The 72,089-nt window shown below is 43.6% G+C and overlaps 1 protein-coding gene across 1 annotated transcript; it reads left to right on the top strand.

The window, feature by feature from the left end:
* Positions 1–29,101: 29,101 nt before the first annotated feature.
* On the top strand, positions 29,102–30,795 carry LOC136516979 (UDP-glycosyltransferase 88B1-like). Its single transcript, XM_066510493.1, has one exon. It carries the CDS (start codon positions 29,182–29,184, stop codon positions 30,619–30,621), a length of 1,440 nt encoding a protein of 479 aa, XP_066366590.1. The 5' UTR covers positions 29,102–29,181; the 3' UTR covers positions 30,622–30,795.
* The last annotated feature ends 41,294 nt before the right edge of the window (positions 30,796–72,089 follow it).

Here is a 72,089-nt window from a genome sequence, read left to right as displayed (position 1 = left end):
CACTTGTAACTGTGCAAGGGGGTGATAGATGAATTAATAAAACCATAGCTTTCCGTGCCAGCTTCCTACACGCCCACCTGTCGTGGCTATCCCGAGCCTCCGCCCGAGGGCGACGCCTGGCGGGCGGAGGCCTCCGTCTTCCCCACGTTGTCGGAGACCGCTAGTCTCAACACTGGGACTTCAAATTGAAGCTGCAAGAGAAGTACCGCTTTGGCTATTCAAAGCTAGAAAACAACTTTAAAAGCGGGTATAAAATCTGTGTCAAACGCCCTGTTTGTTTACAGAAATGTGTTGGGCAGTTGCCATGGATACTGAAGCTAAACGAGTATGGTGATAGTATTAAGGAAGGAGGTGGAGCGATCCACGGATCGCCTCTAGTATAACTTAATGAAAATGAAGTGAAAATCGTCTAATTAGTTATTTTGAGTTGAGTTAGAGGAGAAGTGGCCAAGTGGGGAACCGTGGATATCCATTGGAGCACAATCCCCATTCTTAAGCAACAGGTTGTTAGCTGTTCATGTATATTTTTTTGTTTGTTTAGGAAGTATTTGCAGGCTTTTCCTAAAGAACGGGTGCATTGCAATGCCATTTAAGAATAGGGAGCAAATCAGGTCTTCCAAAGTTTATTTGGATGGATATCTATGGGTAGAATATAGCCATCCATAGACAGGTAATGTTAGTTCACGAGCGAGCTAGATATAGATATCCCTGGTAGGAGAATATTCTTTCAGATACGGGATATCCTTGCCATAAAAAATTACCAGACATGCTCATCAAAGTTTTCTAATCTCTGTCATTAATAAATAATAAATTAAAGATTATTAGTATGTTATATTATTACTTAGTAATTATGATGGTCAGATTTAATTTTAATAAGCGGTAATACGGTGATTAGTGTACGTCTAGTGTGCCAATTAGGTCGTGGTAGTGCTAAGTCACATATTTAATGTTTAAGTAGTGATTATTAGGATAAATTTAGAGTTAGTGCATATTTATTATATAATTAGTCAACTATTCTTATCTCATCCAATCACTCATCCATCCAACTAAACAAAAAATACCTCATCCAATCAAACAGGGAACATGTGTAATTCCACCCCAAATCCATGGATGTCGACTATGTGCTCGAGTCAGCGTCGAGGGATGTTGATGATGCATGTGGAGTGCTATCGTTATCGTGAACGCCACAACAGGAGACGATAGAAGGCCGAGAGCCGTGATGAGAGGTCGAATGCCAAAATGGAAGACGACGGTAGGTGGAGAGCCATGACGAGAGGTCAAGCACAATAGCAGCAAACGACGGCAGGTCGAGAACCACGATGAGAGATCGAGCGCCGCAGTGGAAGATGGTGACAGGTCAAGAGAGTCATGATGAGTAGTGCTCGAGTAGTCGTAGCAGGTGACGTCACCGGGGTGGGTTCCTCGTCTCAAGGAGGAAGCCCTACCTCGAAGGCAATGATGACGATGCAACCCCCATGAATTCCAAGCTTTCCACCTCCAAGACCGATGTGGATTGCACCACGACAGTCTCAACAGCATGCACCCACACCTACTGGGTGCAACTTCACTGGGCCTTGCTATGAATGCCATGGTGATGGTCACTATGCACATAACTGCCCATACAGGAAGATGCAAGGAGTGCAAAGGCTCCTCGCACCTGCACCACCACAACAATGCGGGAATCAAGTTCCCAAGAAAGGTCTCCTCAACTATGTAACTGCTAAAGAAGCCACCGTTGATGAGCAAGTGATAGTGGATAAGTTGAATATTAATTCTGAAGCATCTCAATATTCATTCATGAGAGTTTTGATCGGGAGAATGACTTTCCAATTAGAGAGGTGAATCAGTCTTTTCAAGTGGTTGTGTGGCAGAACCGCCCGAAATAACACACCTTTGGAGGCGCTTGTCTTCCACTAGACACTAAGCAGCCCGAAAGTAAGCTACACCAGGCGGTTCCGTCGAGCACGCCCCAAGGAAGAACTCAAACAATCCATGTTTTCATCCAGAATCCAATAATGAGAACGAGTTTACAATACTTAGTCCATTTCATTCAATAAGAGTTCTCGGAAATAATTATTACAATACCAAGTTCAGAGTGCGGAATTTAAACAGCGGAATTAAAATAAAACATCTAACGATAAGATACAAGGATCCGTCTGTGCCCACCAGAAGAATCATCCACACAACAGCCACTCCTCAAGCTGCACCTGCAACAGGGATAAATAAACCCTGAGTACACAATGTACTCGCAAGACTTACCCGACTAGTGGGAATAATTTCCTGACTCCAAAGGATATGATAAGCTTTATGATTTGTTGGGTTTCCTTTTTGCGAAAATCATTATTAGTAGTGAATCCTTATGTATGTGTTTCATTAGCAGTCATGATTAGTTCATTAGCTAACCATTCGATGTAAGCATCTGTTCTACTTTCAAGCAAAAGTTGTGCAATCAGATCCATTCATCCCCTTTCATCTTTTAGTTCTTATTACGGTGCTAGACTATAGCCAAGCCGTACCATATCACATGACGATTCGTGAACCAATGTATCCTAGCTGGGTACCCCGAAACACACGCCCCGCTTGTACCCTAGATACAAGCAAGACCAACCCACCACTCTCCTGTCAAGGGGTACAGGTCCCCATCCAAACTTAGACTACAAACCCCCACTCTAGAGTCCCAAACTCAGTGTGGTGCTCAGACCTCCACCATCCCTACCTCCAATCAGTCGGTCCAGAAAGAGCCGAAACCCACAATAAGAGAGCAATGAGCCTTCCCGCTCCCATAAGCAAGTGTGTGCTCAGGATAATAAGTCTGTGACCGGACTACCATCCACAACAACGGATGGTCCTTAACTGACACGGATAGGGAAAACAGTGTAACCAAGCTATGCCCCGTTGGCCGCGGGACACAACCTATTATACCCACCAATAGTCGTACCATATCCCTGCTCGGTCTCCATTTCCTTACCATTTTATCATGAGAGTAATAATAATAATCACCTATTGTGAGTAACGACATGTTACTCACGCTACCGATAGCCTAAGCATAGCAGCTACTCGACCTATGCTAGTAGGACTCATAGGTAGGTTTATCTATGCTTGTAGTTTAAATATAAATCTTGTAACATAAATGCACATCACACACACACACACACACACACACACACACACACATATATATATATATATATATATATATATATATATATATATATATATATAGTGATTATTCAAAATAAGGGTTATGCACCGGGGCTTGCCTTGGGTAAGCAGGGTGTCAGCTAAGTCAGTCACCGGTGGCTCCGAGGCTTCCTCCTATACGAGAACCTCCTCTTTGTACTCCTCGATCACCTCCTCGTACTCCTACTCTCCGGTGGTCATGAACTCCACCAACTCATTCTCTACATGCATGCAATGACGATGCAACCCTTAATATTAAGGCAACAACAATTCTTAAAATAAGAATACATCTACTAAGCCACTAAGCTAGCTCTAATGGCTAGGATACTAACTACCTATCATTTCCACCAAAACAGGTATGGATTCATCTAACGGGTATTAACTTAGCAATTAAAATGTGATCTTACTCTTATTAGCGATTTAACTTATATTACAACAAGGAGCACCTAACTAACCTAGCGCTTAGCCTATTCTAGGGCTTCAAAAATTATAGGAAGCACATAATAATACAATGAAGCTACTGTAAAATTTTCAAAGCTAAAGCTATCACTATTTTGCTACAAAAATTCCCACAATATTTAAACTAATAATATTAAGCATCCTTAATTAATTTAATGGCTCCTAAAGTCAACACATATTTGCACAAAATAAATACACCAACAGATAGAGAATAATTTTAGGAGTCTATTAAAATTTATTTCACAATTTTTGGAGACCTATATGAATTGTTGTTAATTATCAAAGTTCAGCTCAGAAACTAAAATATAAGGCTATTTCTATTTTCTAATAAAAGGAAAATGAATTCACCAGCGCGGCCCACAACCACGCGGACGCGGCCCGCAGGCGCGGCCTACGCACACAGGTTGGCCCGCGGTGGGGAGCCCGCGCGTGCTGGCGTTTTTGCAAAATAGACGTCGCACTTCTTCCGAATTATAACTAAGTACTAATACTATTTCCCCTCCTCTTAGAACTTCTCACTTAACCCCCTGGCCTTTCCCTAAATCACCCGCGTGCGCCCCCGACGACTCAGTGCACAGCGGTGCGGTGAGCGGCGACACTGAGCGCCTACGCCGGCCACCTAGGACCTGCGTGGGCCCACCTAATGGGTCAATCACCATCTCTAACCCAAGCGGCTATGCTAAGCGGCGGTGTAGGGTGACACGACTGGCTAGGGAAGGCTGCAGCGGTGCGCGGCCATCCACGACAGCGACGCCACTGTTCTGGTGAGCTGGGGCAGCTACAGACCTACTCAGTTAGTGCGTGAGCATCCAGAGGCTACCATGGACTAGTCCGAGGTGATAGTTGGGGCAGAAGGTGATGGAGGAAGGCTGGTCACATGCGGTTGAGCCGTGCGGCGGCGCACTGTGGTGGCACGGTGGCGTCAGCAACAAAAGGGAAGGCGGTAGCAGTTCAACTAAGGTGCGTAAGGTGGAGATGGAGTCAAGGCGATGCTAGGGGTGCTGGTGAATTGGCTTAAGAGGGACATTGGGGAGCTGCTCACACCCATGGCCAAACGTGGCCTTATCAGCATGGCAGCGGGGAAACTCCAAAATTGGAGCTCGACTGGGAGCCATTTAAGGTAGGTTGGGGCGGGTAGCTAGGCAGCTTGATGTCGGAGCCAACAATGCGACGAATTGACTTGAGGTGATCTCTCCTTGACGAATTTAATGGCATGGCTCGACGGTGGTAGCAGAGGGAGAAAGAGAGAAAGAGGGAGACGGGGCGCGACAGGTGGATCGGCTTGTCCGTGCCTTGGCGAGACGTGAGCGGCGCGATCAGGACACCCACACGCAGGAGCTATAGACAAGGCATGCGCACGTCCGACCGGCGTGGCCCACACGACCACAATGTCTTAAATGACAAGGTGACAGCGGCTCAGCCATGTGCGCGCGGCAGTGGCGGCCTTGAACTAGGCCAGCAATGGCGTAGAGGGTACAACTGATAGGCGTGGATGCGACGACGATGCGATGGCAGCGGCAGCATCGCGACATGAGGCAGCAGTGGGCGGGCACGACGGCAGTGCAGCACAGCCGTGGCGGTACCAATGGCGGCAGCGCGAGGCTGGGCAGTAGGGCGCAGGGCCAACGGCTCGCTGTAGCTGGCCTCTGCCAAGCCTAGGCGGCCCAATCGGCCAAGCACGGTGGCACGGGATGATCACGCGGGACGCGATCATGGTCGTGCGGTGCCACCATCCCGAGACATGTGACATACATGAATTTTAAAGCACCCATAAAAACTAAACCGTTGCTTCTAGACCTAAACCATCTTCACCATGCTCAATATGGCACATGAGACTACCAAATCGAGCTATAACACTACACCACCCTTTAACTCAATCTCTCAAAATAATTTGCTAAACATAGAAATGTCTAGCTATTGACAACTTAGAAACTTTCTATGTTTTTGAGTTGAACTTGATTTCAATTTGTGATTTCTAGGCTATTGAAAATATTACTAAGCAATATTATTTTTCAAAAGCAAGTTTTTCATTGTCATCTACAAAGTTTGTACTTCAAACTTTATTTAAGTATCACGCACATGTTCTATAGTATTTTTGCTTAATAAAAATTAGTTTTAAACCCTACTTGATATGCATGAACTATCGAATCAACTTTCATTTAGCATTTTTATTGATCATTTTGGGTTACAGAAATTGATCTACACACTTTATAACATGCATTAACACATAAACATGATGCTCATGACATATTTTAATAATTGATTTAGGGTGTAACACCGAGGGTGTTACAGGTTGCACCTGGAATCATGCATGAAACTAAGTGGGTAGTTAGTAAGGCCAAATTGGAAGTAGCTAGGTTGGAGTTTCACGCTGACCTGCTTATGTTGAAGTTGGGAGATCTAGATGCAATTCTAGGTTTGAATTGGATGTACCAACATCTAAGTATGTAGAGCTTCAACACATACTTATTAGGCCAAAAGGTTGTTCTTTATGCTTCCAAGAATCACTAGATTGCCTTGCATATATCTTGAAATTCAAAGCTAAGGCTTCTGTGGGAGTAGAATGTGTGCACGTGTGTTGGAGTTTCCCGATGTTTTTCTTGAAGAGCTTTTGGTAATGCCACCTGAGAGGGATATAGAATTTATTATCGAGTTGTTACCTGGCACAGCTCTAATTTCTAAACCACCATACAAGATGTCACCTAAGGAGTTAGAAAAGATGAAGAAGCAATTTGTTGGAACTGTCAGATAAGGGTCATATTCAACCTAGTTCTTCACCATGGGGATGTCCAGCCTTGTTTGTAACTAAGAAGGACAACAACTTAGGAATGGTTGTTTATTACCAACCTCTTAATATGGTCACTGTGAATTCGAACAAGTACCCCTTTCCTCGAATTGACATCGTATTTGATCAACTCAATGGGGCCAAATTCTTTTCAAAATTGACATGAGATTGAGTTATCACCAGATCCGTATTAGAAATGAGATATATCGAAGACAACCTTTTCCACTCGATGTGGCTCTTATGAGTACACAGTGATGCCTTTTGGGCTCATAAATGCCCTGGCATATTTTATGTATCTCATGAATTCCATATTCTTTGAAGAGTTAGATGTGTTTGTGTTCATCTTCCACGCCCTTCTGATTCAAGCCATGGAGCAACTCGGGTACCACTAGTACTATGTAGGTTCAACGCCTACCTACATGGATTTGCATGATCATGTGCATTTTTGTTTAGGAGAGTGCACTAATTCATGCATTGATATACTCAAATGATATGCTCAGATACACAACAGGGGATGTTCACTATATGGACTATGTCATGACACTTGGTGAACAGTAGTAGTAGATGTGCTCAGTAGTAGTTTGTAAAAAGAATATGTAAGACTATTAAGGTTGTAGTAGTTTGTAACATAAGACTTTAATTTGGTTTGTAATGACTTCGTTATATGTACCTATTAAGTTTAAGTTTTTTAGTTATATATGATATATTCTATCTTGTGAGAAATGTGATCGCAATGAGGATATTTAGGTGTGTTAATAGCACCGGTGAGTATTGAATCGATAGTGTGGCACTCAACAATTCACTGTCGGGTGTGCACTGATCCGACAATGGTGCCATGAGTGCCACTACCGATTCTTGTATGAACCCGACGGTGACACTCAAAATATCACTGTCAGGTCATGCGCTAACTCGGCAAGATACCACTGTCGACCGATGGTGTGCCTCAATAGTGATAGACTATTATCACTTCCGGGTCACTAAACCGGTAGTGATAGGCGACCCCTCACTGCCAATTGTCCTCTACTGTAGAGACAAAATTCCAGTGATGACGGGGTTCCGACCCGACATAGATTATAGTTATGGGCGTAGTGATCTACCAATGCACATATATAGTGTTGTTTAGTTCTAGGGTGTAAAGTTTTGGGGTGTCACATCAGGTGTCACATAGGGATGTCTCATGGGGTGTTTGGATACTAATAAAAAACAAATTACAGAATCCGTCACTAAACCACGAGACGAATTTACACTACTACAGAATAGCACTTCACTATCGGCCTCATCACTGCCAGAAATAGGAGAATCGGCAGTGTTGACCCTTCACTGCCGGTTCTTGGCTCTGAAAACCAGAAATTGATTTGGGATATGACTGAACCAGCAGTGATGACAACTATCACTACCAATTTGTGTCTCTAACCAGCAGTGGCTTGACGGCCACATATCGCTGTCGGTTCAAGCCAAGAGCTAACAGTGATTGGGCTCTATCACTGTCGGTTCTAGCTAAGAACCGACGATGATAAGCCTACAACACAAAAAGGCTGCAGCCGTCCTCTCCTTCCTCCTCTCTTCTATCCTGAGAACAGAGGCGTGTGTTGGGGCCCTTCCCTCCATTATTGCGGCTGCTCTTCACCATAAAGCTAGTGCTTGGATTTTGAAGAATGACTTGATCTTTTTGTTTTAAGGTTTGTAACAAACATCCACTCCTTTGATTTTGTTGCTTAATTAGCTTCGTTTTGATGGCTACATTGCTTGATTCTCATTATAGTTCTTTCTCTATTCTTGAGAGCACTTTTCTAATTGAACATTTGTGCAAGGCTCAAATTGTGGTGAATCCATCATCCAAATGGTTGGTGTCTATGAACACATTTAAATTCCTAGCTAATTATTCCATGGTGGTCAAGATCATCATTGTTAGTATGTGATGCTATAATTAGTTCTTAGAAGTAGAGTAGATTCTTTTACAATTTGTTGAGAAAATTAATCTATGTGTCACATAACAACGCATTGTTTGGAGCTATATTGTTGTTCATGTTCATGTCTCCAATTTTAGACTTTTTTTAAAATTAGTGTCTCCATTTTTACGTGGCATGGAGTAGAATAATTATTCTTCATTATTGTGCAATAATTTTTTATGGGGCTGCGTTTTTCAATTTATATGGGCATTGTTTGGAGCTACATTGTTGTTCATGATCATGTCTCCAATTTTAGTCATTTTTAAAATAAGTGTCTCCATTTTTATGTGGTATGGAGTAGAATAGTTGTTCTTCATTATTGTGCAATAATTGTTTTTTACTTTGATTTTCAATTTACAGGGCCAGGGCTACCAATTTTAATTTTCCAATAATTAGTGTACAATAATGTTTTCCAAAAATGGTACTTTTGAGCTACAATTGTTGTTCATGAAGCTCGATTTCTTATTAATTCTTTGTAATTACTGTCTCAATATTTTTTTGTGCAGAGATGGATCAAGAGTGGATGCATCTGTCCTGAACGGATAAGTGGTACATGCATGGAGTTAGCTAGTTTATCACCAACACCAAAGCCCATGCTGGGAATGGGAACCCTATCTTCTGCCCATGCAAAGATTGCAAGAATCAAAGGAACTTTCGTCAAATTGAGTCTATACGATCACACTTGATTACCAGGGGGTTCATGCCAAACTATACGATATGGACTATGCATGGCGAGGTTGGTGTGAATGTTCCATAGGAAACAATGATGATGTGGACACGCCTGACGTAGCCATCCACGATGCTGACGAGGAACCCAATGTCAACATGGAACCTATGGCCATCGTTAATAATGTGTTATGAACACGCTAGCTGACGACACCGAGAATAACGATGGCATTTCTCAGCTGCTACGTAATATAGAGACTAGATATCTTAGTGAAAGATAGCTGAGAAAGCTAGAGAAAATGAGACAAGATGGCAAAACACTATTGTATAAGAATTGTCCAATGAGCAAACTAGAAGCCGACATCATGCTGTTAGAGTTCAAATCGATAAACGGATTGAGCGATAAAGGTTTTGATTAGTTGTTAGGTATAATAAGGAAAATGCTCCAAAAAAAAATGAGTTGCCAGAAAAGACATACTTGGCTAAGCAAATGATATGCCCCATCGGCCTCGAGGTTGAAAAAATTCATGCGTGTTCCAATGATTGCATATTGTACCATGAAGTAAAATACAAAGACTTGGAAAAGTGCCCCAAGTGTGAAGCTCCATGGTACAAGGAAGGTCCATTAGATGAGGGTACCAAGACCAGAGGAGGTCCTATAAAGGTCATTTGGTATTTCCCTTTAGCTCCCCGGGTGCATAGGTTGTTTGCATGTGCAAAGTCAGCCAAGCTGTTGCGCTGGCATGACAAAGAGCATAAGAAAGATACAATGATGAGGCACCCCGCCGATGGGCATGACTAGAGGACTATCAATACAATTTTCTATAAGGACATCGGTGGAGAGGTAAGGCACCTTTGGTTTGCTTTGAGCACAGATGGGATGAATCCTTTCGACCAGGTTAGAAGCAATCATAGCACTTGTCCAGTGACGCTCTGTATATGCAACCTTCCACCTTGGGTCTGTATGAAGCGGTCGTATATCCAGATGCCACTTCTGATCTAAGGGCCAAGACAACCTAGGAATGACATCGATGTGTTTCTAGAACCAATGATCGATGAACTAGTGGAGATGTTTGAAAAGGGTATGCCGGATGTTTGGGATGAGTAAAAAAAGGAACATGTCATGATCAAGGAAGTACTTATCGCTACAATCACTGACCTGCCAGGTCGAGGTTTGTTGTTCAAAGAGAAGACAAAAGGCTATACTAGATGTGTCGAGTGCTTGGACGACACCAATGCGGTAAATTTGCCAAATAACTCAAAGATAGTTTATATGAGACACCATAGGTTCCTACCTAGGGATCACCCTTACCACAGGAACAAAAAAGATTTCAACGCAATTATTGAGAAACGCTTAGCTCAAAAATATCGAGACGGGCCTGCGATACTTCGAGAACTCAACAAACTAGAGGTTGTCCTTGGGAAAGGGGACAATGCAGCAGTAGTGCCTGATGGGAGCATTTGGAAGAAAAAATCAGTTTTCTAGAAACTACCTTACTGGCTATTTTTGAGTGTACGCCACTATCTTGATCCCATGCACATCACTAAAAACATGTGCGCTAACACGCTTAACACCTTGATGGACATCAGGGGACATCGAAGGATTCACTAGCCAGACGCCTGGACATGCAACACTTGGGAATCAGAAAGGAGCTGCATCTCGTGGAGCTTGAGAATGGCCATTTTGAACTTCTAGTTGTGTCATGGACATTGAAGAAGGAAGAAAAGCGTGCGCTTATTTCTTTCTTCAATGAACTCAAAGTCTCGATGGGCTACTATGTGAACCCGAAGAGGCCAGTGAACATGAGAGAACTCAAGTTCAACTATGGCCCTATGAAGGCCCATGACTGTCATGTCATTACAACTCAGCTGCTCCCTGTTGCCCTACGTGGTATCCTCCCCCCAAAGGTTTGCGCCCCAATCATAAAGTTGTGCTCATTCTTCAACGCGATCTCAAAAATGGTCATTGATGTGTCCATGCTAGAGCAGCTGCAGCGGGACATAGCCAAAACTCTCGTTAGACTTGAGATGCATTTCCCGTTGACTTACTTTGATATCTCATTGCACCTGCTCATTCATCTTATTGACCAAATTAGGGCCCTTGGCCCAATGTACCTGTATTAGATGTTCCCTTTCAAAATATTGATGAAAGTTTTCAGGAGGTATGTTAGAAACAGATTCAGGCCAGAAGGGGGCATGGTTGAAGGATGGTCAATGGTGGAGGCCATTGAGTTCTGCACATATTATCTAGGCATCAAAGGGTCGGAGTTCCAGAATCTCGTCATGAGGGAAGACTACGTGACAAAGGAACGATCAGGGAGAAATCTATTACAGTAGATGACCCTATTTCTTCCAGACAGGCATAGTTCGTTGTTCTCCAGCAAGCCGAGGGTGTGATGCCATACATTGACGAGCACAAGCAATCGCTGCAAACTCTATATCCGAGCAGGTCATAGGCTTGGCTGGATAAAAAAAACATAAGGAGGAATTTGTCAACTGGTTGCGATGCCGCTTGCTTGGAAGAAAGTTGGGTAATCAACTGGATGCCTTAGCCATGGGACCTTTGAGTACATATCTTAAGTACCAAGGGTATGAGATCAATGGATTCACATTTTACACAAAAAAGCAAGATGGAAAGAGCACATACCAAAATTATGGTGTTCGTTTTGATGCTCATGATGAAAATGGCAACGTGCAGGCGACATACTATGGTTTCATAGAGGAGATATGTGAGCTAGCCTATGGTCCGTTGAAGGCAGCTCTTTTTCACTGCCAGTGGGTCTGGCTTGAGGAAATCAACACTAACAGTGATGGGTTCACTACCGTTGATCTCACTAAGACCGCATACAGAGGTGACCCCTTCGTCCTTGCAAGAGATGTTATGCAAGTCTTCTATGCAAGGGACAACAAGACAAAAGGAAGGCTATAAGTAGTCCTAGAAGGGAAAAGGGATATTGTCTGTGTCGATAGAGTGATGGACGAAGAAGACTATAGGGGCTATTAGGAAATGCCTCCATTCGGGGTGAATGTACCCCTACCTATCCTTCAAGAGGGTGATGAACTTGCTTACGTATGGCTTGATCACAATGAGGCCCTCATTGTTGATGCACCTAAAGATAGTTATATTATTGTTAACTATGTAATCATTATTCAGACGTTGTTCACCAACTATGTAATCTAATTTATATTTTGTGCACTTCTCTAAAATTAAATAATTGACTATGTAATCAAATATTGAGCTGATGTTCAGAAACACTACTATTTGATAATTATAGATCATTAATTAATTATCATAGAATTAAATAATCGAGACACAAATATTTGTATTATTTTACAATAAATTATATGTATTTACATGCACTAAATGGATAAAAGGAAAATATAACCTAAACTAATGTAATCCCTAATGCTAGCGCAACGGTTAAGGCCCTATAATGTGGACCTCGAATCAATTAACTCCCGTTCAGAGGATAAAACAAAAAAGAAAACACACCTTGACGTACTCCCTATCATAGCGTAGTGGTAAAAGCCAGCTACTGTGAAGCCCGCGCCTTTGGTTTGAATCCTAGGTGCGGCAAACTTTTTTTATATTTTTACGGAATTAAATGAACCTCAACTTAAACTATAAAAATGATAACAAAACATTTCCTAACATAAATCCTCCTTTAACGCAGCGGTTAAGCCACTAATCCCTCTTTCTCGCTCCCTAGGTTCAAAACCCAGGCGGGACAAATTTTTTTAATTTTTTTATCTAGAGCCCACGACAGTGGCTCTGATTTCAAAAAAATATAAGCTGAGCGCCTACAGCAGTGACAGCTACTTTGCCAGGCCTATCACTATCGTTTTTTCATAAAAACCGATAGTGATACATGGAATCACTGCCGGTTCTAAAAATCGGCACTAATGAACCCTATCAGTGCTAGTTTTTATCAAAACTGACAGTGATAAGAATATTCCCTCCATAGGCCAACAGTGCTCCCGCTAATAACCACAGTAGGAGCACTACTCCCACCTACCACGACAGCTAGCCTATAAAATGGCGCCCTGCTAGGGAGCCTCTCCACGTCTTGTTGGTTTTAGCCAGGGCTTATCAGCCATGGTACAGTGTTTTCCTCTCACAACAAACCAGTACTCGTCGTTATGCATCGTAGTCCACCAAAATAGTGCACACAAGAGGTACTAGAAGAGTGCTACTAAAGATAGAGCAACGTCGAAGATTAGAGATGCAGCGAGGTTCACAGAGCCATCTGCTGCGGTGCGCTATGGACTGTATGTCCAGAGAGACATGTCATCCTCTGTGCTTGGCCTACCTAGTGTGCTCTAGGCAATTTCCTGTCCCAGAGCGATATTGGTTCATTGGTGAGGTGCCGAGCTTAATCTGGTGTGCTCTGCTCTGGACTATACCGAGAAAAAGGCCATGTACAATACAGGCATGGATTCATCGCTGCCACCTTGTGATCTCCAACCGGTATAGCTCGTAGACCACCTCGGTGCTGCTGTTTGACCCTAGTTGGTGCTAGAAGAATGCTACTGAGGTGGTACAATTATAATGTGTTGATACACATTGATTGTAACATTGACCTATATGCAAATAGGTCTTTATTATCGTATATGTAATTTTAGTGTAAGGTCTTTGTTATCGTATATGTAATTTATTTCTAATATTTTTGTTATTTTTTGATGTATTTCTTTACTCTATCTAAATAATTATATCATTGTTGTTAAAATTTCCCACGATTCTTTAAATATATACACCTTCACTGTTGGTTCTATTTAAAAACCAGTAGTGATATTCACTTTCACTGTCAGTTCTATTTAAAAATCAGCAGTGATATTCACTTTCACTATTGATTGTAACTAAAAACCGACAGTAATGTCCATGCCCCCTATATAAAACAAACCGCCAGCCACATAAATCGATCCCACCCACCCACGAGCTCTCACACTCTCATTTCTCACGTTTCACTCTCACTTCTCAAGAAATCCACTCTCTCTACGTGATTTGGTCATGGCGTCTGCATTTTTCATTGGTATTGATATGCTGTCTTCTCTAATATTCTATCTATATTCATTTGATCTATATTTATATTCATGTTTCTTTGCATTCTATATTTATATATATTCTTATTCCTTGCATTCGATCTATATTTAATTATGTTGCCACATTTTACTTGGAAGAATTTTTTGTGCATATATTTTATGTTCATATTTTTTTTGCATTTTATTGATCAGGTGGTATGAACAACGAACCTCCCCCACCACAAGAACTAGGTTTTCACCCTGGTGATGAGCCATTCGCTCCTAATGTGGCCATTCCGCGATTCCCTGTTCCAGCTATTGTATGAAATATTTTCCAACATCTTTTATTTTTTGATGCTAACAAATAAGTGTAATTAGTTTAATATCATTGTTGCATATATATATATGTTGCAGACTATATCCCCAATAGATTGGCTGTGAACAGCAACTAGATAGTTCTTTATCTCGGACATCGTCGAGAACACGGCATCTAATGCAAGTGGTCGGCTATGGATGTGTGAACTCAGTTTTTCCATCCCTTTGAGGGGTGCAAATCATCGAAACCTTATCCACGAGATGGGAAGACAGAGCTCGGACATGATAAGCGCCCAATTCAGTGTCATGCGCTTCTGTTTAGAGGCACTTCAACGTGTTTGCTATGCTGTGCCTGATTTCTTGCACTTCAAGACCTTACCTATGCTTCATGTGCAATGTGGGCCGTTCTAGACCAAGCTGCGGAGCAACTTGGGTACGATTGGGACTTCTTCAATGAAAACCTTGGCCAGCTCACTATAGAAGTGTAGGGGTCCATGATGCCTAAGAGGGGGGGTGAATTAGGCAACTTCAAATTCAACTTCTAAACTATGGCCACTTTTTTTAACCATAGCAAAAACCTATGCAAAAGATAAACTGTCTAAAAGTGCAACTATGGTTTTGCTAATGTGTTCCTATCTCTACCACAAAAGGAGTAAGCCAAACAATGTAAATGCAGAAGCTAAAGAGCAAAGGTAGAGATATGCAAACTCCTGTTGATGACTCTGGTATTTTTACCGAGGTATCGAGAAGCCCGCAAACTTCCCCCTAGTCCTCGTTGGAGCCCCTCTCAAGAAATCCCTCGCAAGGGCCAAGCTCCCGGTTGGGTAACTCCGTGGATAACCTCGGGCCTTCCCCACGCGCAAGTGGGTCTCCGATGTGCCTTTCGGCAAGCCTTTCTCGGATACTCCCCGCCGTCTTCACTATCAAGCTTCCGGCCAAAACGCCATGGGCCTTGTTCCCTCTGATACACGGTGGCAGCCACACCACAAATGCGGTTGGTGTGATCTCACAAGATTACAAGCCCCACGCGATGTACAATAGTGGTGCGTGCAAGCACCGAGTGGTAAGAGGTATCCAAACCTCACTAAGCACTAGGCCTAAACCTAGAGCAAGCGCATAAGTGGTGGTCTAATCAACCTAAGCACTTCGCAAAGCACCTACGCTAATCACCTAATGAATCACTAAGCACTATGCCAGTGGAGATCACTAAAATGGTGTATCAACACCCTAGATATGTTTCCTCAGCTCCTCTTTTTTATTTGGCCGGTTGGGGGTGTATTTATAAGCCCCACTGAGAAAGTAGCCGTTGGGGATGAATTCCCATTTTCTGCTACTGACTGGACACTGATCACATCCTGACTAGACGTGTCTAGTCGTCCTGACCGTTAGAGCCATGATCAACTGATCAGACGCTTCCAGCGTCTGGTCACATGCCACCGGACACGTCCGGTCGCAATTTCGCCGTTCTGGAACCTTTCTGTACTCGATCGGATGCTGCAGTCCTACGTCTAGTCGATTTGCCTCTAGCGTTCGGTCGCTGCTGCTAACGCCTTCTGTTGTCGAGCCTCTTGATCGGAGCGTCCAGTCGCTATACGCCAGTGTCTGGTCACCTTTGTGAGCTCGTTTCTTCGCGATCTTGCGTCTGGCTTGGTTCCTATCTTCGTGCTTGGACTTTGCTTGATATCTTGGGTCTTCTCTTGTGCTTCTAAGGTCTTGCTTGTGGTGTTGATCATCAAATCATCATGTCGCCTTCGTCCAAGTCACGTCTTGCACCCTATTGAACTACAAAACAATCACATGCAAATTCGTTAGTCCAATTTGGTTGTGTTGGTCATCAAACACCAAAATCCAAAGTAAATGGGCCTAGGGTCCATTTTCCTTACAATCTCCCCCTTTTTGGTGATTGATGACAACACAACCAAAGCAAACAAATAAAAAAAATTTGGAATTTAAAAACTATCTACTTTCTAGGATGCAATGCAAGAGGCAAGGGCAAGGTTATATGATGCTAAAAGATACTATTTGTAAGACTAGAAGATACCACTTGAAAACTTATCTTGCCCTTTCAAAAATCCCCATGTGGTATTACGGATTTAAGCCAAAATTCTTCCCATTACATAGGCTAATCCATAATCCACTTTCCTCCCTTTCTCAGACCATTACCACTTGTAGATCATTACTACTTGTAAATTATTATGATCTAGCTTTTGTTCCCTGTAAAATAATGCTTGCTTTTGGTCCTCTAAATTCTACCCCTTTGGAATCAAACACCAAAAAGGAAGACATTAGTAGCACAAGGGAGGGTCAAACTTTGTGATCCTTTGTATGTGGAGTGGAATATGTCACAAAATTGGACTCTCCCATTATATAGACTAAGCTCCCCCTAAATATATGCATACATATGGTAGAAGGCAAAGCACATGCATAATTGGTAAATTATTGCTCAAGGGAATTTAATCTATATAATGCATGGAGAAAGCATATAAATATCAAAATGAAATCAACATGATGATATTGGTTTAGAAATACCACATGTGGAAATCAATTTGATTTCTACCACTTGCAATTGGTGGTGGATATTTGAAGTATGATGCTTAACTCCGGAGACTCTATTTTCCTTGCAATGAGACTACTACACACATGATAAGCTTGAAAAGGTGTTAGTCTCAAAGTATCCAACTTGTAGAGTAACCTCCCTCTAAATTTGTGCACACAAGTATGGATTACTTGTAGGAAACATGCATATTGATTTTAGAATAAAAAATACCACTTGAAAGATGGCATCACATGAATGTGAGTCATTTTCAAAGGCGATATTTGGGAGAAATTATCTACAATTTGGACTTTGGCACATATTAGATGAACAATCGAAAGACAAGCTATGTGCCGTGCTCCTAAACAATTTTAAACCATGTAGGTTTGCTCCAAGGGTTAAGAATGAAACCGAGCAAGCCTACCATAAGATATACCTAGAGTATGCATGACAAAGGATATAAGCATGCAAATGCAAACATAGGCATGAAAAGTAACTATATGCTTAAAGATTCCAATTGAAAGTAATAATATCTAGTTACCTAACATGGGAAGGGGAATTTGGGTCCATAGTATTCACTAACCCACTTGGCAATGACTTTATCCGTAATGATGCACCCCATGAAATGTACCCATCCTTTTGCCAAGTCTCCAAATTCCCCGACATCCATTGGACTTCTCACTTCCCTTTTGGGATTCAAACCTTCTTGGTGCTCTTCATATTGGAAATGATCTCCTTTGGCACCCAAAAGCATTTAACCCCACCTTGTCATTTTTCTTCTTCTTCAAGAGATAAGGTGTGGAGGCCTTTTTGTCCACCTTGTTGGTGTAGGTGTTGGAGAACTTGCTTGTTTGCTTTTTCTCTTTCTTCTTTGCTCCTCCCCCATTCTTAACTTTGCACTCATAGGACTTGTAGGCGACCGTGATGCCTAAGAGGGGGGGGGGTGAATTAGGCAACTTAAAATTCTACTTCTTAACTATGGCCACTTTTTGTAACCTTAGCAAAACCTATGCAAAAGATAAACTATCTAAAAGTGAAACTATGGTTTTGCTAATGTGTTGCTATCTCTACCACAAAAGGAGTAAACCAAACAATGTAAATGCGGAAGCCAAAGAGCAAATGTAGAGATATGCAAACTCCCGTTGATGACTCTGGTATTTTTACCGAGGTATCGAGAAGCCTGCAAGCTTCCCCCTAGTCTTCATTGGAGCCCCTTGCAAAGGCCAAGCTCTTGGTCGGGTAACTCCGTGGATAGCCTCGGGCCTTCCCCACACGCATGTGGGTCTCCGACGTGCCTTCCTTGTGGCACATGTAGCAAACCACGGTTTGTCCTTCATCAAGCTTCTTCACTCCCTTGATGGTGTTATCTTGATGAAGTTGGGCTTGCTCTGCCTTGCCTTTCACTTGTGTCAAGTCCTTGGTGAGGCGAGCCACTTCTTGCTTGAGTTTCTCATTCTTCATTGCAACCTCTTGTGTGCATGTATCTACAACAACTTTCTCAACACAAACTTATTTGCACAAGGGTGAGTCTAAATATAAATCATTGCAAGAAGTAGAGGCATCCTTTTTAGGCATGTTAAAGATAGAACTTTTTGTTTTAGATGCCTTGGTGGGGGTTGTACCAATGGCTTCAAGATTAGCAACTTTATTAGTTAGCTCATCACAATGTTTGCACATGGTCTCCATTTTAGCAAGCAAACTTTTATAAGCATCTTGTGAGCTAGCTAACTTTTCTTTTAATTTTTCATTTTTCTTTACAAGTTGCTCATCATTGATTGTGCATGCATTTGTTGTTGTACTAGCCTCAAGTTGCTCAATTTTAGTAGAAAGTTCAATATTGAGATTAGCAAATGTTTCATATTGTTCAAGCCAAGTTTTATATGCTTCTTGTGAACTATCTAGCTTTTCTTTTAATTTTTGAGCTTCTTTTGTTGACTAGTGCAAACTTTAGCATAATCAAGATTTTGTTGCACAATTTCATCATAAGAAGGCATTTCATCATCACTCTCACTCTCACTAGAGGATGAGCTTTTGTTACCTCGTGACATAAGGCACACACGAGAAGAGCTTGATGATGAGTGCTTGCGGCCTCGCCTCTTGTGATAGTGTTCTTCTTCACTTGAAAAATCATCCCATGACCTTATTGATGTGAGGGCTTGTGTTTTGCACGCCTTCTTCTTTGTCTTGGGTGTGGGCTTGTTTGGACAAACTTCCACAAAGTGTCCCAACTCGCCGCATCCATAGCATCCTCTCTCTTTGCTCATTTCTTTGATTGGTGAAGATGATATCTTGAATTTGGATGGGCACACCCTTGACATTGAGCCTTTGGATCATCTTCTCCACCTTGTTGATAAGTTTGATTGATTCTTCATCAAGGTTGGAGGTGGAGGAGGAAGATTGATCATCATCAGTTGAATCTTCATCATCATCATCATCATCATCCTCATCTTCTTCTTCATCTTCACCTGAGGAGCTTGAGCTTGAGCTTGTCTCAACTTGCTTGCCCTTCATCTTCTTTTTCTCGCTACATGCGAGAGCTTTGCCTTTGCTTGATGAAGAGGCTTCTTCTTGACCCATCTTGCTTGACATTTCAAATGCCACTATCTTGCCAATGACTATGGCCGGGGTCATGGTGCTCAAATCCTCCATGTTGTGAAGGATGGTGATGATGCTTATATATTTCTTTTGTGGAAGCACGGAGATGATCTTCCTCATGATGTCCGCATCATCTAGCTTTGTTAATCCTATTGAATGGAGCTCATTGATAATTAGATTCAAATGAGAATACAAATCATGAACAAGCTCATCATCAATTATTGTAAAGGAATCATAATTTTGCTTAGCTAGACAATGTTTTTGCTCACGGACATTACTTGTGCCGTCATGGAGTTTTTGGAGTTTTAACCAACTTTCATGTGCCATATTCAAAGTGAACACTTGGTTAAACACATCCATGCTAAAAGATTTAAACAAGCAATTTTTAGCTCTAGCATTAAAATGCATTTTATTTTCTTCACTCTTTGTGGGTTTATCAGGATTCTTAATGGGTTTCATCCTGCCATGAGTGACTCTCCAAACACCCAAATCAATAGCCTCAAGGTGACAAGCCATTCTAGCTTTATAATAGGGAAAGTTAGTGCCGTCAAATTGTGGAGGTCTAGAGGTATTCATTCCAACCACTCAAAATAGCGTCGGCTCAATGGCGATTAAGCCAAAGGTCCAAATTGAGCCAACCAGCTCTGATACCACTTGTAGGGGACCATGACACCTAAGAGGGGGGTGAATTAGGCAACTTAAAATTCTACTTCTAAACTATGGCCACTTTTTCTAACCTTAGCAAAACCTATGCAAAAGATAAACTATCTAAAAGTGCAACTATGGTTTTGCTAATGTGTTGCTATCTCTACCACAAAAGGAGTAAACCAAACAATGTAAATGCGGAAGCTAAAGAGTAAAGGTAGAGATATGCAAACTCCCATCGATGAATCAGGTATTTTTACTGAAGTATCGAGAAGCCCGCAAGCTTCCCCCTATTCCTTATTGGAGCCCCTCGCAAGAATCCCTCGCAAGGGCCAAGCTCCCAGTCGGGTAACTTCATGGATAGCCTAGGGACTTCCCCATGTGCAAGTGGGTCTCCGACGTGGCTTTTGGCAAGCCTTTCCTAGATGCTCCCCGTCGTCCTCACTATTAAGCTTTCGGCCAAAACGCCACGGGCCTTGTTCCCTCCTGTACACGGTGGCGGCCACACCACAAATGCGGTTGGTGTGATCTCGCAAGACTACAAGCCCCTCTGATGTACAACAATAGTGCACGCAAGCGCCGAGTGGTAAGAGGTATGCAAACCTCACTAAGCACTAGGCCTAAACCTAGAGCAAGCGCATAAGCGGTGGTCTAATCAACCTAAGCACTTCGCAAAGCACCTACGCTAATCACCTAATGAATCACTAAGCACTATGCAAGTGGAGATCACTAAAATGATGTATCATCACCCTAGATATGTTTCCTCAGCTCCTCTTTTTTCATTTGGCTGGTTGGGGGTGTATTTATAAGCTCCACTGAGAAAGTAGCCGTTGGGGATGAATTCCCAATTTTCTGCTACTGACCGAACGCTGATCACGTCCTGACCGAACGCATCTGGTCATCCCGATCGTTAGAGCTATGATCAACTGATCAGACGCTGCCAGTGTCCAGTCACTTGCCACCGGACGTGTCTGGTCACAATTTTGTCGCTCTGGAACCTTTCTATACTCGATCGAACGCTGTAGTCCTGCGCTCGATTGATTTGCCTCTAGTGTCTGGTCGCTGCTGCTGACGCCTTATGTTGTCGAGCGTCTTGATCGGTGCATCCGGTCACCTTTGTGAGCTCGTTTCTTCGTGATCTTGCGTCTGGCTTGGTTCCTATTTTCGTGCTTGGACTTTGCTTGATATCTTGGGTCTTCTCTTGTGCTTTTAAGGTCTTGCTTATGGTGTTGATCATCGGATCATCACGTCGCCTTTGTCCAAGTCACGTCTTGCACCCTATTGAACTACAAAACAATCACTTGTAAATTCATTAGTCCAATTTAGTTATGTTGGTCATCAAACACCAAAATCCAAAGAAAATGGGCCTAGGGTCCATTTTCCTTACAAGAAGGACACCAATACTACAAAAGGATTACTAACAGGGGCAATGGTTGTTCAGTAGGTTACATCTATGGCCGACCATTCTTTCGGTATTGTGAGGCACGAGAGAGTGCACTCATATGGGCATTGACCTTCATCGATACAAGCGGATAGATAATCCGTGACATCAATTACCATATATGGCTACAGAGGCATGTTAGTGTGCGTGGCCCGATCGATCCCGGTAGTGATTTTAATAGTAATTAATGTTTATTTAGCTAGGTTTACAAGGTTCTAGTTTAATTGGGTTCTAATTTTAATTTGTACGGCATGTGTGTTTAATTATTGTCATGCATGTAATTTGTGTAATATTTGTTGGGCAACTAGAAATCTACATTCTGCTGTTGCATTGGTCTCAAAATTATTCTTCGGCTTGAACGTGCCACAGGTGAAGGAAACACCACGTTTGGGATTTTTCAGAGATAGTTTGCTACTTTCTAAGGTTTAATTGAATTTCCACGCGACAACACTGATTAATTATAGGTTGAACTGAGTCTACCCATGAAAAGATCGGGAATGGTGCCAAACTTTTACACAGGGTCTCATGTGCCCTAGGGATCAGAATTTTGTGGAGGTCGATGAAAAAATCTATTGGGTCTATGATGTAATTCACCCTCTTTTGTCTCATTCAGCACAGAGAAAAATATATTAATAAAAAAATAATTTGAAAAACCTAAGATCACTGTCGGTTCGTTTTGAAAACCGGTAGTGATTTATAAAAAAATAAAAAAAATGTGCCAGCCATCGGGTTTGAGCTCAGGTCTCGAGGGCCAGAGTTCCGAGTCTTAACCACTGCGCTAGTATAGGAGGTGTGTCAAGGCTAATTTTATTTTATTTTTTTGACCTTTTAGAGCACTTAATAATTTACAAAATTAAACCAAAAAAATTAGGCCGCCTGGGACTCGAACACGGGTCTCGGGGGCTATATTGCGTGGTCTTAACCGTTGAGCCAGTCGAAGGATTTTGAAAGAAGGGGAAAAGATATGCTACTTAACCCGTAACCATTGCACCCCCATCACTATTGGGTCCAGGTATGGCCTGGCAGTGATGTTGCCTCATCACTGTCGGTTTAGACCTTGCAACCGGCAGTGATGAACCATTGGGATAAAAGCAAGGCGCTGGGTGAAATTTTCCAAAGTCATTTCAACCCTGAGCCAACCCCTCCCCCCACGCTGTCAGAGCACCACCACCCCCCGCACACCCATCCACAGCCCCCCGCACCGCCATTCCTAGCCCCATGCTCCTCCTTTTTGATGCCGACGCCCATGCACCCCCTCGATGCATCCCCGTTAGTCCCGTGCCAGCGCTCGCGATGCCATCCACAGCCCCACGCCAGAGCACCACGCCATCCATGCCCTCGTTCCTCATCCATGATGCCGGCCATGCCCCTCCTCCTCCACGCCTACACTCCCACTGTCGAGGCCTTCAGGAGTGAGCGGACAGCTGCTTCCCCACCCCCACAATGAGTGCATGGCTCACTGCCCACTATATGTTTGATGAAATGCCCCACGGTGAGTGCGTGGTAGTGGCGGCCAGGATTTGGTAGGTCCTCTCCTGCGTTGACTTGTGATCCATGTGGCATTTGGCATGTTGGGGCCAATGGGACTTAGGGGTGGGCATTGGGAGGTTTTCAAGGCAAAATGATAGTATCATGGTTTACTAATGTGGAACTGAGCATGCCGGTGTGATCTGTTTATCTGTACCGCTGACCTCAGTGTACATCGTCCTAATTTTGGCAATGTCACTCTCATTGCTGTTTTTTGTTAGCTCTGTTCTATTTGTTAGTAATGAGCTACTGAACGAGCACTGCAGCGGTAGCTAGTGGTGTAGCGTCTATAACCTGTTTGTAGTTGAAGTAAATTTGGATGCATTAGAAAAGTTTGAGTTTAGAACGACAGGGGCCAAAAAATGCTTAGAAAGTCCTGTAAAATATGGGAATGTCAATCCTATATAAAATTATCTAGAAGCTTGATCAATACCTTTACGCCTACTTTGCTAGTATTAAATTTTTTTGAGAGCCAACTTATGAGAAGAACTGTTGTTACTTATTGGGGAAAAAACGTTAGGCCAATCCATTGTAGGAGTACTAGCAAAAGTACCTAATGTGGTTAAACTATGTACATTCACTATCATATACCTATAATCATGTTGTATAATTTATCATTTAGATATGAGGGTTCAATAAGATGGCACAATTACTCTGCACATAAACTCTGTTCTTATTGTTGTATTGCAATGTTTAAGAGTTCTAGTTTTTGCTTGGCAACTTAACTTGATGGCATGATCTAGCCTTTAGGAAGCAACTGTTTAAATTGGCCATGTTGAGTGGTATGTGCTTGGTGTTTGGTAACTCCACTTTTAGTGTGATATTTACTAGAACTATGCATTTTGTGATACTCTAATAAATGAAAGGCTATTGCTAGATAAATAATGAAGTCAAATCATGTTTGAATGATAACCTAATTTACTTAAATGTATAGGCAACCATGGCATGGTATGTAGTGCATGTTGGTCACGTGCCTAGGATTTATCAAACCCAGGAAGATTGCTATGCTCAAGTCAATCACTACCCTGGTAATTTGCATAAAAAATATAACACAGAAGCTGAAGCTTTGAGGGCCTACTATAGTCATCCAGCCTACCTTACAAACCATGGGCAACCAGACTACTATGGTCCAATGAATGCAAACCATGGCCATTCACCGGCACTAGAGATTGAAGAGAAGCCACCTGCCGGAGATGTGAAGATTAGGAGAATTGCTCCTTAGTCTTAGAAAGATGTCATGCTTTTATTTATGGCTATGGTCATTGCTTTTCTTATTTGAAAGTTGATGTAGGCTTAGTTTAGTAGAACAGTAGGTGGACTTTGTTGTATGTGGACTTATTATTAGACTTTGCATTAAACATATTATATATATAATATGAACATATGCTATTAGTAGTTGTTTGTAGCCAAAATTAACCACGATCGTGTCACAGCCAAGACTCGTTGTCACCTGTTACCCCATTGCCAAAGAACAGATCGGCAACAAGAAGCGGTGATATCGCTAGGACGGGAGAGCCACATGATCCGACAAATGGTGACGGTGTCAATCAAGACGGTGAGAACGAGCAGCCATAGACCCCATCCGGCCTGCTCGAGCTGGGTCAAAATGACCAAGATGGCCGGGTAACTTTGGTATCATATGACTATGTAGCCACACATGCTAATCAATTAAGAGGGTCATAGCTTACTTGGTGTCTCCAGTAGGAGCCTCCACCGGCCGAGGAACCAGAGGGTTCGGGTAGCAGGAAGGCCAGATCCAAGCGAGGCATGTCAAAGATTTCTGTTGATAGGAATGCACACTGGCACATCACTCAATTCGATGAATTTGGGGATCCACTCTCACCGCCTATAGCTTTGACCAAATACAAGACTATCCTCGGGTTACTTGTAAGGGACTTCATCCCGATTAGGTACAGGAAGTGGATTGGGAAAGATAATGACTCGTGGAGGGTTCCCGAAAGTGAGAAGGATTACATATGGGATTTCAAGATTCCAGAGTTTCATTTTCCCAATGGAATATGTTAAGGAGGTAGTCAAGAAAAAAGCAAAAGAAATCATGGGGACATGCTTCAAGAATTTTAAGGGGACATTGTACAAGCATTTTGTCCTCCAAAATAAAGAGCTAGATTTCGATGGTGGACAGTTTAGCAAGCAGAAGGACTTCTGGCAAGATTTCAAGGAATATAAGTTATCCGAGGAGTACTTAGAACTAAGCAGGAAGAATAAGGATAACTCGTAGAAAGAGATGAATCCTCATCATCTTGGCTCTCATGGCTAAGCTAAAAAGATGCCATAATTTGAAGCAGAACTTGAAAAGATGGATCACCTTGCTAAGGAAGGCATTTAGGTTGAGACCACCCATTGGGAGCCAAGATCGGTAATATACTGTATGGGCAGGAATGTACGCCACGCCAGGGACAGGAGCTTTAGCTCCACAAATCCACCCATGAGCGAATTCATCTAGAGAATCTCTCAGGTAACTGAGGAGGTGAGGCAAGGGGCTCGCACTTCTAATAGGGAGAATGACGTGCTCAGCCAAGCACTTAGAACTAAGGAGCACCCTGGTCGCACTAGAGGACCAGTGTTGTTCCTTGGAAACTAGCATTCCCCAAAGAATCTCACACTTACCAGAGACGCTGAAGGGGTAGAGCGGAATAGGAGGCAGAGTGTTTGAGGTGACTAAAAGAGATGGAAGACAGAATGAACGCATGGATTGAGGCAACTATTGAAGCATGAGTCTAGCGAATTTTGCTATCCAAGGGGTCAGGAGTACCACAAAATCCTACTCCTACTGCCTTTAGCCCATAGTTGAGGGGTCGCAGCAGCAGTGGATCGACCCCGCTCAACGAAGAAGATGTGAATGTGCCTCATCTGGTGGATCACATCACTGAACCCATCAATGTCAAGTTGTACATCTGTCAGGAATGGACAAAGGATAAGGTGGCGCTCGGCCAGGCCTAGCCTGCGGGAGACGGGACCATTAATGGCCGCCCAATTCCATAGGGGTATGCTCACGTCACCATTGCTAGAATACTTGATAAGAAGTATAACAAGATACACATTGAGTACCCCATAGCAGAAGACAGGCCAAAACTTGGTCGTAACAAGGGCTCTCAAGTGGCCTGGCGTAAGCGCTTCATTAAGCTTGACCACCAATTGTCCTTTAATGATGAGGATGACTGCAAGTCTTCGCCCAACTGCGATGATCACTCACCATCTCCCAACAGAGATCACTCCCCTGCTCATCCCATGCCATCACCCCCGAGAAGACAGAGGTCTCCTTCTATTCCTCCTCGTTCGACTCCATCTTCATCAGCCCTGAGAAAAGAGAAGACTCCTCCTCCTCCATCTTCATCAGCCCCGGGAAAACAGACTTCTCATTGTCATCCTCCTCCTCCTCCACCTTAGCCCAAAACAATATCAAAGGCATCCTTGTAGTCGTAGAAAAGGTCCTTTGATTCGGTCGCTAATGCTCCCAAAGTGGACCAAGAAAAAAACAAAAGACCGTTCAATGGCAGCGTTATAAACTTGATGAAAGAAAAATTTACACCACACATCTCAAAGGAAGATTGTGTTAGTTTCTTCAATCTCTGTGCCTCATTGCGTCAGTGTTTGTTGAAGTCTGAATTCGAAAGGCAAACATAGAATAAGTACGCTACAATAAGAGACGAAGAAATACATAATGAAGATTTAAGAAAGATACAGAATAAGTACGCTACCATGGAAGAGGCCGGGAACATCTATTATGATGTACAAGGGATGGGAACACCGACAATAAAGTATGAAAGGGGCAATCTTTTGGTTCCCGATGACGGGTATAAAAATTTGACAACATATATGCGCCATTTGCATGAATATAGCAGGGCTCTAGCAACAGAGACGGAGGACTTTGGTTTTGAGGTTATTATCCATTCGCCACTTATTTTTCATTATCCTGAAGAAGAGAAGTTCGATGTCGAGTGGGAGTGCTTGTTCCAGCTATACCAGAAATGATCTCTCGATTCATAAATGTTGACGTTGTGGACTATGTAAGTACCCTACATGCATGATATTATAATTGACTACTCTGTTGAGACATAAATTGTTAACTTTTGAGCACTTTTCATGATTTTATGTAGGTGTATTACAAAATTTTGCATACTAAAAAGCAAATGGGATAACATAGGCTTCTTGGACCCCGGACGAGTCAATGAGAAGACATGTTTAGGCCTCCATGGATGTGACATGGAAGACATGAAAGAGAGATTGATTGCTGTTTTCGATGAATTCAAGATGAAGAACAAAACCTACATACTTCTAGCCTACAACTGCGAGTATGTGTTCTCGGCTTTTAATTTTATGCTTCTTTTTTCGTTAAGATTATTCGATAATTAGGATTATGTGATTGCAGCAACCATTTCATCTTCATTTGTGTCAATCTTGCTAAAAATCTGATCGAGGTGTGAGACTCGAAGAAAAAACCATTTCATCATCTAGATGCACTGGTGGCAGTGCTGAATTAGTAAGCCATCCTAACAGCATATTATTTTCTAATGACACATACCGTTTTCTAATGTTTCTCCTTTTAATGTTGCACAGTATCCGAAGAAGACATATCGGTGGGACGCAGGTCCCATTCAAGGCTGTCGCAATGGTGGGGAAGTACCTAAAACAGCCGGCGGGAAACAATGAATGCGGGTTTTATGTAATGTGGGCAATGCTTTGCTACATCGGTGGGAAATCGAAAGAAGCACATAAGTTGATGTGTATAATCTCCATTTCATTTATGTCTGTTAATAGTTCAACAAAATGATTTATTGATTCCTCTTTGGATATCATCTTTTTTGAACGTCAGCACAAGAAATATAACCATAAAAGGCTGTTAGATATGGAGATCGTCGCACTACAATCGGAGCTGGCAAAATTTATCTTAGTCGAGGTATTGAAAAAAGATGGAGTATTTTCCATTGCACAATCCGTGAAGTTCAAGGACCAGTATGGCCCAGAGCAGCTCGCTAGATTATTGTAAGAAGTCCGAGAAGCATGCTTCATCTTATCGAATAATTTCTTTTTTATTTTGAGGGATCGAGATCTTGATAAGAACATTTGAACTGTAACATTTGTAATGTTTAATATTGATGGACCTGTCGTCTACGTAGTGTATATAAAACGAAACCTGATTCCACAAAAAAATATAAATTAAAATAAATTATAAAACAATAAAATACGAACGGACCATCACTGCCGGTTAGCAACAAATTGGCAGTGATAGCCAAGATGGCACTGCCGGCTTGAGCCACAAATTGGCAGCATTGGCTTAGACATCACTGCTGAGTCTTGTCCCAAACCGGCAGTGCTGGTTACGACAACACTGCTGGCTAAAGATACAAACCGACAGTGATGTTCGAGGTTACACTGCCGGGTGGCCTCATGAACCGGCAGTGTTTATTGAACTGAACTCTGTCAAGTTGTATAAAGGACCGACAGTGAAGTTGGAGAACACTGCCGGTTTGTAGGAACCGACAATGATAAATAACCCTTATCACTGCCGGTTAAAAATCCAGAAGTGATGAGGTGTTTTGAACTGGCAGTGATGTCAAGATCTGGGGTAGTGTTATTAAGCCTAAATAATCCGCCATGAGCATATGTTACTGTAGCACTTTACTGTCAAATCTTAGACTAATTAGACTTAAAAGATTCGTCTCGTAAAGTAGTCGCAATCTGTATAATTAGTAATTTTTTAGTCTATATTTAATACTCTATGCATGTGTGCAAATATTCGATGAGGCATGATATAAACTTGTAGGGAGGAATTAAACAAGGTTAACGTAAGCATACAATAATGTTCTGGTTGGTCAAGTTTCACATCAATCACATACACCCACTGTACTGTACGTAAAGTAGAATCAATTATATGTCCACTGCTGTACTATAAAGTAGCTAGAATCAAATTAAATGTCGTTTACTTATATGTCTACTGGCGGGTTAGCCATCAACGTCTCAACGATTTATATATCTCTTAACTTTATTTGGCTACTCGTCTCCACATCATTTTTCTGTCCCCATTTCGATCTAACTAGACGAAGCGATGAAGAAGACTGTGGTTTTGTACCCCGGCCTTGCCGTTAGCCACTTCGTCCCCATGATGCAGCTCGCCGACGTCCTCCTGGACGCTGGGTGTGCAGTTGTGGTGGCGCTTATCGACCGTGCGGATAAAGAAGACGTCGCCTTCGCTGCCGTCGTCCGCCGCGTTGCAGCATCGAAGCCTCTCGTCGCCTTCCACAAGCTGCCGCGGATCGAGGACCCTCCCACCGTCATCCATGACGCGCAGTTTCTCCTCAGGTACCTCGACCTCGTGAACCGCTATGACCAGCTCCTCCACGGCTTCCTCTGCGCCATGCCTCTTGGGAGTGTCCAAGCCGTGGTCGTGGACGTGTTGTCCATGGGGGCGCTTGACGTCGCCAAGAAGCTCGGCATCCCGGCGTACTCCTTCGACGCCACGAATGCCTCTGCGGTCGCCGTCTTCCTCCAGCTCCCCACGATTCGCAGGGAGGACCAACCAAGCTTCAGGGAGCTAGGAGACACCCCTCTCAACTTCCATGGAGTCCCACCCATGCCGGCGTCTCACCTCGTCGAGCAGGTACTCCAGGATCCGGAGAGCGAGGTATACAAGGTGATGATGGACGGGTTTCGCAGGATTCCGCAAGTAGTAGACGGCATCCTGGTGAACACGTTCGCGTCGTTGGAGACTCGGGCGGTGGAAGCTCTCGGGGACCTTCGGCATCTCCCAGCAGCGCCGCCGGTGTACTGTGTGGGGCCCTTGCTCGCGGAAGCTGGCAAGGAAAAAGAAAAGCACGAGTGCCTCTCGTGGCTCGACGAGCAACCGGAGCGCAGCGTCGTCTACCTCTGCTTTGGAAGCATTGGCACCGGCAACCACTCCAGGGAGCAGCTGAATGAAATCGCTGTCGGCCTGGAGAATTCGGGCCACCGGTTCCTGTGGGTGGTGCGAGCTCCTCCAAGCGACGATCCCGAGCGGCCGTCCGACCCCCGCACCGACCCAGACCTCGACGAGCTCCTGCCGGATGGATTCTTGGACCGAATAAACGGCCGCGGCCTCATCCTCAAGCTGTGGGCGCCACAGGTGGAGGTGCTCCACCATAAAGCAACAGGCGCGTTCGTGACGCACTGTGGGTGGAACTCTGTGCTGGAAGGCATTAGAGCGGGTGTGCCCATGCTCTGTTGGCCATTATATGCGGAGCAGAAGATGAACAAGGTGTTCATGGTGGAGGAGCCCGGGATTGGAGGGGAGGTCGCAGGATGGCAGCAAGGGCTTGTCAAGGCGGGGGAGGTGGAGGCTAAGGTGAGGATGGTGCTGGAGTCCGAGGAAGGGGAGCGGCTCAGGGCGCAGGTGACGGCGCTCAGCAAGGCAGCAGCTGCGGCATGGGAGGACGGTGGTTCGTCGGGCGTTGCGTTCCAAAGGTTCTTGTCAGATGCCGAAAAGCTCAAGGCTCAAGCGATGCGTGCGTAGGTTGGATGAAAAATGACTTCTAAAATAATATAATGTCCGAGCTGTCTTTCTTCTGTGACATTAAGAGATCGCTCTTATGGAATTTTAGCTTATTTCTTGTCTCGTGTATGACTGTTGTATGCTATTCAAAGATATATTGTCTATAATATAATGACCGCCAACTATCACATAAAATGAACCAATTAGCCTGGTCGCTTGTTTGTTTCGGTCAGGGCTTATTATCCATGGTATAGTGTTTTTCTCTCAAAAAAAACTAGCACTAGCCGGGCTTATCAGCCAAAAAACCAACCTGCGAACAGGCTGAATATGGACACCAAACTTAGACATAGAGCTTTAGAACTAATAATTTATAAAAGTTTTGGTGTTTGACCAATTGCAGGAGGACATCCGAATAGCACAGAAAATGTACCTAAAGTAGACAAGAAATACAACAAAACAAACACCGGTGGCTAAGCAATCTTAAACACATGCATTTACCATTTACCAAGTTCCACATGTATTTGGAGATTGTTATTTTGCAGGACATAAGCACAAATACATGGAAAATACACACAGAAGGCGCTTTCCAACGAAGCATAAAGCAAACATGCGCAAAGAATAAATGGAAAGACCCATCAACACAAGTTATCTCGGCGAAAGACCACCCAAGGAGTAGCCCACATCCACTCAGCAGTCCGCCACGCGAAGGCGGTGGCAAGAGGGTTTAGTCAAGGGTCGGCTGACCCCAGGGGGTGGCCGACCCCCCACAGGCGCCTCTCTACCACCCCTTCTTCTAGTGGTGGCATGAAGCCATGCAGAAGCGGTGGAGACCAGGATTTCGTGCCAAAGATAGGCTCCTCACCGCCTTACTCCCTGTATAAATAGAGGGGTAGAGTCCCATCTAAAACACAACAACACATAAGAGCAAGAGCACTCCACCTTTGAGCTTCACTCCATGGGCTTAGGCCCTAGATAGCTTGTAGAGTAGTAAGAGAGAGATGTGAGGGAGAGCTCACGGAAGCACTGGACTTGTCGGTGTCTCACCAACTTATACCTTGATGAGCATCTTTACTTCAACGGGTTCTCCCGCTAAGTGAGTGTTCGTGTTTTCTATAGTATAAAGTGTTTTAATTAGTTAAGCCTTACTCCTACTTGTTTGCGGGTTCGTCGTTCGTCCTTGCGGCGAATACTCTAGTAGAAGGGCCCTGATAAAGACGGATAACCCTTGCTAGCATTTTAGAGTAATAGTAGATAGCGTAGACGTGATGTCTAGGCTAGAAGCTATCTTCGTTTGCCTCGTTCCCCACGGTGGAGGGGTAGGCGACAGGTGGTGACTGCCATGTCCGTCCCTTGTAATCCCCCACATTTGGGTTTGATGTAGAGCTACAGGCCGGCAATTCTTGGCAGACCAAGTATTCACTGGTGCCCGAAGTAAACGAGTAGAAGTAAAGTTTATCTGTCCTTAGACCCTAATACCATAGGAATCCTTCTCTACCCTTTCTAACTTTACCCTTGTGTTGTCCTTGGATGAATTAGCTAGAAGAGTACCTCTGTTACCTATCGAAAATACGATACCCTGAATACTTCCTGGTGAAGTGCTACAATGATACTTCAGTGCGCTTGTAGATTATTACTATATGTGTTAAGAAATACCAACAGACACCCCAGGAGGATGGCCGATGGAGAGGCATTATGGTTTGGTGTGGTTGGCGGTGGATGTAGACCGAGCGTCTGCGCCGGTCCGTCGAGTAGCAGTGCGGCCAGTAGGTCCACTAGAAGAGACGAAGTTGCTGGGACGTAGAAGTGTCTATCAAAGAAAGAGGAGTCCCTTTTTGATGGGCCAAGCAGGTGCTGCCGTGCCATTGTTGATGCTGGTGGTGATGTGGCGCAGCTCCCGCTGTTGCAGTACGGCCTGTCGAAGCTTGTCTACAACTGACTCCAGGTGTTGATGTGGTCGAGGATGTTGGGGTGGCATGGCCTATTTGCTCGACTCATGACACAGCGTAGAAGAGGCGGTGGGGACAGTGATCGTGGTGTATCTTCATGATGGTGAGACGCTGGTGTGATGGCCGATGGTGCTGGTAGTGTAAGGACGGTTGGTGGTGCACGTCGGTCAGGGATGGTGGTGAAGGAGATTGTGCGCTCATCCTACTGGAATTGCATCACCATGGAAGTGAAATCCCACATGATGCGCTCGATGTCGGTCAAACATGGCATCCTGAGGGTTACGTCGGCGTTGGCAGAGAACACGAAGCAGTGGTGCCAGGAGCTGAAGTAGCCGGAGATGTATTAGTTGAAGGTTCTGGTGCCTCCCAAAATGCCTGCAGCTTGTCGGGCGGCCATGAACAAGGAGCGAGGGACGCTGGCGTCTATGTCATAGTCGTTGGTGGGGTGCTTGTCACAATTGGTGTAGCTGTTGATTTGTTGTTGCTTGTCTGATGGATCATCTCGAGTTGGGGGGGGGATGTACTTGGTGGTGTAGTGGGCGGATCAGAGTGTTCCCCGTCCGTTGCTGATTGGTTCTCTATCCTATGCATGTATCGAATTTGTGCTATGTTGATTAGATGAAAAATTGCACACCTAATTTCTTGTTGTTAGGGGTATGTTGTCCTCTGAAGAAGAACTCATAGCCACTAAGCCATGACAGTGGATTTGTCACATCGTTTGTGGTGAATAATAGCCTGGCGTAGCAATGTTGGGAGGTTTGCGATGGTTCTGTTTCCACCAATTGCAGCCATTGCTGTGGAGGTATAGGCGCCTTGCAGATCGTCTCTGGTATTGGTGCTGAGGGGATTCCATCCAAAGACCCCTTAGATGCATCTGTGGGAGCAAAATTGGGGCTGATTTTGGTGTCGAGGTTGCTGATTGTTGGTGTTGTTTGTGGAGCTCCTCCTTCGGACCCCATTGGTATTTTCGATGTTGGTGCTGAGAAATTCTCTTCTGAAAAGCAGTTTTGGATCTGCTATCGGTTTAGGCGTGTCGGGGCGAGCAATGAGGTTGCCGAACCTCTTCATCCACTAATCGGTGATCGTGCGGATGTCGGGGATCTCCTTGGGACATGGATCCTCGCTGTTGTGGTGAGAGCCATTGTCCAAAAACTTGGTGGTGCGGCCGCTGCATGGAAGGCTGGAAGTGTGCGAATTCAAAGTTGATATGTGCCCTTGTGGTTCATTTTGTGATGAGTGATTGTCAACGTGGTTCATGTCTTGGGTTAAGTTTGTGAACAAATCATGACGTGAGTTGAGTTGTGCGACATGTCTCTTGGCTTGTGGTGCGCAGGTGTGGAGCTCAGAGGCGGTGGTCGATGGCGAGGTGAATGTCATATAGGGATGTGCCATGTCGATGGATTGTTAGTGGCGAAGGACGGACGTGAGGCTTGGACCGAGGGACCAGGAGGCGGGGTGACCAGGCACGGTGGCTGACACTTGGGGACACCGATAAGTGCAAGTGTATATGGCAGTGACCGTGTTGACCGAGTCAAGACGGCGGTCGAGCAAGCCGAGCGGAGGCTCTGGAAGACTTGGTGGCTGAGCAGTCGAGGACGGCAGTGGCATGCGTTGAATGGCGGGGGCGCATATGGAGTAAGCTACTCACGAGCGGTATGATGGGTTGAGCTTCAAAACTACTGGATGAATGATTTCCGGATTTAGGCCTCAAAATCTGGGTGTGGTTCCGGCGGGAATCAGAGGCGGCACGTGGCGTCATCGAGAAGTTCGCGTCGAGGCAAAGCTATCTCATAAAAGGGCGCGTGGCTGTTAGATGCTTTTATCTTGAGTTGGACCATAATGCCCTGCGGACAATGTGGTTCACTCAAAATATTTATGTGCATCTTGGGAATGTGTAATAGCTTCAATAAGAAGAAAGAGGACTGCCCCCAGAGTCCTCACCTCTCCAGCTCTCATTTTACAAAACTCTGTCTAGGTCTTACTCTACTTTAGAGGTCCTAAGATGATTCATCTCGCGTTCATGTAATCTGAGTTTGTGAACCTATGATTTCTGTGGGAATGGAGGCTAGAAAGCTCCTCTTGTCCTCCGAGATTCATCACTTGTGTCTGTCATTTTCTTGCTACTGTATTCGTATTTTTCCCTTTTTTTGTTCCTGCTCCGATCTGTTACGATCAATCTTTTGGGTTGGTTTTGATTTGCTAGATTCATGTAGGACATGCGTTGAGGTTATCTACCAAGTGAATTGAATCAATTCAACACGAGCACGATGAATCGAGCTATTTTCGTTTTTGGGGAGTTTTTCTCGTTCTGGCACACGATCTGAATTTCCTGGTGGTAGAGTTCAAATTGGGCAATGATTTCTAGAGATTAGCTTACCTACCCTGTGGTGATTTCCTGTGCCCAGTTTGGTTGCGTTTTGTTTTGATTTAGTTTGTTTTTAGTCGAATTTTTGGCCGCCCTATTCCGCTGTTCGTTCGTTGCTGAAGCGCTGGTCTCCTGTTCGTCCGTGCCTACAAGTGGGGTGGGCAAGCTATGGTCCAGCACCGAGCGCTCCAAGAACTGGCGCTCACCCTTGGCTGATCTCTATTTGTTGTTCATTCGAAGGCAGAGCAGAAGCACTCCCAGCACCAAGCACATCAGCACTGAACATGCTTGCACCGAGCTGTGCTCACTTCTGGCTGTGCGTGGCCTTCTTAGTTGCTGTGGGTGCATCCATTCTACAGCAAGTTGGAGAGTAGCCTCTCCATCGCTGTGCATGGCCTTCTTAGTTCCTGTCTGTGCTTCCCTTGCAGGCTTGGGAATTTCCGGTAGCAGGTTGGGAATTTTTGACTCGAATTTTCAGCTCGCTATTTCGCCTGCGGTTTGCACGTTTGAGCTCCCATTCGTGTTCCATCTTTTTGCGTTAGCTTTCTATCATTCCAAGGAACCTATCTAGATACTCTCATCAATAGTTGGTTTGGGTATTTTAGATTCAGGAACATTTGTCATGGCTTGTTCTTGGTGGTGAATTTGTGACAGCGGCTGAATATTTCGAAAGAAATTTGAGGCTCCCATTTACCCCTCTCTGGTCGTTGTTTTTGGTCTTTCAATTGGTATCAGATCCGGTTAAGGATCATTCCACCTTAATCGGTCTGTGATCCATGAAGGCGACATGGAACGCGGTTCCGGCAAGCCGCCAATTTTTTATGGGACAAATTACCCGTATTGGAAGATCCACGTGTCTGCATATCTTTAGAGCTTAGGCTCGCGAGTTTGGGAGATTTGTGAGGATACCACTTATATGGTGCTTGTTGTTTGATTCACTCATGATCAAATTGATCAGCATGAGGCCAATTGCAAGGCACGTAATGCACTTTTCGTTTATCTTTCACCTTCTGAGTTTGATCGGGTGTCTCACCTTCCTATGGCTCGAGAGATCTGGCTGAAGCTTGAGAGCTATCACGAGGAGACCGCTTAGGTCAAGACCAGACTCTTTGGGACATACAAACGTGAGTATGAGAACTTTGTTCAGTTGGTTGGAGAGTCTGTCGATTCTATGTTTTCTTGCTTTTAGTCGATTATGAACAAGATGTGGGGAAACAAGTCACAACTTCCCTATGACGATCATGAGAGGGCTATCAAGTTACTACACCCCCTTGATCAGAGGGTTTGGGATGTGAAGGTGTCTGCTATCATTGAGTCTCCCAACTATGACACCCTCACAGTGGAAGAGCTTTTCAACAAGCTCAAGTCCACCGAGATCGACTACCAGTCTCGAGCCAAACTCAAGAATCCTTGTGCACCAACCATGGCCTTGGTCTCAGGTACTGGTTCAAGTTCTTTAGCTAACCCTTCATAAAATTTCTTTTCCTTGTCTTCTTTGGTGTCTATCACAGAGGAGCAGATGGAGGCACTTGGGGACGACGAGCTCGCATTGGTCATCAGTCGGTTTTCACGATTTCACAACAACCACATGAACCACCAGCGTGGTGGTCCGAACTAGGGATGCTAAGGCTGTGGAGATTCTGACCACTTCATCACCCACTGCCCCCAAGAAGAACAAGCACTCCTCCGATAAGTATGATGCCATCAAGCGCAAGGACAAACACGAGTACACCTCCGGCAAGCATAAGTTGAATGGAGGCTTCAACAAGGAGGTGCTCAAGAAGAAGTACTTCAGGACGCATAAGGCCCAAGATCGCGCCTTCCTCGCCTCCCTCGGCGACCTCAACAATGACTCCAGCGACGATCATTCTTATTCATCTTCGAGCGATGATGAGTCCAAGAAGAAGATGGAGGAGAAGATGACTGGGCTCTGCTTCCTCACTGACTCCACTTAGGGAGGCTTCTGCACCATGGCGATTGGTGATGAGACGGGGAGTGACATGGATGATGTTCCCGGTGATGACAACAACTCTGAGGTATTAATCTCCGTCAATGAGTTTTTTTCCTAAGAATGAAAAGTTGAGTGCCGCCTTGATTAGTCAAGAGAAGTTGCTTAGGCGTGCTACTCATGAGAGAAAGGAGTATAAGGAAAAGCTTGAGGTTGCGCATAATGAGCTTGAGTTTGCGAGGTCCTCAGTTTTAGTTTCTGACGAGACTAAGTGTGATGCTTGTGCTGTTCATATGTCTAATCTTGCTTCCTTGTAAACCAAGTATGAGTCATTGCTTGATGAGAACGATGAGTTGAAGGCTAGGCCTATTTTGTTGGGTGCGTGCAAGCCTTGCTCAGGCTTGCAATCTGAGCTGGCAGACAAGGTTGCTAGGATTTCTTTGCTTGAGAAGGCTAGTTTAGATAGCACTACTGCTGGGTGTGCACGCTGTGAGGGTTTGGAGCTAGAGATTGAGTATTGCAGGCATGACAAGATGAGAACCAAGGAAGAAAACACATACCTTCAGTCCATCTTGAGCTGGGTGTCCTACAGTGAGCCATAGTTGGGCATGATTATGAGCCAATTCAAGAGGGGAACTAGTGCATCAGGTGTAGGCTTTGTTTTAGGTGACAAGGGTGAAAATCTCTATGGCAAGGTTGGAGAGTACAATGGCTTGAAACAAAGTGAGAAACCTACCACTGCTCCTAAACTGATTAAAATCACTCCACCTAAGCGCATTTTGCCTACCACCAATGATGGAGTGTTTGAAGAACCTCCAAAAGCTGCACCTCAAAAACAAGTTTGTTTTCCAAAACCTAACCATCTCAAGAACCCACTTGACACTCTACTCAACATCTCTAAGAATCCCCTTTCTAAAGCCAAACAGCCACCAAGAGTGAACCATACCCTTAAGAGAGTGAACCAGCAATTGCCCAATAGTGGGGTGAGGTATCATTATGATTTCTACCATAGGGATGGTCACCTTGCTGAGTTTTGCTTTAGGAGGAAGAGAGATGAGTGGTGAGAGTACGAATTGAATAACCGAAACATGTACCGCCTGTTCCATGGTGTATGTGTGCCTCTTGTTCAGAGGCGCAGTGCTAGGCCTAGAGGTGCAATGTCTCAAAGTGCTAAGCCTCAGGCTATGACACCACGCAGTGGTCATGCCCGGCGTGGTTCAGGTCATGTTTAGTATGACTCTAGACCTCGTGGTGGTGGCTTTGTTTTTTACCCCCTAGCAGACCATGTTTCCTCCCATGTAGTGATCGCTTTCCTTGAATGGGACATGGCATGTTTGGTGTTTTCCTAACACTTTTCTAGGGCAAATGAGCCAACACTGGTATCCTTCACAGTTTACTAACCCTAGTGTTGCGCCATTTGCTCACCCTATGCCTTTCCATTTCGCAGGATAGAAGCCTAGAGAACGCGTGGCTCATTGATTCTAGCTGTTTGCGCCACATGACTAGAAGTTCAAAATGGTTCTCCAGCCTCCACCCCATGCAATGTAAGGAGTCACTACTAGAAATATCCACTTCTATGACGAATAGATTTCGTCACTAAAGGAGCCAAATGTGTCATAATTTTAATTTTATGACAAATTTATGATGAAAATTGGTTCGTCATAGAAGTCACGTCACTCTTGCATATCTATGATGAATCTAACAAAATCGTCATAGAAGTGCCTTGATCTATGACAAAAAATAGATCGTCATATAACTGATTTGGCATGCGTGGCAGGGGGCTACCACGCTGGTGGTCGATTTCATTAGAGATGCTTTCCACGTGTACATGCCATAGCCCATGTGTACATGCTATAGCCAGTTGCATTGGACATGGTTTAGGTACATGTCACCTTCTTATTGCATAACATGGCCATCTCTGGTTCTTGCATGTTTCAGGTTTTTATTGGACCACGTGTCGTTTCCCAGTTGTTCCACATGTCAGTTTTCTACTAGCACACGTGTCGTGTTGCCGTTGGATCACGTGTCACTTCTTTATTGGATCACGTGTCGTATTTTTATTGGTCCACATGTCCATTTCTTATTTGACCATGCATCACTATGTTGTCCATCCACGTGTCATATTTTTATACGTCCACGTGGCTTGACGATTTCTTTCCACGTGTCGGATTTTTAATAGCCCACGTGTCATGCCCTAGCCAAATCACGTGTCATGCACTGGTTCATCCATGTGTCGCATTTTTATTTGATCACGTGGCTTGTCCTGGTTCTACCGCGTGGAGTATAATCAATTTGTCATAGAAGTAATTCAAGATCACCACTATAGCACAGACTGACTATATAACTATTTAGCCTGACAATTAAATAACAACAATTTACATTTCACACGTCAGCAGCGAACCACTAATAGAGTATCACCACATTAAACCGGCATATGAGCCCACACATCAAACTGGCACATGAGTCCACACATCAAACCATAAATGTTCACTGCATCAAGCCACATGAGTTGAAGACTGAGAGTTACTAGAAGAGCTGAAGCGCGTGCATAGCTCATGGAGATTGTTGTACTCCTCCTATTGTCATTTCTTGTATTCCTCAAGCTCCCTTTTAGTCTTTTCTATCATTCTCTTTAGTTCATCCACTTGATCGACGAGGGCAGCGGAACTTTCCTGTTCAGTAGCAAGCTGTTCCTAAAGCATTCTCTTCGCCGATGTCTCAGTTCTGGTGGAGCTTGTCTAGATACTAGCATTCTTCAAAAAAAGATTGTTGCCACTTCCCTCAGAGGGGGACTTGCCCTGGTGGATGCAGAGGACCTTACAAACAACATCAACACTAGTAATTGGTTGCTACCCATCAGCAATAGGTTTTGCTTGCATAGTTTCCATAGCTTTCTGCGAAATTCAATCAGTATAATATTAGGTTACATATAGTGTAAGAGGACTTTAATTGAAAACCCAAGAGACTGATTCATAACGTAATGCATAGGTCTTTCTTAGCCTACTACTGATAGAGATTACATAAGCTTTAGTAGATTTTAGTAGATTTCCATAACACTAGGCTCCTGCTACGTTTCCTTCTTTTATGACAATGGCTTTAGTAGATTTCAAGGGAAGCAAAAGAAGGTACTTACAACTGCTGCTCTTGCAGCATTGCTCAGGCCATTTTTCCTACTAGTATGGAAGTCCCTGAAGACTACCACATCATTAACATCTTCATCAGGTGGACCATCTTCTTCTTCAAGTCCTTGATGTTGTTCTACTGCATTCCTTTTGTTCTCCTTCTATTCACATTGCACATGAGTTTCGGTTTATATTAAATACAAAGGCAAGAGAAACAATAAAATACAACCATCACTTACAAATTTTTGCATCTAGACAACATAGGAGCAAGATCCTATAGCCTGGTGGTACTTCACTCTTGCATGGTTTCACTTGTTCTTCTCAGATGTTTCCTATAGCTTCATTTGTGTTAGACTGCAGCACAAGTAGACCATAGCAAGACTAGACAGGAATCGATGGGTTCACACACCTTGTTCTTAGCACTGGACCAAATCTTTACAAGTTCACACCACTGCGCATCGTTCATGGACTAGACAGGAGAGGTCATATGGATCTAATTAGCAGGGACGCCATTGAAGTATGTTCTCTTCAACCTGTAGCATTCCTGTCGTACCACAGACTACATTACATTCCGGCAAGCTTTTTTTGTTGGTGAGTGAGCACCGTTAACACGTAGCCTTCCCTGCACATAGTAGTGTGAATGAAAAGTAAATATGTTAAGTCGCTCAAAGCAGAGTTGAATGTCAAGAGGGGATACCCATACATACATTTAGCCTTTCCACAAATCTTATGCAATAGATGGCGCTGGGCTTCTCCCCCTTGTATTCTTTCCAATGCTTCAAAATTGGTACTTCCTTCTTGACTACTACACCTGCCTCTGAGGCAAACTTGGCAGCTTGCACTAGATCATGTGGTCTTCTGTTCCCGTCGGCAATAGAGATGTGTATCCTCGCTCCTCCTAGTGATTTGCTCATTTTGTCAAGCATAATTCCATGAGTTCGAGGCCTCAGCTTCCTCGCTCTTCCCGGCAATGGTACTACATAGTTTTCATACATTTAGATTATTAAAAAAGTTTCATGGATATCAAATAGCTAGTGCAAATTGATTGATAGACATCTGTAAGGTAATACCAACCTAGGCAACTTTCATCGTTCTACGGGTAGGGGAGACGGGAGTTTGCTGAGAGGGCTCCTCTTTAGTAGGGATATCATCATCTGGCCGTGAGGAGTCTCTCTTAGGGCTAGGTTGGGAGCCGACCCGACCAATGTCTCCAGTCAATTGATGAACTTGGAGTTGATCCCTGGGTCTAGGTATCGGTCCTGATGGAAAATTATGTTCACCTACTACTGCTACCTCTACCCTTTTGCCAGCGAAAGACCTTTGAGTACAAAATCCATGAACAACCTCTTCTGGTGGTGTTGACCTCACTCACTTGGAGAGCCTTCACCTAAGACTCATGGCAGCACTACCTTTTGTCCTGCTGGCAGAGCCTCCTCTATGGCTTCTTTGACCCAAACACTGAAATTGGAGAACTTAAGCAGCAAGCATGTACAAATTCCATTGATATCCAAACAGTAAAGCATTGCATGGCTACCTGCCCCCATACCGCCCCTCCGAACTAAATACAAGATAGAACAAGCACTTCATCAATTGATAGGGGCACTGGCTCATCTTCTAAATCTAAATCTGTTTCATCTGTATTCTCAAATCCCTCAACTATCTCCCCTAGTTCAGGGACATATTCCAAATCTTCAGCGTGTCTATCCTTTGTGCTTGACTTTTTGCCTTTGGAGACACAAGTTTTGGGCCCACACGTCATATTCCAAGTTCTTCCATCTTTCTATGATTCCTTGCGATTTGTGCATCCTGTGCTCATTCATAAGCAGTTAGTGGCTGTTCATCTAGATTACAAAGGTATTTATTAACTAAAGCTTCTACGGAATGTCAACATAGCAGAGCAAGAGTTTGCAAATAAGCACCTAACTAGTAACTATAGCTTATACGGAAGTCATTAATCCACTAAAGCACTTGTCAGCTACACTCAACTAAAGGAAATATGTAACTCCATCGCTATCTACATATCCTTGGTTCAGCCACTATAGTAGAGCACACATCATAAAAGGAATTAGGGTACCTCTTCCTCCGTGTTCCCTAGCTTTGGTTTGTCGTTGGCACCACCATCTTGTCATCGTGGCCATGGAGCTAGTGCAGCCAACGTTGACGAAGGGGTACTAGATCTGGCTCCGGCTAGGGATCGGATCTAGTCAGTCCTAATAGGTGCCGAGCTAGGTAGGGGATCTAGATCTGGCTTGTACCATCGTCCAGGTGGTCCTTTCGCCATCAGCTGATCATCTAGGGTTTAGAAATGTATGAGAGAGGGTGCGGCTAGAGAGTGGAGAGGGAGTCAAGCTACTATTCCGATGGTGCCTAGGGTTTGGAGCAGGGTGGCAGTGGGGCCGGCTGGAGAGTGGAAAGGGAGGCCATGGGACTAGGATTTAGAGCTAGAGGAGAGATGGTGTGGCTAGAGAATGGAGATGGAGGTGGAGACGGTGACTCTTTGTGCTTTTATGTGGCCATCACATTACCATAAATGCCTTTGTCTGAAATTGATGGCATGGTAAACCTATTTTCCACGCTGAGGGAAAAAGAAAGATATCTAATTTTCGGCGCGTGTTGGTGGGACTGCTCGGCGTAGTGCGAAATCAAATTTTTGGGCGGGCAGACCACCCCGTCTACTTAGCAGAGACCATAATTTTGGGTGGCCTTAGTTGTTGCCTTTTTGGTTTTTTTGATAATATAAATAAGCATAGAAATAAAAGAGGATGATAATAATAAACAATTAAAAGATCTATGAATTTGACACCTAAAGATTACCAAAAAATAAAAATAAACATGCTCGCTATAGCTTATTGCGCTGTAACTGGCGATTTTTTTTTGTGTGACTGCATCTATGGTTGTTTGAACTAAGGCCTATAATTAGGAAGCAAGGGGAAGGCACGCCCAGGGATGGAAAATCCTCCAAAAAAACTAAATGGGTTATTCAAATGTTATCCCCATGGATTTCTCACCCTGGAAAAAGTAGTCATGGATTCTAAGGTGCTTTGAGTTTCCAGAGAAGAGAAAAAAATTAAAGCATCTTTCTCCTCGCTAGCGCTCTTGCGATTTGCTGACTCGCTAGTACTCTGGATCATCCTCCTCCTTGCTGGAGTCACAGTCGGTGCTGTACTTTCCATCGCTCGAGTATGTCCGTATTTTTCGTGAGCCTTGAGCTGGTCACCAATGCCATCTTCGCGAAGGTGAATGAGGACAACAACATCCTGCATGACCACCTCGACCCTTGATCTGTGGAATATATCAGTAGTACAAGTCATGACTAGATTTGGTCTTTGGGACGACTGTATGTGAAGTCTTGTTTGCATGCAAGTCTGTGTTAACTTTTGTTGTGCTTTGTATTAGGTCGGTTAAACTCTATTGAGCGTTGTGTAGCTCAGGTCCTTTGGTCATTTGGTAACTAGTTATACTAATGGTGTTTGCCCTTTCTGATCAGAGGACGTGGGTGTATAGATGTTGAATTTTTTTGGACCCTAAGACTGTCTAGCCCTACAAAATATAGTTGATCCGGATCACTACGAAATACAAGGGCCATCCAAGTAGTCCATAGAACCTGACTACCAGGGGCAAACAACTAGTTCTAATCTATAGAACCCAACAATTAGTTGAGGATACAAACAGGTATGGACTAATAACACAACTAATTGGCTAATTCTTAGTTGCCTATTTTTAGCCATGGCTAACTAGTCGCAGTCCATCCAAACAGGGCCTGAGACAGTCTGATACTAAAGAAATCTTGACAGGCCGGATCATAGTTTTAATGAAACAACAAAATATAGATCTTGTCAACTCTTGCGTCGTATATGTGGGGTTGTGGGCACGTAGCTACGCACATGTGGGTCGTGGGGTGGTCCACGACCCATGAACTATATAACAGTAGAGACAAAGGGCGAGAGGAAGGCTCTCCAGAGCTCTTGCTTCAGTTCCATCCCAAAGCTTTTGCCCTCCTCCCTACTACTAGGCATCTTTGTTCTTCATTTTTTTTCTACACATTGTTTTCTTTTTTACATAGATCATGGATAACTATGATCATTCTTGGGACATGTCTGTGTATTGGTATGTTTTTCATGAGCTTTGTGTTCGCCATGGCCTACAAACAAGGGTTGTAGTTCTTGCAGTGCATTCTAACTTTTACAGTAGGTGGTACATTGCTTCTATAGTTGTTCATCAAGTTCTTGGCCATTGAAACTACCATCTTGCTGAGGATCATCTAGGACCCTATGTGTTTATTGTGGTTCATTCAAATGCAGATCTCTAGACTTTGCTTTCATACCGCTATGAGTTCCGTGGTGTAGAAGTATTTTCTCATCGTATCCGTTATCTTACAATCTATCCGAATGATCCAGAGATTGGTGGAGTTCGTGCAGTTCCTCTCAACTGAGCAGTAGCAACATGATCAGATGATGTTAACATTTAGTATCTCGTAACATTGATGTTCTAATTTGTGTTTTCAATGTTCACTGGAGATAATTGTGATGTTCTTTAGTTTATCATGTTGTAATAATATCCATGTAAATGGACTTTTGTTGAACTTTGTATTAGGTGGGTTAAACTCTGTTGACCAAATATATATAGACAAGTACAACATTGATGAACTGACGTTTACCTATTTCTTGTAAATCGTATGCACGCCTCATAGTCTGAGTCGTGTAAATTTGACCAGCCTGAACATTTTACTCTGCTACTGAGTTGTGACTAGAACTTTTGCCAGATCGGTTATGCCACAAAGAACAGATGCACCGGCTGTGGCTGCATGCATGAAGTACTAGTAAGGTAGTTGGATTTGAAGCGGCATCTTCAGCCATAGTCGAGTGAGTGTAGATGATCAGGACCTATGAAACCATGTAGCCATCTCTAGCTAGCTGCTTCTCTGCAAAACCAAGCAAGAGAAATTGCTTACAGAAGCAAGAGCAACTTGTCTTCACTCTTCAGTCTGCTCTTCGACTATCATGAATGCTTGGAGTGAAATAACTACAGAAGCTTTCCTCATGCATTCAATTCACTCATCACAACCACGCAAGGGTTGCTTTGTGCCTCAGTTTGTTGAACCAAACATGTATCAGTAGTGCTAGTAGTCATGAGTGGCTTTGTCTTGCAAGAACCAAACACGTATCAGTAGTCTTCGATAAAATTTGTTGAACTTGCAAGAACCATGCAGCGAGGAGTTCATCTCAACAAGTATCGCCTTAGATCTGATGCATAATGGATGAGACATATCTGTTGAATTTTACTACGAACGCAAGAAAGTCCGACCGCTGTATATTTGATCTCGTAGGACACAGTATAAAGGTTATTAGTTTTGAATGTCGTAGCAACCAGTCTACCCCTCGACTGCTGTGACTGCTTGGATTGGAGTAAAAAGTATAGAAAAGACCCATCACAACCGCACCAGGCATTTAAGTCTCAAGCGTGTCATGGTGGTCAAAAGCTCCTTTTCTTGATTCCTTCTTGTGTCTAGCTTTCCTGCCGCATTCACTTCACTCTCATCAACCATGCAAGGTCTATATGAAAGGAGAGTCCCCCTTCCCTCGTTCGATAGCATCGCACCAATCTGCTTGCTCCCCCACTTCCCTCACCCGTTTGCATTTTCCTAATCGCATTCCCTGGTGGTTTTAGGATCTGGATAAAGGTAATGTGCTTCATATCAAACCATACTATTTGTATCAACTTATTATTATGTCTGCTGACCTCATTGCTTCCCCCTTTCCTCGATTGTCATTTGTTCTAACCGAAATCATGTTTACAGATGGCAACTACTAACCATACCACGGATGTGTACTCTACAGCAAACGATGTGTTTTGGTAGCTAGGTGTGGAGCCAGGATAATAGAATAGGTTGCTTGTGACTTGGGGGCATCATGTACATGACCAATATGCACGATGCCTAATCGTTGAAGCTATTGTTCGTGCGGTTGTTGGGTGACAACGCATTACCAAAGTTGTTGAAGACCATAATTCTGGAGAAATCTTTGTGCTTTGCAGCACTATTGCGGATGCCCATCGGCTCTCTAACTACAGTGTCAACGTCAGTGGAGACTACATCATTTTTAAGATGGTTCACCATCTCAACTTGATCAGAAGTCCTTATGACCTCAACTATCTCAACAAGACCAAACTAATTCGACGACATTGAGATTTTATGTGCTTTGGGTACTGTTCGTTGTCCTGTGTATCAGCAGTACTAGTAGTAGCCATGACTAGCTTTGATCTATGGGATACCACGAAGTCATGTAGTTTATGTGTTGAGCTCATGTAGTAGGAACCCTTGCTAATATATGTTGTGTTATTTGCGTGTCTGTGTCAAACTTTCTTAAACTTGCCAGAACCTTGAACCGAGGAGGAAGTCTTTGCCTTAATCTAATGTAGAAGAGAAGAACCATTGGTGTTGAAATGTTACTGAACAAGCAAGAAAGTCCACCTGTCCTTTTTTAACGCCTCAGACAGTGAAGATGCTGTAGTGGATGAAGTTTCCTCAGTTGGTTTATGTTTGTTTTTTTGTTGCCTTGGGTGTCTAGCCTAATGGAATGAAGTCATGTATTTTATGTGCTGAGCACATGTACAAGAAGGCAACCGCACGTTCCTCATGGTTTAGATCTGTAGAGGGAATGGGAGAGCTCTGAGAAGGTAGAAAATAAAACAAGCAGAGTTGTGGACGAGATCACGGTGGTTAGAGCGACAAAGCGGAGAAAGCGTCAGCACGGAGATTTACTAAAAGATTTTGAATTTTGACCAAATATATATAGAGGAGTATGATGCATAATAAGTATTTTATACAACATAAAACAATGAGCTTATTCAATAATCCACTTCGGTGAAGTGTGAGAGGAATCTCTGCACTACTAGGTCAAGATACATAGACAAATCTTGTTGGCACATCGGGCAGGTGGATCTTTGATCGAACCACTTGGTGATGCACTTGTGGTGGAATGTGTGGCCACAGCTAGGCATTTCCACAGCATGGCTAGCCATAGGATTAGATGTTTCATCCAACAGTCAGATGCTATAGTCTCGACACCCCACTGCTGCCGCCTCCACCTCCACCTCTGCGCAGAGCATCAAGAGTGCCTCGGCCACAATGAACTTCAACTATTCATTGACCCAAAGCTCAAGCATGGCATGGGCGATGCAGCCATCCCGATAGGCCTCCTGCGCCAGGGCCATAAGTTTAGGAACCTTAGGCTTGGGAAGGATGTCCTCCCACTACTTGTCGGTGGGATTGAGTTGCTACAGCCACGTGAATGTCCTCATCAAGCTGTGGAGGACATCACAGACACCTTCTAGGTCATTGGGGATGCCCATGGCTTGATTCACCTTTAAGATCCTAGTGGCGCTGCCTCCTTCATACAGGAGGTACACCGGCTGCATTCCGGGGTCATAGAGAACGATGCTTCAAGGACGCTCCCACCAGATGGATCCTTGATGGTGAAGAAGTTCTTCGACATCATTCTACACATGACACAGTGTTTGAAAGTGGAAAACTAGGTAGCTAGATCTCCAGCGAAGCTCATGGCGATGGCTACTCTATGGGTCTAGTGGCTTAGTTTGTAGCTAGGATTTGAATTAGTTTGGAGTTGGAGCAAGGACGATTTAAAGGGAACCCGATGTTAAATAGCTATAGGATGAACAGGGGGTTAGTTACGAGATGGAATTTGAAGTGAATTGCTTCAAATGTAGAGGACCATAAACAGCTTCTAGTAAATGCCGCCCTGGATTTTAGGGGTTGGTCGAACAGTTTCCAATACTTGACATGTTGGAAATATTTTAGTAGAACGTGAGATGTGTCTGGTCTGGTCAGATTTGCAAAGTTTGGACTTTCTTGCGTGTGTTGTATAATTTGAATAGCTATGTGGCTCCTCCATTAGGCATTACATTGATGTGAGACTTGATCGGATGAATTCCGTTATGCATGTTTACCATCCTACAGATCAGAAAGAGAACCACACTAGGGATTCAAGTCTCAAGCATGTCATGGTGGCCAAAAGCTCATTTTCTCAAGTATGAAATCATGTCAATCATCTATAGTTAGAACTAGTATGTATTGGTAGTAGTTGGATGACATTGAGTAGTTGGATTGCACTACTCTCCTCTTATTTGCATGTATTAGATAAAATTTGTTGAACTTGCAAGGAACATGCAACGATGAGTTCATACGAGAAAGTCTTGTTTTTCCTCATTTTCCTATGATGCTTGTTACTGTGTTGTTTACAATTTTAAGTTTGGGCCTTGTTTTTAAATTTGGGATGGCACATAGGATTGTGCGGCCGCTAAGAAACAACACGGGCCGGACTTTAGTGCACCATGCAATGTGACATACATCGAATGGAACTTTGTTTACTCCTCTACTAATTTTTTAAGAACAAGGGAAGATGGAGCCCCTGAACGAGCACCTCGCAAACTAGAAGCACCTAAATAGGAGAGAATAAGGGAACAAGATTTGCTACGATTCACTTTCTAGGGACATGTTTACACGAACGCGTGGAACACGAGCGAGGCGCTATTTGGTTCCTCAAGAAAGAACCATCACATTGGATGATTCACTTCCCCAAGACATGTTTACACGGTATACACGATCCTTCAAGAATGCAGAGTCTCTGCCTACATAAACCGCTAGCCCTATTTCCCCAGTGCTCTCTGCCTTGTCATAGTTGCGCATTCGTACTCCGCTCCGACGCTGCATCCATCATCGTTCATCGTGCACGCGCTCTGACTCTACTTCTTCCTTGGCTATGTCATGGTGGATCGGCTCCCAATGGAGTTGGCCGTGGACATCACTGGCCATGTCGTTGAACTGTCATATGCCCCATGGATGACCTTGCCAGCCAGCAGGCAACCTAGTTGTTCATGCGTAGGGTGTGCGGCACCGCCGAAGTCAGCCGGCGCATACCACTACACCGGGTGCTGTAGCGTCAAGGTTTCTGGGAGTGCCACTACTACGATGACGACTATCGCGCCCTACTCACCACTAGGCTAGCTAGCGTGGGCAGCCTAGAGGCCTACATCCTCGCTAGCTTAGGTCTAGTCTTCGTGGAAGCCCATAGGTCGATGATGACGCTGATGGAATGGCTTCAGCACTCCACCGAGGTAGGCTATAAGCTTGGTATGTATGTCTATGCCCTCGTTCTCTACAGGTCCAATACCAGCGGTGGCAACGATGATATTGCCCGGTGCCTATTGAGGGGGCTCGAAGGTGTTGTCAAAGCGGGGCCAGCTGCATTGCCGTGGAAGAACCAGACCTTTCTGTAGTTCCACCGAGACGTGTACTGGCGGTTGCAGGACATGGTGCCACATAATGTAGTGCCTAGTCTTTGCCCCGTTCATCGCCAAGACGGACATCATCAGTGCACAGGCGGTGACGGCGGTGAGAATGTCAGATTTGAAGTATGGGAGTTGTGGTCTAGGTTCTACAGCGAGGAGTGTTTGATCTCACGGGAGTGCGATAAGTTATTCACATCAATGTGGTAGATTAATTCTGAATTAGTGCATGTTAAGTTATGTTAAACATCTATGCATGTATATCTATGGTTGGTGACTTTATTTTAATTTGGCAACAACATTAACTATATGTTCAAGTCTACTGGTGCTGATCGTATTTTTTCCATACGAGCATGCACTCCTGCACGCGTAAGAAAGTTGGGCCTCAGTACACTTGAACGCATCGGACAATATCCTCCATAGTTTTTCCTCTTTTTCCTCTGATGCTTGTTACCGTGTCGTTTACAATTTTAAGTTCGACTAACTTTATAGGAAATAGTAACATCTATGACATAAAAGATCACACCAATTTGAACATAATCTTATCTAATTCGTGCGAATGCAATCACACGAGTATAATCCAAAACATCACAAAAGATCTCTCCGAATTATGCAAATAGAACATCATTTTATACCAAACCAAACAATGAGCTTAATCAAGAATCTTGATCCGTGAAGTGCTGCCCAATGTATACATAAAGCATGTATACTTCATAGCATACAGAAGGTCTGCCCTGTGTATACATAAAGCCTAGCCTCACTCCCATTGTTTGATTCCACCTTGCATTGCACAAAAAACCCTCGCCTTGCCTCACAAAGTACTGAACTCCGCCTCCTCGTCACTTGCAACTAAGGCCATGCCCATGAAGTGCTACTCGAGGAAGGGTCGCCCGGCTCTGATCCCGCTTCCTCCAGTGTACTAGCTCTCCTTGTTAGGAGGAGGCGGGGCCGATGGTGTGCCCTGCTTCAGTGTCAATAGAGGCGGCGTGGACATCTAGTCATGGGAGACCAGTGTTCCCGTCATGCTCCCGCCCACCATCTGCTAGACTACCATTGCTCTCCCCGTCGTCCTCAATGATGATGTTGGCACCAGCACCACCAGTGGCTCCCTCGCCACCGCCACTCCCGGTGCGCTCCACTTCGTCGTCATTGTAGGCTACGTGGACTCCTCTGTTCTTGCTAGCCCATGCCATCGAGGACATGTCCGAGCGCTCTCCAGCCTACATTATGATGGACTTAGAGGATGATCATCGGCATGGGTATGCAACTCCCATCCCCAAGAGCTAGAAGCTAATGATACGCTCCAACCACTATGCCTAGAGAGTGTGCCCCATGGTTGGACACTGTCCATCATTAGGGAGGATGTCCTCGCTTGGGCCAACCGGTGCCCACACAGGATGTACGCCATCGACAAGAAGATTGCCCGACATCATGCCCTAGCAATGAACCAGGGATGGATCATTGATGGGGGCAGCCACCGGTGATTCCATGCCATGCGGTGTCAGTTAGATTGGTTAATCGTTTGCCTTCTAAATCTGATCATTGTCCCCCTGATCATCTAGGCTTGAACTTGTCTTGCATTGTGCAGTGATTCCTCTATGGTGGCGCTGCCCCTCATCATGGGGCTTCCCACTTGTGGTGCTAGAGAGTCATCCCATCGCCGTTCGCTGCCGCCAAGCCCATCTGTCCCCGCACAACCCTCTGGTTCTAAAGTGGGTAAATTTTCATGCAACGAAAAATATCGTTAGTTTTTGAAACATTATCACGAGGTCCAAGCAGTGTTGTGTGCATCTAGGCTGCATGTCGACATGCTACGTGGTGACTTGGTGGCTGCACGCACCGCACTTGTCATGGACCTATAGGAAGTTGCCCAGGCATGAGAAGACAAGGCGGTTGTGGTGTCCAAAGCCATTCATCAAGCGGCTGCCATGACTGTTGTAGAACTGACCAATTTATAAGAGTACAAGTACAATGGCAGCCCGCAAACGGTCGCACTGTCATACTTAAACCCATATAAACCCGGTAGTCTGTCCAGTACCACGATGGGTCTCAATAAACGATTTACAACAACCAAGATCGTACATGATTCAACATACATGTCACATATTATGTAAAGTTCACAGATACATTTCCATCATCAGAGTATGAAACAAAGTTATTACAAACCAAGTTTAATGGATAAAAGCAGAAGCAAATTAAGTTTGAAAGTAAAGTTTCCAACATAGTTTAATACAGTGCCAACATACGATCACAGTCCACAAAAGCATGTAGAGGGGTAAATAAAGAAGCCTGCCCAAGGCTTACTCCTCATCCACAGCGGGATAGAAGCAACTCTTGCAATTACCATGATACATAGTGCCATCTACAATAATGGGAAATAAAACCCTGAGTATGAGAAGGTACTCAGTTAGACTTACCCGTCATAAACCAGAAATAAAATGACTCCAAGGATCATGCAAGGCTGTATAAGTGGATGTGGCTTGACAACATTTTGCATAAAAGGCGATTAACTCAGTTATACAATTATAATGCTGTTATCAGGTTAATTATGACTATCCATCTCTAAATTAGCAACTATCCAGTGCCAAACATGTGGTATATCATTTTAAGAGCATACACTAGTAACCATAGCTGGTATTGTAAATTCATGTTCATTCGAACCATCATGTTCCATAACACAGTTACTACGATGCTGGAGCTAGCCAAGTTTCTCACTATCCGGGAGAGACGACAATTCGAATCGATTTCAACTAGCTAGGAATTTATTCCTAACACACACCTAGGTAGACCTGATCAACGGTCACCTTAGGTCACCTTTGGTACAACTCAGGTCCACATTTCGCGGGTTTGTACCATGCCGCACAATCGGGGAGACCAAATGCTAAGACTCTTAGGCCTAGCCTACCCTTGGGCTCAGTCTGGCTCCCTGCAAGGAGCGCACAACAGAATGGGGCCTAGCCTGAGTTGAGCTACTCGGCTTCACGGTTAGAACGAGTTATCTGGCCAGCTAAGTGATAGGCATACGTTCAATCTTGTCAGAAGTTCGAACAACGGTACGGTCCTTGATCGGCATAGACAGAATCACATGAGTCAACCTACACATAGACTCCACCCAGCCTTGATTTTCTTTTACCCCATGGTTCTGTTCCACGATAGCAAATATAGCCAACCATACTTCGGTATCCACCTATATCTCGCAGGTGATAGGAAATCACCTGACTTCTACCGGTCTAAGCATGGCTAAGCATATATTCAATCCTGGACCTACATAGGGTTAAAGGTGTATATATCTGGACAAAGAATTTATATGCATCAAGTGGTTCCATTCAACTCTTATAACCTAATGCATCAATCATAAGGACTTGAGTAATATTTTGTAAAATACTAGGAGACTTAGAATGCTCCGGGGCTTGCCTTTCAGAAAGGAAGTGGGACGGTGATCAGGGCACTCCGAAAGCTCTTCTAGGGTCTGCCCCTCACCTTTGGGAGCTACGGCTTGAGGAATCTCTTGCTGGTCCCCTTCCTTTCCTTCGTCGAACTCCAGCAACATTATCTCCTCCATCAATCTTAGATGCATAAGTGTGACATGAGATAGTGCGAATGCATACATGCTAACAAGTATAGTACGATGCTACACGATGAATGGATTCTTGCAAGCATTCTTAACAACATGGTGTTAAAGAAATAACAAGTGTTTCACATTTTACTGAGTATGTGCATATCTCTTCTTAATTACTAAATCAAACACTTCAACAATTTATTTACTACACTACAAAACAACAGCTACTTGTTTTACTCATAACTAAAGTTCTACTTATCCAATTGTGGTGATCTTGGACTTTCTGAAAGCTTATAAATTTATCTACAACTTTCCTTTAATACTCTCACTATGATTCAGGAGTTAAATTGGGCAAACAAATCACTCAATCAAATCTATCCAGAAAGTAAACCTTTCGGACAGCAAACTTGCAACAGCTAGAACTCAAAAACCCTAACTCCTATGACTGTGAAAATTTAACACCAGGTAGATTAGAAAGTTGTCTACAACTTTCTTATTAACAAATTTTACTATAGAGACCATTATCCATATGATATCATCTATGCGATCAAAACTATACATGCAGTCTTGTATTCGAATGATAAAGCGATAATTAGTCATCTGTATACAACCAATGGCTTCTAAATTTTACCACTGACATCAACAGTTACTATGCATCATAAGAACCATAGAAAACATCATGCTTAACAACAATCTAATTATTTCAATGCCTTCCTTATTTTAATTAAGTAATTAGGGTAAATAATAAACATATACCAAATTTGCATCATAAATTCTTAAAAATTTACAGTGGATTACTAATACTACCAATAGACTACAAGAAAAGTTTCATTCCATTTTAGCAAACAAAACACCCTACACAAAAATGACAAGGCATAAAGGCTAAAAATAGCATAAATAGAAAACCCTAGTGAAAAGTGTGAACTAATAGATTTTATATTTTTCATAGCATCCATGTGGTACTAGGACAACCTCCAACAAATTTCATGAATATTGGATTCATAAATAATTTATAAAAATTCATACAAGGATTACATAATTATAAAAGGAAAATATATAACTACACATCCATACATGCACTTACCCTCAAATTTTTACCAGAGCTTATACTTGTCAAAAATAGCTCACCACAAAAATTTCATAATTTTTGGAGCAAAGAAACTTTAGATATAAAATAAACAAATTTACATATATTTAAAAACACATTTCAAGTTTCATTTCAAATCCTCCAAAAACTCTACTACGCATGCTAATATCATATTTTTCATAAATACTACACTTCCTAAGGAACACTACAAAATTGGGTTCACAATTTTTGAATCTACACAGCTCAACTTATCTATTTTCAAAGATGTACATAAAACAGGAAATGAATGCACTAGCTTTCTGTACTACAGTCACTATCAACGGGGGCCCACTGGTCAGTCAGCCCACCAGTCAGTGAGACAAAATAGAGTAGGTGACGCTGCTCGACACTGGTTGGCCATGGCTCATCGCCGGCGAGCTTTCCACCGAAGCCAAAGGCACCAACACGATCTACTAAGAAAACCGCGTTGGATGGTCTAGGTGGTGGCCGTGTAGGTGTGGCAGAGCGGGCTCGTCGCCGACCATGGCAGCACGGCAGCGCTGCCCTGCGGTGTGCCGGCCGTCTCTAGCCATGGCGAAGCCTGATCAAGTGCGCAACAGCATCACGGTGACCAGGCAACTATATCTAGGCGACTTAGGCGGCTGGAGGTGCTCTGACGAAGCACAGGCACAGCAGCAGCCATGGCGGCACTCCAGCTAGGGCATACCCGTGATGGCGCAAAGCGAAAAGCAGCTCACCTAGGGCACGAATGAGGGCGCTGCAAGGTGGAAACGGTGGAGAAGGTTGAGGCAGAGCTGTGAGCGCGACCGATTGGAGAATGGGGCGGCAGTGAGCGCTGGTGAGCTCGGCGGAGTAGCTGCGACGGTAGTGGTGACGACGGCTGCTGCGGTGGCTGCACTAAGGCGAAGGAGAAGACCAAAAATGAAATGGAGAGCGCGGGGCAGTGCGGGCGAGCGCGGGGCTTGTTGTAGTGCGCTCTGGCCCATTATGGCTGCGCTAGGCAGGGCGTCGGCGACGCGCGGCCATCCTCGCGTCCATGCGGCACGCATGCTCTGCGATGGTCGGCCACCGAAGACGTGGATTTAGTTCATTCAGTCACCACGATGCTAAGCCTGATAGCATAGTTTGGTGACGCTCGTTCTCCTAAACTGTGAAGCAAAATAAAAAACAATCTAAATAAAACTTGTAGCTCTATGTACCAGCTTCAATTGTTCTTAAAGGATCATGTTCCAACTCTCAACCGAGACCGAGTTAATTCATCCCCAAAGTAACCTCGTCAGTCTATCAAAGCATCCAGACTTAGAAATATTTGCTAAGTGTTGAAAACAGTGCATGGTTGATTTTTGTGAGCTCCAAAAGACTAAGCTATGCACCTTATCATCTCATGACCCAAAAATAAAAAGTTATTCCCCATATCAAATACTACAACTTTGCTTTAGTGACTACCTATGTGCAAGGTCTCTAGCATATGATTCAAACTTGGTCAAACATGCTTCATTCAAAAGATGACTTGTACTTGAACCATGACCTAGTGACCCATTTAGCCCTAGCCATGAATACCAAAGTTGTTCATCATGATCTTCTAAACATGTTTAAGCTATTTGTAAGGTCACACACTCATTTCATGCCTTGGTCACACATAGGGCTATCCAGGTCAACACATATAACATCACTTAAGTACTTGATCATGAAAGGTAACCCTCATTAACAATTTTCCATTTGTTAACCTAAGTGTAGCTAATATGTTTTAGTGACTCACATCAACCATTTACATGTATTCACTCTTGATCATATGCATATATACAAAGAAACATAAAATAACAAGCAATGTTGCATATGTTTCAATCAAATGTTTCAATTATAAAAGCTTAAATATGAATGCTTGATGCTCATGCTCATGCAATGCAAGTCAATTTATGCAAGGCTAACACCTAGGGTGTTACAGCCCCTCCCCCTTATAAAATTCTCGTCCCGAGATTTGCAAGACCTACCATTCTTGGAAAAAGGCAGGATAAACCTCTCGTAAATAATCCTCTCGTTCCCACGTAGCATCTTGTTCACTGTGATTGTTCCACACCACCTTATATAACTTAATGATCTTACTATGTGTTACTCTTTCCATCTCTTCTAACACTCAGATTGGCTTTTCTTCATAGGTCAAATCCGATTGAAGCTTCATGTTGGTGGGTGCAATAGCTTCTTCAGGTACACGAAGACATTTTTTCAATTGAGAAACATGGAAGACATCAAATATTGCACTCATCTCTGGTGGAAGTTGTAACTTATAAGCAACATTTCATTTCCATTCCATAATCTGGTATGGTCCTACATATCTAGGCGCAAGCTTCTTTTTCATTCCAAATCTCTTCACCCCTTTCATGGGTGATACCTTCAAGTATACATAGTCACCTACTTCAAAAGTCAGTGGTCTTCTTCTTTTATCAGCATAACTCTTTTGTCTTGATTGAGCTGCCTTCATATGTTGTTGGATAACATGCACTTGCTCTTCAGCTTCATTGACAAAGTCAATACCAAAGTATCTCCTTTCATCGGCCTCAATCCAATTCAATGGAGTTCTACATTTTCTACCATACAAGGCTTCAAACGGAGCCATCTTGATGCTTGCTTGATAATTGTTGTTGTAGGAGAACTCAGCTAAAGGTAACCATTTCTCCCACGAACCCTTGGAAGATATAACACATGCTCTTAGCAAATCTTCTAAGATTTGGTTCACTCGCTCTATTTGTTCGGAAGTCTGTGGGTGGTATGCAGAACTTCAGATTAGCTTAGTTCCCAAAGCCTGGTGTAAGTGTTCCTAGAAATAAGCTATAAACTGTGGTCCTCGATCAGAGATTATGGTCCTATGTACTCCATGTAGCCTCACAATCTGAGAAAAGTATAGCTCGGCGTATTTCCCCATGTGATATGTGGTGTGAACCGGTATAAAATGTGCTGACTTGGTGAGATGATCTACAATAACCCATATTGAATCATGACCTTGCGGTGTCATTCGAAGGCCTATGATAAAGTCCATACTGATTTCTTCCCATTTCCAACCTAGAATAGGCAATGGCTGGAGTAATCCAGTAGATTTCATATGAACAACATTTACTCTGCTACAGTTGTCGCACCTAGCGACATAGGCTGCGATCTCTTTCTTCATCTTAGTCCACCAAAAACGGGTTTTCAAATCTTGGTACATCTTACTACTACCCAGATGGATAGACAATTTGGATGAATGAGCTTCCTCTAGGATTTGATTTCTAAGCTCACGGTCTTTCGGTACCACAAGTCGGTCCTCAAACCATAGTACACCCTTTTCATCTAATCTGAAATGTTTGGTTTCTTGCTCTAGCATTTTTCTCTTGATGTGACTTATACCTACATCTGTCTGCTGTAGTTCTTTGATTTTGCTCTCAAGTGAACAACTGATAGTGATATTGTGCAGTATAGCATGATGTAACAAATTGAAGCCATCTTCTAACAATGCTTCCATAGTGTTACAATGAGATTTCTGACTGAGTGCATCGGCTACTACATTGGCTTTCCTCAGATGGTAATGCACTTCCAAATTGTAGTCCTTAATCAATTCTAACCATCTTCGCTGCCTCATGTTTAGCACTAGTTGGGTAAAGATATACTTGAGACTTTTGTGATCAGTATATATATGACATACATTGCCCAACAAATAATGTCTCCATATCTTTAATGCATGAACAACTGCTGCATGTTCTAAATCATGTGTAGGGTAGTTGACTTCATGTTTTCTCAATAGCCGAGAAGCAAATGCAATAACTCTTCCTTCTTGCATAAGTACACACCCCTAACCTATACCTAATGCATCACAAAATACATCAAAAGGCTTCTCAATGTCGGGTTGTGCTAAGACCGGCGCTGTAGTTAACAGAGTTCTGAGGGTGTGAAAAGCTGCTTCACATTCTAGTGTCCAATTGAACTTTTCATCTTTCTGAAGTAGCCTAGTCATGGGCTTAGCTATCTTTGAGAAATCTAGAATGAAACGACGATAATATCCTGCTAACCCTAGAAAACTCTGAATTTCATGAACCGAAGTCGGGGCCTTCCAATCCATGACCTCTTGTACTTTTGATGGGTCTATAGAGATTCCATCTCTTGATAAGATATGACCTAAGAAAGGTACTTTGCTCAACCAAAATTCACACTTGCTAAATTTCGCATATAGCTTATGCTCCCTCAATCTAGATAGAACAATCCTCAGATGTTCTATATGATCCGCCTCATTCTCTGAATAAATCAATATATCATCGATAAACATGACCACAAACTTGTCAAGCTCGGGCATGAATACTGAATTCATCAGGTACATGAAGTAGGCAAGAGCATTTGTTAGTCCGAAAGACATAACCAAATACTCATATAAGCCATACCTAGTAGAGAAAGCAGTTTTAGGTATGTCCTCTGGCCTGATCTTTATCTGATGATAGCCTGATCTCAAGTCAATATTGGAGAATACCTTTGCTTTTGGCAACTGATCAAACAAGATGTCGATGCGAAACAACGTGTATTTGTTCTTGATGGTCATAGCATTGAGTGGTCTATAATTTACACACATTCTCAAGGACTTGTCCTTCTTTTTCACAAATAATGCTAGACAGCCCCATGGAGATGAACTAGGTTGAATAAGACTCTTGTCCACCAGATCCTATAACTGAATCTTAAGTTCTGCTAACTCATTTGGTGGCATTCTATACGGCCTTCTTGAGATAGGTGCCGTACCTGGCACTAACTCAATCTTAAATTCCACATCCCTATCAGGTGGTAAACCTGGTAACTCCTCTAGAAATACATCAGGAAACTCACAAACCATGGGGATATCACAAAGGTTAGTGGTTTGGATAGCACAAGGATGTTGGAGCTCAAAATTTTAGGAGAGTGGTACTAGAAAAGCATTCCCTTCCTTGGGTTCTCTCAACATAACAGTACGAGTGCTAGTGTCAATAAGGACACCATGATCCTTCATCCAATTCATGCCTAAGATTACACTTATTGATAACCCGGGTAATATTATCAAATCCGTTGTATACTCCCTCCCTTGTATAGAGATGAGCATGTTTTTGACTATCTTATTTGTAGAAATAGTAGCCCCCACTGAACTTATATTATAACCACCCTTGCTTACTTCAATTATTTTCTAATCATGTCTAGATGCAAATGTTTGACTCATAAATGAATGAGAAGCTCCCGAATCAAATAAAACAATAGCGGGATGCTTGTTGACAAGAAACATACCAGCTGTGACAACTTCTCCTGCGGGCACTTCCTCAATAGCGGTATAGTGCACGTATCCCGGACGTGCCCTTATGTTCGCCTGCCTCTGATTGTTCTGATTCTGGTTGCCATTCTTCTTTGGGTGGGGGCATTCCTTGGCCCAATGCCCCACTTGATTGCAATTAAAATAGGGTTGATTACTCCTAGGTCTAGTGGAGCTTCCCTGACCACCATTTCCTTTAGGTAAGGCAATAGTGAATGCCTTACATAACAGTTTTTGAGGCCTATTGTTCTGAGCTTTTGGTGGTGGAGGCCTAAACTTGGGTGCAGGTGGATGGAACTATGGCCTAGCTGTTATAGGAGCTCTAGACTGTGAAGATCCAGAGGCACCTGCCTCGAATGCCCTCTTGCGACCCTTAGCGGCTGCATGCATGTTATTGTGGTTTTTCTAGGTCAAAGCATCACTAATAAACTCATTGTAAGTGGTGCACTTGGAATTGGCCATGGTCTTCATCAGTTTGGTGCCCAGACCCGCTTGAAGCTCTCTATCTTCTTCTCCTTGGTATCCACGAAACCTGGAGCATACCTGGACAGGTTGTTGAATGTGTGCATATATTCTATGAGGGTCTTTGTCCCTTGAGTGAGCTTCATAAATTTAGCCGCTTTCATGCGCATTAGGCCTGGGGGAATATGATGTCCCCAAAAAACCAACTTGAACTGCTCCCATGTTACTCACGCATTAGCAGGTAGAGATGACAAGAAATGTATCCACTAGATCCCTGCTGGTCCCTACAACTAGTGGGACACATACTCAGCCTTTAGGTGCTCGGTGACTCTTAGCAGATGAAACTTCTATTGATGGTGTTGAGCCACTTGTCCACCTATAGTGGTTCCTCTGCCACCTTGAAGATATGAGGCTTTGTATCCAGAAATTCCTTGAATATACTATGCTGATTTGGCTTGGGCCCTTGTTGTTGTGGGTGGCCACGAGCGGTGTTCTACGTGATGAGGCACAGAGCTTCCTCCATTGTCCTTTGGCTCCCCAAGAATTGGGCAAAGAACTCCTGAGCAGACGGCGGCGGCAGTGGTGGTAAGTCACCATTGTTGCCATCATGGCTACTACTAGCTCCAACACGGGTGCGAGTCATCTGCGAAGTTGCAACAATAAGTGATTATTGGTTGATGTCAAAAAACATTGCGGATGAATTTATAATCATGCCAAACTGAAATTACTGGAGACAATCTCAAATTCATACAATAAAAAAAGAGGCATAATAATTCATTCTTGCAATATGACACCACCAATTTGATCACTCATCGGACTCATAGCACGTTAATATTCAAATCATGATCTCAGATAAATCAACTGGAATTTGCATTAGTGTTTAACCAAACGGGCGATAGTCATGCAAATAACAATATTACATGATAGTCCAATCCCCAACACCAAATTCAAACTACATGTCCATTACATAAACAGCGAAGATACATTAAGCACTTCTACTAAGTACTAAACGATCTAATCCTCATCATGATCACTATCGAGGTCAGAGATATGATCATCTCCTTCTTCAGGTTCCACCTCTTCCTCTTCCTCGTCCTCATCATCATCTTCCTCCATATTTGGACCATCTTCTTCCCCATCCAGGATTGGGTTCAGCTAGATATTCAAATAGTGCACTTCATGCTGAAGGTTCATCACTTGAAGTTGAGCCTGTGCAAGCTGCTGATGTAAGCCCCTTTCGGCACGGTCCTAGGCGTTACTCATGTTGTGGTGCCTATCTTGTTCTATCCTTATTGTAGCGACACGGTTTTCTGCTGCATCTCGCTGGCGTCTAGCTATGGACACCTCAGCATGGGCGGTCTCTAACTGCTTCCGTAGTCCTGCAAGCAATGCTTGATCATTAGCTCTTGCTTCTTGGGCTGCTACTCTCTCCTGATCCACTTGCTCCATTTGGGCATGGAGAGTGCCTAAAGCTGCATAAGCTTGGTCAGATTCCCATCAGGCTTTACTTGCAGCTTTCTTTTGCTTGTGCACACACTTCTTGAGCTTATGCTATGCGGCTTCAGCTCTCATGAGTTTGTCCATGCAAGTGGTGTATGATTCCTACCAGAAATCCCTAGTGTCCTAGCATGCACAAAATATCTTGATCACCATAAACATGGCACTCATAGCGAGACTAGAGCTATTTGCCCACTCATCCCGATCTCGGATCAATGCATTTTGGTTGCGTTGTTCGCATATTGTTGTGGACGGGTCCACCCAAGAAAACATACTTGCAGCACTGCCAGTAAGTGCATCTCCATGCTGCTAGTAGATTTGACTCAAAACCTCAAAGGTCACAACTTGGGCAGCCTCCCAAAGAGTTTTCCCTTCCGATTCTGCCTTCCACTCCTGCCAGAAGGGCGGTTGTGTGCGGGCTGGTATAGTTAGCCGCACCTCATACCATGGCTGCCCTTCCAAGTACTCTTCATTCCAATGATAAAGGGGCGGTTCATGGTACCCCGCAAAGTGCATAACTCTCCACAGTAGTGTAGGCGTTCTGAAAACCATCAGGAAATTCTCACATCTAGCTGGTGCTGCCATCTGTACCATCAACATGTACAACTTTGTGTGAGATAAGGCCATAATGGATAAGAGTTACATAACCGAGTAAGAAATTTATAAGGGGAGGAACCATGTAATTCTTTAAATGATAATTATCATGATGCATGCTCGTTTCATACGTCCTCACAAACTTAGGAAAAATTATTTCTAACAACTTATATGGTGGCATACATACGTTCTCTCCTATATAGCGTAACTAGTCGAGCTACACATTTCATTGTTAGTGTACCTGCATAAAAGTTTCATTTCAGCCCAACCCGTAATTAAATATGCAGAATGTAAATCTAAATACCTCCATATATGTATACCCATACATATACTTCCGTATCAAAGCTACCCGATAACAGTTTATACCCACAATTAAATACGCACCATATACACATGCAAGCATGCATACATAGCCGTACCAAAGCTAACTCACCCCGACCGCACGCTCACATCTTGCGGCCATGCCACTCATCAACTTACCTTGGCATAGAGGCATTTGATCCATACATTACCACTCAAATGAATGGCATCCATACAATAGCACGCCGTATGGACGATGAAAGTAAAAAACCCCCATGTTAGTACTTAAATAGCCACCTAATAGTCCTTAACTTGGGCATAAGGAAAGTGATCACTGGCACACTTTAGATTTCAAATACCTAATTATATAGCTATTAGTTGCTAGAGAAGGGTTTTGGAAAACAAAAACTTTTGTTTTTAAATACACATGTGACAATTAACGTTGAACCTTTCTCTGATGCCAGTTATCACAGAACCGACCAATTTATAAGAGTACAAGTACAATGGCAGCCCGCAAGCAGTCACACTATCATACTTGAACCCATATAAACCCGGTAGTCCATCGAGTACCACGACGGGTCTCGATAAATAATTTACAACAACCAAGATCGTACATGATTCAACATACATGTCACATATTACATAAAGTTCACAGATACAATTCCATCATCAGAGTATGAAACAAAGTTATTACAAACCAAGTTTAATGGATAAAAGCGGAAGCAAATTAAGTTTGAAAGTAAAGTTTCCAACATAGTTTAATACAGTGCCAACATACGATCACAGTCCACAAAAGCATGTAGAGGGGTTAATAAAGAAACCTGCCCAAGGCTTACTCCTCATCCACAGCAGGATAGAAGCAACTCTTGCAATAACCATGATACACAGTGCCATCTGCAACAATGGGAAATAAAACCCTGAGTACGAGAAGGTACTCAGCTAGACTTACCCATCATAAACTAGAAATAAAATGACCCCTAGGATCATGCAAGGCTGTATAAGTGGATGTAGCTTGACAACATTTTGCATAAAAGGCGATTAACTCAGTTATACAATTATAATGCTGTTATCAGGTTAATTATGACTATCCATCTCTAAATTAGCAACTATCCTGTGCCAAAAATGTGGTATATCATTTTAAGAGCATACACTAGTAACCATAGCCGGTATTGTAAATTCATGTTCATTCGAACCATCATGTTCCATAACACAGTTACTACAATGCTGGAGCTAGCCAAGTTTCTCACTATCCAGGAGAGACGGTGATTGGAATCAATTTCAACTAGCTGAGAATTTATTCCTAACACAAACCCAAGTAGACCCGATCAACGGTCACCTTAGGTCACCTTTGGTACAACTCAGGTCCACATTTCGTGGGTTCGTACCGCGCCGCACAATCGAGGATACCAAATGCCAGGACGTTTAGGCCTAGCCTACCCTTGGGCTCAATCTGGCTCCTTGCAAGGAACGCACAATAGAATGGGGCCTAGCCTGAGTTGAGCTACTCGGCTTCACGGCTGGAATGAGTTATCTAGCCAGCTAAGTGATAGGCATGCATTCAATCTTGTCAGAAGTTCCAACAATGGTACGGTCCTTGATCGGCACAGACAGAATCACATGAGTCAACCAACACATAGACTCTGCCCAGCCTTGATTTTCTTTTACCCCACGGTTCTGTTCCACGATAGCAAATATAGCCAACCGTGCTTCGATATCCACCTATATCTCGCAGGTGACAGGAAATCACCCGACTTCTACCGGTCTAAGTATGGCTAAGCATATATTCGATCCTGGACCTACATAGGGTTAAAGGTGTATATATCTGGACAAGGAATTTATATGCATCAAGTGGTTCCATTCAACTCTTATAACCTAATGCATCAATCATAAGGACTTGAGTAATATTTTGTAAAATACTAGGAGACTTAGAACGCTCTGGGGCCTACCTTTTAGAAAGGAAGTGGGGCGGTGATCAGGGCACTCCAGAAGCTCTTCTAGGGTCTGCTCCTCGCCTTCGGGAGCTGTGGCTTGAGGAATCTCCTGCTGGTCCCCTTCCTCTCCTTCGTCGAACTCCAGCAACGTTATCTCCTCCATCGATCCTAGATGCATAAGTGTGACATGAGATAGTGCGAAGGCATACATGCTAAGAAGTATAGTATGATGCTACATGATGAATGGATTCTTGCAAGCATTCTTAACAAGATGGTGTTAAAGAAAGAACAAGTGTTTCACATTTTACTGAGTATGTGCATATCTCTTCTTAATTACTAAATCAAACACTTCAACAATTCATTTACTACACTACAAAACAGCAGCTACTTGTTTTACTCATAACTGAAGTTCTACTTATCCAATTGTGGTGATCTTGGACTTTGTGGAAAGCTTATAAATTTATCTACAACTTTCCTTTAATACTCTCACTGTGATTCAGGAGTTAAATTAGGCAAACAAATCACTCAATCAAATGTGTCCAGAAAGTAAACCTTTCAGACAGCAAACTTGCAATAGCTAGAACTCACAAACCCTAAGTTCTATGACTGTGAAAATTTAACACCAGGTAGATTAGCAAGTTGTCTACAACTTTCTTTTTAACAAGTTTTATTGTAGAGACCATTATCCATATGAAATTATCTATGCGATCAAAACTATACATGCAGTCTTGTATTCGAATGATAAAGCGATAATTAGTCATTTGTATACAATCAATGGCTTCTAAATTTTACAATGACATCAATAGTTACTATGCATCATAAGAACCATAGAAAACATCATACTTAATCACAATCTAATTATTTCAATGCCTTTCTTATTTTAATTAAGTAATTAGGGTAAATAATAAACATATACCAAATGTGCATCATAAATTCTTAAAAATTTACAATGGCTTATTAATGCTACCAATAGACTAATGTAAAAGTATCATTCCATTTTAGGAAACAAAACACTAGTGAAAACCCTAGTGACAAGGCATAAAGGCTAAAAATAGCATAAATAGAAAACCCTAGTGAAAAGTGTCAACCAATAGATTTTATATTTTTCTTAGCATCCATATGGTACTAGGACAATCTCCAACAAATTTGATGAATATTGGATTCAAGAATAATTTATAAAAATTCATACAAGGATTACCTAATTATAAAAGGGAAATCTATAACTACAAATCCATACATGCACTGACCCTCAAATTTTTACCAGAGCTTATACTTGTCAAAAACAGCTCACCACAAAAATTTCATAATTTTTGGAGCACAGGAACTTTAGATACAAAATAAACAAATTTACATACATTTAAAGACACATTTCAAGTTTCATTTTAAATCCTCCAAAAACTCTACTACACATGCTAATATCATATTTTTCATAAATACTACACTTCCTAAGGAACACTACAAAATTAGGTTCACAATTTTTGAATCTACACAGCTCAACTTATCTATTTTCAAACATGTACATAAAAGAGGAAATGAATGCACTAGCTTTCTGTACTATAATCATTGTCAACGGGGGCCCACTGGTCAGTCGGCCCACCAGTCAGTGAGACAAAATAGAGCAGGCGGTGCTGCTCGACGCTGGTTGGCCACGCCTCATCACTGGCGAGCTTTTCGGTGAAGCCAAGGGCACCAACACGATCTACTAAGCAAACTACGTTGGATGGTCTAGGTGGTGGCCGTGTAGGTGTGGCAGAGCGGGCTCGTCGCCGGCCATGGTGGCACGGCGGTGCTGCTCTGCGGTGTGCCGGCCGTCTCCGGCCACGGCGAAGCCTGACGAAGAACGCAACAGCATCACGGTGACCAGGCGACTTAGGCAGCTAGAGGTGCTCCAATGAAGCACGGCCATGGGAGCGGCCATGGTGGCACTCTGGCGAGGGCATACCCGTGACGGCGCAAAGTGAAAAGCGGCTCACCTAGGGGACAAATGAAGGCGCTGCAAGGTGGAAACGGTGGAGAAGGGTGAGGCGGAGCTGCGACCGCGGCCGATTGGAGAATGGGGCGGCGGTGAGCACTGGCGAGCTCGGCGGAGTAGCTGCGACGGCAGTGGCGATGGCGGCTGCTGCGGTGGCTGCGCTGAGGCGAAGGAGGAGACCAAAAACGAATTGGAGAGCGCGAGGTAGTGCAGGCGAGCACGGGGCTTGTTGTAGTGCGCTCTGGCCCGTCGTGGCCGTGCTGGGCAGGGCGCCGGTGACGTGCGGCCATCCTCACGTCCACGCGGCGCGCATGCTCAGCGATGGTCGGCCACCAAAGGCATGGATTTAGTTCATTCAGTCACCACGATGCTAAGCCTGATAGCATGGTTTGGTGACGCTCGTTCTCCTAAACCGTGAAGCAAAATAAAAAACAATCTAAATGAAACTTGTAGCTCTATGTACCAGCTTCAATTGTTCTTAAAGGATCATGTTCCAACTCTCAACCGAGACCGAGTTAATTCATCCCCAAAGTAAGCTCATCAGACTGTCAAAGCATCCAGACTTAGAAATATTTGCTAAGTGTTGAAAACAGTGCATGGTTGATTTTTGTGAGCTCCAAAAGACTCAGCTATGCACCTTATCATCTCATGACCCAAAAATAAAAGTTGTTCCCCATATCAAATACTACAACTTTGCTTTAGTGCCTACCTACATGCAAGGTCTCTAGCAGATGATTCAAACTTGGTCAAACATGCTTCATTCAAAAGAAGACTTGTACTTGAACCATGACCTAGTGACCCATTTAGACCTAGCCATGAATACCAAAGTTGTTCATCATGATCTTCTAAACATGTTTAAGCTATTTGTAAGGTCACACACTCATTTCATGCCTTGGTCACACATAGGGCTATCTAGGTCAACACATATAACATCACTTAAGTACTTGATCATGAATGGTAACCCTCATGAACAATGTTCCATTTGTTAACCTAAGTGTAGCTAATATGTTTTAGTGACTCACATCAACCATTTACATGTATTCACTCATGATCATATGCATATATACAAAGAAACATAAAATAACAAGCAATGTTGCATATGTTTCAATCAAATGTTTCAATTGTAAAAGCATAAATATGAATGCTTGATGCTCATGCTCATGCAATGCAAGTCAATTTATGCAAGGCTAACACCTAGGGTGTTACAATGGCGCTGGCCGCTGCCCAGCTTTAGTTTGGTGAGGCGGTGAACGTCCAGGTGGTGGAGCAAGGTTTTCCACCGGGATCAATGATCTCATTGAGATCCTCCAGCCAGCCACCAATGGCATCTTAGCGAAGCTGAATGCGGAGCAGCTCCTAGACGCCCGCCTCGACCCTTGATCTTGGGACATATCAGTAGTACTAATAATCATGACTAGGTTTGATCTGTGGGATGCCCATGTAAATATGTGAACTCTTATTTGCATGTATGTGTGAACTTTTGCTGCACTTAAGTATTAGGTGGGTTAAACTCTATTGAGCATGGTCTAGCCCCTATTGGTTGCTTTTCGCTACAGATTTCTTTCTATAGAGTTCATACGAGCAAGTCTCATTTTCCTTAGTTTCTTGTGATGCTTGTTACTGTGTTGTTTACAATTTTAAGTTTAGACCCTATTTTAAATCTGGGCCGCGTAGGATTGTACGACCACTGAGAAACAACATGGGCCAGACTTTAGTGCACCATGCAACGTGACATACATCAAATGGACTTTGTTTACTCCTTTGCTAATTTTCCAAGAATAAGGGAACATAGGAAAGGTAGTAAGGTTTGCTGATGAACTCTAGCAAGATGCTACATCTACCATAAAAATAGGTATGTCGAGCAAACTTGAAGCACCCCTAATTGAGTATGGAGCCCTAGAATAGGAGAGAACCAAATGATTACATAGCTTCTGTTAACCCAAGATCTGCAAGAAGATCTACAATCATCAAGGTCAAGCTCCTATTCAATGGTAGCACCTCGCAAAAGATGGAGAAGGAGCACCTCGCAAAACTTGCACTAGCATCTCAGTGAGGTGCTTTATATTCCATAATTTTGCTACCTCTGAGGATCAAGGGATGCTGATCTGCATCTCGATGCTCAAATGCAACAAAATTATGGAATCTAAAGCACCCAATCTTGAAGGTCTTCTCCAAACACTAGCATCCCTATGACGTGCTTTATCTCCATCTTGAACCTCTCATGGGCTCCAGGGCGTGAGAGGTGCAAGGAGGAGGACAAAGCAACTCTAGGCGATGAAGAAAGATGATTGCCTCATGAGTGTGTGGATTCAAGTGTGTGTGGATTGAGCCCAACAAGTGCATCTAGACCTGGGTTAAGTAGGCTAGCCAAAGATGGAGAAGTGCAAATAATGGTGATGCAAGTAGTTGGGAATTAACTCACGGTGACTTTACCACCGATAGACCAAATCGGACCGAGTCGATAGACCAAATCTGACCGAGCTAGACACATCTCACTCTTCAGTCCTCAGTCTACCCCTTGACTGCTGTGACTGCTTGGATTGGAATCAAATAAGTATAGAAAAGACCTATCACAACTACACTAGGCATTCAAGTCTCATGCGTGTCAGAAGCTTTTTTCTCGATTCACTTCTTCTGTCCAACTTTCCTGCCGCATTCGCTTCACTCTAATATTTTACTGTGCTCATAAGAAAGTTCAATGTGGCACATTTCATCTCGTTAAACACAATACAATACAGATCTATGAGTAAAACTATTATCTACGGAGTGCACTCGGTCAATTTGTATCAATTGTAGTAGTTGTCATGAGTGGCTTTGATCTATGTTGAACCAACTCATCTTATTTTCATGTATTTAATAAGATTTATTGAGCTTCCAAGAACCATGCATCAAAGATGATTTTTATTCAGAATTTTTATACTTCACAGGATCACACAAGGTCTGGCCGTCTAAAATCTTAACAACCCAAACGATGTGCTCCTGCATTATAGCATAGGCGCATGCGCGTGCGGTGGCCTCAGTAGCCTGTTACAGCAGGGGACATCACTTTCAGCCTATCACATTGACATGATAGGGCAAAGCCCCACCGCCCACCCATACAAACATCTTAGGCGTTGGGTGGTCGATGGCCCCCAAACTATAGCAGCAGAGACAAGGGGTGAGAGGGAAGGTTATACACCTGCTGCCTTCTCTCTTCAGAGCTCCCAATTCCATCATAAAGCTTTTGCCTTCCACCCTACTACACCACCGACGCCTCCTGCTAGGACCGTGGTAGAACCAACGAGGTCACCTATGATGGGGAGGCCCTAGAGGCCTTCCACGCTGACAATCCTCCACCGACAGATGAACCTCTCATCAGTGTGGTCTCTCACCCGCCAGTTCTCCCTTTGGTGGTGGATCATCGCCATACACTATTCATGTTGTTTATCTTCATTTAACTAGAGTATATGAGAGCAATGCTCACACTAATATTTGTGTTCATGCTGTTTAATTTAACTAGTATTTGGAATTTACCTACTATCTCAATAGGAGGACGTGGGCGTGACGGTGTCCCAAGCCTCGTTGGCCCTAGAGCCTAGTTCTTTGTTCATGGTCTCGCTCAGAAAGTGACCCCATGAGGCATTCCCCGATGAAGGCAGCTGCCCGTGATTCCATGCCATGCTACACCGGTTAGTTTGGTAAAAGTTGTTTGCCTTCTCAGTTAGATCACTCTCCCCCTTATCCTATATGGGCTTGCACTTGGCTTGCATTGTGCAGCGCTTCCTCCATGGTGGCGCCATCCCTGGTCATGGGGCTTTCCCCCGGTGGTGCTAGAGAGTCATCCCGTCGCTGCTTGCCGCCACCGGGCCCATCTATCCCCGCATAGCCCTCTGGTTCTGAAATGGGTGAATCGTCAGAAGAGCATGACTAATCAGATGATGTAGAGTACCATCAAATATTGAAGGATTACCATGAGGCCCAAGCGGATTTGTTATCGACCAGTCTAAACGCCAAGATGCCCCACGCTGAGGTGGATGCTGTGCGTGATGCACTTAATTTTTCCATGACAAAGGTCTCCAAGGCGTGAGTCGACTGGGAGATCCACCTAGAGCTAGGCCAAAACATGATGAACCTTCTTGTAGATATGAGGACACGGGTCGAGACCCTTGTCCTGTGCGTGCAAGATGCCATTTACTTGGGCTTCCCCATGCGAGCAGTGGATAATCTGTTCACCGTAGAGGAGCCATTTCGAGCCCTGCCAGCCCACCTTCGAGCCATGGTGACCGAAGCCATTCGTTAGGGGGCTGCCATGGCACTGGCTGCTGCCCTGCTTTAGATTGGTGCAGCGGTTAACATCCGGGTGGCGGAGCAGGGTTTTCCGTTGGAATCAAAGCATGATGGCATCATCGATCTGGTCGATAGTTTCGAGCCAGCCGCCAACACCATCTTAGCAAAGGTGGACATGGATGAGATCCTACATGCCCGCCTCGACCCTTGATCTTTGGGATGTACCAGTAGTGCTAGTAGTCATGACTAGGTTTGATCTGTGGGACGCCCTTGTGAATATGTGAACTCTTATTTGCATGCATGTCTGTGTGAACTTTTGCTGCACTTTGTATTAGGTGGGTTAAACTCCATTGAGCGTGGTCTAGCTCTGGTCATTTGGTCATTTTGTAGTTGGTTTCTTTTTGCTGTAGATTTCTTTCTGGTTGTCTTTGATCTGAAACTTAATTTGCTAAACATTCATGAGTGCCTTTGATCCTGGTTAAAGCCAACTCATGTCTTTGAAAAAATTTGTTGAACTTGAAAGAACCATGCAGCGAGGAGTTCATCTGAATAAGTTTTGCCTTGATCTGATGCAGAATAGAGGAACCAAAGTTGCTAACTTTTATTGCGAACGCAAGAAAGTTCGGCCACTGCGTATTTGATCTCATAGGACAGTTGAGTGTCATAGCAATCAGTCTACCCCTCGACTGCCATGACTGCTTAGATTGGAGTGAAATAAGTACATATAGAAAAGACCTATCACAACCGCGCCAGGCATTCAAGTCTCAAGCATGTCATGGTGGTCAAAAGCTCTTTTTCTCGATTCACTTCTTGTGTTGAGCTTTCCTGCCGCATTCGCTTCATTCTCATATTTTACTGCGCTTGCAAGAAAGTCCAAATGTGGCACATTAGATCTCGTTGGATACTATAAAGGACAGAGCTATGAGTAAAACTATTGCTTACAGAGTGCACTCGGTCACAACATTTGAATCAGTAGTAGTAGTAGTAGTAATGAGTGGCTTTCCCATTCCATCGATTGACACTAACCGAAATCATGCTTACAGATGACAACTAGTTACCATACCACAGATGTGTACTCTACAACAAATGATCACAACCTTTCCCCCGACCACGTCCCTCTAGTATATTCGACGAAATGACATTTACCTGTTTCTTGTAAACCATTTGCTCACCTGATAGTCCGAGCAGCGTAAATTTGAATGGGTTGGACATGTAACTAGCTTCAATTTTATATGTTTCCTTTAGGGATTCAATGAATGTATTCGTACGAAATAGATTTCCCTATATAATATAACACAAGATGTGTCTGGCCCGGTCAGATTTACGATACTCGGACTTTCTTACGTGTTCTGTAAAATTTGAATAGCTATGTGGCTCCTCCGTTAGGCATTATATCGACGCAATACTTGATCAGATGAATTCCATTATGCATGTGTACCATACTACAAATTAGAAAGAGTACTAGAAATAAACCTGCAAGCAAAACCAACCATTAGGGTCTAGAAACCGGCTACCAATTAACCAAAGGACCTGAACTACACCATGCATAATAGAGTTTAACCCATCTAATACAAAGTTCAACAAAAGTAAACACAGACATGCAAATCAGACTTCACAAATCAAAACCTCTATACATTTGAACGTGTCTGACATAAAATGCAAGGGAAAATACATAAGGAAGAGTAACAACACAAGGAAAAAGTAACAACATGTACTCCATCCATACTCCCAACATAAGGAAGATACATCAAATGCAACATGAGATACATCAAATGCAACTTTATTTACTCCTCTACTCATTGTCGGTATCACTGTCCTTGTCCTCATCCTCGTCATTGGTATCAACA

Source organism: Miscanthus floridulus, chromosome 17, assembly GCF_019320115.1.
Source record: "Miscanthus floridulus cultivar M001 chromosome 17, ASM1932011v1, whole genome shotgun sequence".
Lineage (NCBI taxonomy): Eukaryota > Viridiplantae > Streptophyta > Magnoliopsida > Poales > Poaceae > Miscanthus > Miscanthus floridulus.
The sequence above is the reverse complement of the archived record's forward strand: the minus strand, read 5'-3'. Positions and strand labels throughout refer to the sequence as shown.

Coding starts and splice junctions, on each gene's coding strand:
- LOC136516979 (XM_066510493.1), top strand. CDS start 29,182: ATGAAGAAGACTGTGGTTTTGTACCCCGGCCTTGCCGTTAGCCACTTC.